General features: G+C 41.7%; 1 long non-coding RNA gene across 1 annotated transcript; it reads left to right on the top strand.

Moving 5' to 3' along the window:
- Positions 1-17,115: 17,115 nt before the first annotated feature.
- On the top strand, positions 17,116-54,601 carry LOC122212271. Its single transcript, XR_006199079.1, has 4 exons — positions 17,116-17,339; positions 52,698-52,908; positions 53,065-53,133; positions 54,297-54,601. It is a non-coding gene; the product is annotated as an uncharacterized LOC122212271 (long non-coding RNA).
- The last annotated feature ends 17,488 nt before the right edge of the window (positions 54,602-72,089 follow it).

Raw genomic sequence — 72,089 nt, 5'->3', positions numbered from 1 at the left:
ATCCCCTCCATGTGTGTATCCTGTCCTGGATACACACAGTTTCATATCCTCATAGTATAAGGTACTGAGACAGGTAGACTTCTAAAATGGCCCTAACATCCCCCTTCGCTGGTCCACCTGCCCTACACAATTTCTCCTTCCCTGAGTATAGCAGGGACCTGTGATTATGATAGGATAGTCCCTTCCTTGATGGGGTAATGTTATATGACAAAGATAATGGGATAGTCAGTTTCATGCTCACCTTACTGAAAAAGTTGATTTTTGATAAAGTTTCACATGAGGACAAAATAGGCTTGTTAGACCATTCTGAATTGAATGAAGCCTCCCAGTCACAGACTGGGCTAGAAAACCACAGGCAATGACATTTTCACAATGGAGAGGAGCAGAAAAGACACATTCTCTGCACACACCAGATCCCAGAATATCAAGGGGCTTAACTGAGCATCCTCATAACTTCTCTCACACTCACCAATCAGATCGCTCTCTCATCCCACTTTCCTGGTAACCGGGGGGAGGGGCGGGGAGGAGCAAGAGGCAGAAAAATAGCTCTAAGGGAGTTACCTCCATATGGTATAATGAAGGCAGAGGAAAACAAGTCTTCCCTCACCAGATAACTAGGGATATATGTAGTCAATCTCTTTCTGTTACATTATCTTGAACCTAAAATGGCTTAAACACCCCGCTTCCCCATGAATTGAAAGAATGATGTGGGAATACATAAAGAACTGTCAATTCAATAATAAGAAGGCCAACAACCTGATTTAAAAAGAAACGAGAGATTTGGACAGATACTTCACCAAAGAAGACGTATAGCCAATAAGCTACTAAAATATGCTCACACCATTAGACATGAGAAATAATTTTCTTAGGACTAACTAAGGAAATGAAAAATTGACACAATATCAATACATGCCCAGTAGAATAACCAAAATTAAAAAGTCTGATAATATGAAGTGTTGACAAAGATGTGGAGCGAGTAGAACTCCCATATATTACTGGTGGGAATGCAACACGGCACAGCCACTTGGCAAAAAAAAAAAAAAAAAAATTGGCAGTGTCTTAGAAATTTAAACCTATATTTACCTTACAGTGCAACAATTCCATTTCTAAATACTTACCTGAAAGGAATGAAAATATGTCCTGGGAAAAGAGTTGTATGTGAATGTTTATGGCACTTTCTTCATAACATCCAAAGGTTGAAAATAATCCAAATGATTATCAACTGGTGAATGTGTAAACAAATTGTGGTATATCCATCAAATGCAATACTATTCAGCAATAAGAAGGAACAAACTACAAATACAAGTAACAATATGTTTGAATCTCAAAATTATTATAGTAAGTGAAAGAAGCCATTATAAAATATCATATTTTATTCACGTATGGGAAATTCTCAAGTAAAGAAAGCCTATGGTTCTAGGAAGCAGGTCAGAATTAGCTGAAAACCAGAGGTAGGGAGGAGGGTCTCACTGAAAGGTAGAACGAGGGAACATCTGGGATGATGGAAATACTCTATATCTTGATTTGGATGGCTGTTTTGTGAAACCACACAAGACTGACATTTAAAATGGATTTTATTTTACATAAGGGTTGAAATTTCAGTCCTAAGATTATTCCATCTCCTAGGATCCCGGAGAGTGAAAATCAGGGCTAGTGCACATGGTTATAGAAGTTATACGATGGCTCCTGTACAGCTGAATGCTGAATGCCCTCTTGAGAACCCCCGTAACTCCAGCTATACACTAGCTTGTGTTGTTTCCCTTCCCTTGTTTCACCCAAACAAGGGCAGAGACCATCCCGAACATGAATTGGTAATTAAATTGCCTTCTAAAGTTTTAGTTAGGAAATCTTACCCACAGAAGTATAAGCACCCTCAACTAAGTACAAGTCTTTGCCACATTTAGTAGAATGGAGACTGAATAGATACCAATACATGTAGTGGACACATTGAGTTTGTTTGCTTAGGACCTTGTTGTTTCGACACTATGCTTCCTCCATGCTATAATTATCCAGTGGACTCAATACAAATTACATGGGGCTGATATTGCCTCTCCCCTACCCCAGGTCCCAAGGCTGGGCTCATAACTCAGATTCAGGAAGAATATTTCATCCCCCTAGCTACAGTATTTGAATGCGTGGAAGGTCATGTGACCCAAACAGGACATCAGGAGATACATTCCTCGGGATTGTAAAGTAAAGAGACCATGTAAAACTAAAGCTCTTAGTAGCTTTCTTTGTACTTCATAGAAAGAGCCTGCCTGGGAATGTAGCCAGAAGCTAATTGCAAAACTGCGAGATGAAAACAAACAGAGCCCTGACAATACATTCTGGGCATTTGAATCCCGCCACGCATGGACTTTTCAGGTACGAGAGCCAACAAATGTCTCTTATGTTTAAGCTGGTCTGAGTTGAGTTTCTGTCACATGCAACCAAAAGACTGCCAACTACTACAAAATGTAGAATATTGCAGACTTTATACGGTAGAACAGAAACTAAAATGTAGAAAAATTCACTCAAAAATATAGGCAGTTGATATATTGAATATTGAATTGGAGTCAAGACCCTCACCCTAAGTCTAAAATTAACACTGACTGCCTTTGTAACATGAAATCAATATCCCAGACTTTCTAGGACTGGTTTTCTCAGATCCAAAATGAGAGCACTGAACTGATCCCGGTTGAACTCTCAATGCTGCAGGGACTTCATGACTGGCAGAATCAGAGCCCTGAAACTGTTGATGCAAACAACTCTCCTCCAAGACTTTCCAGGACTGTGTATGTTATCAACTACTGATAAGCATAGAGACCTTATTTTATAACTGTCCAGAGAAGGTCTGGGTCTGGGTAGGATGAGAAAGTCGCCATAACAGTAACACTGAGACTTGTCTGTGGGAGTTCACAGCATGTATGGGAGCCCTCTTCAGGGGACTTTAGGAAATAACTGAGGTATATTCGATCAGCAACAGAAAGTGAAGATATCTGTAGCCAACAGACCAGTGGTGGCTCAAGCTTTGGCTATAGGGTCATTAAAAATAACTAAAATACGATACTTAACTCTGTTCATAAAAAATGAGAATTAAAATAATGTTGAATCATATTTTTAACATATTAATTACTGAATTTAAAAATTATTCCAGGGACACCTCAGTCGGTTAAGTGCTGACTTCGGCTCAGGTCACGATCTCACAGTTGGTGAGCTGGAGCTCCCCATCGGGCTCTCTCTCTGTTATGAGCAAGGAGCCCGTGTCAGATCTTTCCCCCTCTCTCTCTGCCCCTCCCCTGACTTGCACTGTCTCTTTCTCTGTTTCAAAAATAATATAAACATTTAAAAAATAATTAAAAAAAGAAACACAAAAATCATTCTAAACCTCAGTGGCTTAAAATTACAACCACTTATTACCTCTGATGATAGTATGGGTCGACTGGACTCGGTAGGGTGGTTCATCTGGAGGTCTGACTAGGCAGGAACAATCAAGAAGGCTGATTGAAGTGGCTGGTTCTGACTGCCTGGTAGCTCATCTGGAGCTATTGGCCAGACTCGGTTCTCCTCCATAGGGCTTGATCCTTTTTGTCAGGGTTCCACACGAGTGAGTATTTCAAGCTTGAAGAAGCGAAAGCTGCAGATCTCTTAAGATCAGCTTCAGAAAGTGCACAGTATTGCTTCCACAGCATTCTAGTGGCCAAAACAATTGGGGCCCAAACCTCAAAGGGGGGAATATAGAGAGATTCTACCTCTTGATGGTGGAGATGGCAGAAATTTTGTAGCCATCTTTATGTATGTATGTATGTATGTATGTATGTATTTTATTTGTTTTGAGAGAGAGAGAGAGACAGTGCGTGAGAAAGGGTGCTTGAGCAGGGGAGAGGGCAGAAGGAGAGAGAGAGTCCCAAGCAGGCTCCACACTCAGCACAGAGCCCAACACAGGGCTGCACCCCACAAACCTGGGATCATGACCTGAGCTGAAATCAAGAATCAGATGCTCAACCTACTGAGCCACCCAGGCACCTGCAGCCATCTTTAGCCCACCACAACTTGTATAGAAAAAAATTGGAGGTATCTATAAGAATATAAACGTACATGTACTTTGACTCAGCAATTTATTCATTGTAGTATTTTTTGTCCGCTAAATGACCATCAATAAAGGGTTCATTAAACAAATTATGGTACATCCATATAATGCAGTGACACGCGTCTGTTAAAAACTGAGATATGCTTTATAATATTATGTGAAAATATATCTAAGATAAATTACATGTAAAATATGAATATTATTTTGTGAAATATGAAAATATTTCTAAACACAATGATAAACAACAAAAAGCATATTGTGAATTTCATTAAGATTTCTGGGATCAAAAGGGTCAAAGAATTCAAAAGAATAGATCCAGTCTATAATCTCTTACCTGCAATCCTTGAGGCCAGGTGGTTTTAGAATTCAAAATATTTTCAATTTTAAAAATGCATTATTGACCTTATACCCCTTGTATAGCCTGAAGCAGCACCCCTTTAATCACATACATTGATATTTTGGTGGTAAAATATTCGAAGATGCGTGTCAAGTAAGATAACATAAGACCATACGTGGGGATTTTTCAGAAAGGCAGGGAAGGAATTATAGGCTTGCTAACACACACACACACAGTAACACACCTTTGCCTACATAATATACACATAAATGTAAATATGTTTATCTAATTGTTGGCTTGAATATGGAAAAAATATCTTTTGAAGGACACACAAGAAAAATGGTAACACTGATTGCTTCCTGAGAGGCAACTATGTGATCAGTGGACAGGTGTAGCAAGGTAAATCCCCTTTCATAACTTCCAAATTTTATACCATCAGATTGTCTTCTTGTTGAAAAAACAATTGAATAAAATTACATTTTTCCAAGTCCAAACACTATGACACAGCAAATTCCACTTCTCGGTGTCTACTCCCAGAGAAATATAAATCTAGATATATAAGGAGATACATATAAAGGTGTTAGCACAGCACTGTTGTAACATGGAACATGTTAAGTATGGAACGTGGAAATAATCTAAGTATTTATCTAGTGGCATGGTGAATAAATCATAGTATCGCTATATTATGGAATACTATGCAAAACTTTAAACCTTAAGACTTCTATATAGTGACACGGAAAGCTTTCCAGGAGACATTGTTAAACATTAAAAATTTAACGCTCATAAAAAGAACTATGAATTCAGTATAAAAACATTATTAAATATATATATAATACACACACCTATATAGATGTTCTAAGAGGAGCATAGAAAAGGATCTGGGGGCCAAGGGGGAGTCAGTGTGATGCTTTCATACAATGAAAATTATTTATTACTTGTAAAATTATATATTACTCAAATGAAATAATATTAAAGGTAAATGTCTACTTTTGTCTCAAGTTGGTAGACTAGACTCTTTTTTTTTTAAGTTTATTTATTTACCTTGAGAGAGAGAGGGGTCGGGAGGGGTAGAGTGAGGGGAGGGAGAAAGAATCCTAATCAGGCTCTGCACTGTCAGTGTAGAGCCCCATGTGAGGCTCAAACTCACGAATAAACTCATGAACTGTGAGATCATAACCTGAGCTGAAATCAAGGTCTGACTGAGCCACCCAGGTGCCCCTAAGATACTTTCAAAGAGTGGCTCTATGTGTGCCTTCGCGGGGTCACTTTTGTCTTCTAACAGACTTCATCCCACTTGATTGAAACAGAAGATAGGGACAAGAACAGCTAAAGCAAACGGAGGTTATAAGAAGAATGTAGTTATGAGTAACAGGAAGGAAGATTAGAAGAGACAACTAAATAAAAACAAAATAACACCATTACTTCCACTACCAAGATGCCAGGTAATTTGCTAAAATGTGCCATTAAAATAATAATTTTACAGAATGAAGTGCATGTTATTCAAATCAGTGAAGCATGGGCTTGTTAGCTGTCCTTCAACACATTCTTGAAAAGAAATAATAAAAGCCCATTTTCAAATAAGAATGAGATTAGTAATGTGCTATAAACTTTCATATAGAATCCTTCTTGAGTTGAAACAGGTGTGGAAAAAAATGTACCTTATTCTATATTTACTGGAACAGTAGAGTGAAGGTTTCCTTTCATCCTTAATTCATTTGAAGACAGGTCTTGACCTTCCCTGTGAGGTACACAAATTCTGCACAGCATGGTAGACGAGACAGATATTTAAAGAAACACAGGAAGCAAATGTCTAGGAATACAGCTGACTACTAATTTGGACTTGAGGGAGGCATGCAAGGGTGATTAAAAATTACCACTAATGGGGCGGCTGGATGGCTCAGTTGGTTAAGCATCCAACTTCTGAGTTTGGCTCAGGTCATGATCTCACAGTTGGTGAGTTTGAGTCCCAAGTCGGGCTCTGCACTGACAGTGTGGAGCCTGCTTAGATGCTCTCTCTCTCCCTCTCTCTCTCTCTGCACCCCCCACTCGATCTCAAAAATAAATAAGTAAACTTAAAAAAAATTACTGCTAATAATATTTTAACATCTAATACTTTGAGTCCTTACCAATGCCAGGCACTGTGCTTTAAGCTTTACATACATTTGCACTTTAATTTTTTCAGCATGATGTAGATATTGTTATCCGGGTTTTGCAGTAAGGGCTCTGATAGTTAAAAGACTTAAGTAATTCCTTCATGGTCCTGCAGCCAATCCAGTGAGCCCTGGATTCCAGCCCACATGTTTCTAACTTCCATGCCCTTACTTTTTTTTTCTTAATTTTTTTAATGTCTATTTATTTATTTAGTGGGGGGAGGCAGAGAGGGAGGGAAAGAGAGGATCCCAAGCAGGACCCACGCTGTCGCCAAAGAGCCCGACGTGGGGCTTGAACCCACAAACCGAAACCAAGAATGGGATGTTTAACCGAATGAGCCATCCAGGTGTCCCTGCCCTTACTTTTTTTAGGAGCCATTCAACATCACTGGTCTCAGCCAGTGGTTTTTGATGGATTGTTAGGCTTGCACTACGTGAGTTGGGGCTAGGCATAAGAAAAGGTAGCATGAAAACCAACTGGTGGTTTAACTTGGCTGGAACTCAGGGATTATGAAGGAAAGTGTCAGGACATGAGGCTAGACACATAGTCAGAGGATGAACCATAAGTGGTTCTATGCCAGTAAACGGATTTGCATTTTACCAGACACACCATAGAAGGCTATGGAAATGTGAGGACCGGTCAGGATCACAACTCTTACACAGAATGCAAGGTATTCCAGAAGTAATCTGAAGTAAAGAGATTAGTTAGGAAGTAGGAAGATGTTTAAAGAATCCAAACAAGACCTAAAAGTGGCTTGAATCAGTAAGAGTGGAGAGAGGGTCAATGTGAGAACACTTTAGTCTCTCGAAATCATTAGTTGCCAACCTTACCAACCTTCTGAGAGAAAAGCAGTAGAACCACTAACTAAACTCACTAACTCACCACTGACCACTAACTAAAACTCACGTATCGGGCTCCAAATGTACTAAGCTATTAACATTCACATTCCAACACTGTGGCTACAGCCATATGTTGCTATTTCCTACCTGATTTTAATTCTTGGGCCGTTGACTCTGGTCCCTGAGCAACTCTTTTATTAACATTGGGCTGAGAGAATGTTGATTTGAATTGTTAGGATTTCATAGCTCAAAAGATTGAAAGATAGAGTGCAGAGTTAACGAATTTGTCAGTGGCTTACAAAATGGAATGTACGGTCATTGCTAAATATCAGCTAGTTTGCTAATATGCAGGGTCTATTGTGTTCCATGTTTCTCAGTGTCCCAGGGTAAAATCCCCAACAGGTCTTGAAGTGGGAAAAAGATAAAACCCAAGCCAGTTAATTTTGCTGCTTGATTGCAGCCATAGTAAAAGGGTTGGTACACAGGAAGATTGAAAATATTAGTTAGAGTGAGACTTGGGATTATTTGTTTTATCCAATTATCCAAACACCATGGAAAATCAAGAACCAGTCACACTGTCAAGAACACTCGTGTGAGAAGAACACATCGCATGTAAATGAGTGCTGTAGTGGATTACTTTGGGCTTCTTTCTCAAGCTTAAGGGTGTTGATATTTTAAATGTGCCAATTTTTTTAAAGTATCATAGCTACTACTTGTCACTATTCAGGCAAATATGTAGGAACTCAAAGAAATTTTAAATGCAAGGACAATTCTTTTCCCTAAGGAAAACTATTGGTTATAAATCGTTTTGTTATCAGAGAAAAGAATTTAAATATTTTCTTTCTTTTTTTTTAATATGAAATTTATTGTCAAATTGGTTGCCATACAACACCCAGTGCTCATCCCAAAGGGTGCCCTCCTCAATACCCATCACCCACCCTCCCCTCCCTCCCACCCCCCATCAACCCTCAGTTTGTTCTCAGTTTTTAAGAGTCTCTTATGCTTTGGCTCCCTCCCTCTCTAACCTCTTTTTTTTTTCTTCCCCTCCCCCATGGACTTCTGTTAAGTTTCTCAGGATCCACATAAGAGTGAAAACATGTGGCATTTGTCTTTCTCTGTATGACTTATTTCGTGGATTCAAGCCCCACCTTGGGCTCTGTGCTGACAGCTCAGAGCCTGGAGCCTGCTTCAGATTCTGTGTCTCCCTCTCTCTCTCTGCCCCTCCCCTGCTCATGCTCTGTCTCTATCTCTCAAAAATAAATAAACATTAAGAATTTGTTTAATATTTTCAAAATGTTGAATCCTAATAACAATCAATACTAACCTAAAAGACTTGCTTTAAGTCCTCCTGTCACAGAAGGGGCAGGGTGTGTAAGGAGTAACCATGTAGACTGAGAGTTGAGGCACCGGCTTCCTCCTCTGCACCTACTGCCATGTTGGTATATCACCCTATAGCCCAGGGCTTCCTCATCCCCAGGTATCAACTGGGGGTACAAATGTTAAAAAGAGCGGGGTCCATGCCAACCACCTGGTGAAAAATGAGGATTTCAGTGAATCGACTGTTTTTGGTTTTTTGAGACCATAGCAACAAAGAAAGCTATTTGATTGAGTTTTTCCACTAAATTAAGGGACTTTGAGTTTTGCTGAAGTGATGGATTTGGGCAGCACTTTGGTTCTCTTTTCTTAGACTGACCCCACATCTAGTCAAGCCCACACCCTTAATGATTTTATCCTCCAAACATTCCTCATAACTGCCTTCTCCTTTCAACAGCCACACCAATTCCCTGGCTTGAGGACATGGCACAGCATCTTTCTACAAGTGTTGCAGTACCTGCTTAATTGACCTCCCTGCTTCCATGCTTGCCTTGCTTAGATCTCTTCTCTTATTGTAGCTGGGGTCATTTTTCTACACTCAATCTGACCTGTCTGTGGCTCCCTATTTCCATTGGGATAAAGTCCACATTCCCTAGCCCAACCTGCAAGAATTTTCCTGAAATGCTCTCCTCTGTCTTCAATTTTTGTTCCTCCTCCTACTACCTGCCTTGTGTTTCATGCCCCGGTAACACCAAACCTCTTGCAGTTCCTTGTATATCCCAGGCTATTTCATCCAAGACTTTCTTCTGCATGGGACATCGTTACCACCTGTCTTTTTTTTTTAGTTCACTTATTTATTTTGAGAAAGAGAGAGAAAGAACACAAGCAGGGGAGGCACAGAAAGAGAGAGAGAGAGAGAGAGAGAGAGAGAGAGAATCCCAAGCAGGCTGTGCACTGCCAGTGCAGAGCCTGATGTGGAGCTTGAGGCAGGGCTTGAATTCACAAATCGTGAGATCATGACCTGAGCAGAAATCAAGAGTTGGACACTTAACCAACTGAGCCACCCAGACACCCCTCATTCCCACCTGTCTTTACCCAGGTCACACTTTTAATTACTTAAGGATTCACTGGCCATCATCTCTGCCTGGAATCCTTCCTTAAACATTTATTTGATTTCAGCCTTCACCTTATTTCAAAGCCCTCTGTGCATGTCACTACCCATGAGCTTATTTCTATACTAACATGGCATTCTCTCACAAAGCTACAAGTTCTTTAATAGCATGGACTAGATTATTATCATCTGTGTCTCCAAAACTCAGGACAATGGATGGTTGAAGGTTACATTCAGTAATGCTCTTTGCTCTGATTCTCCTTCACTCTTCTGTCCTCATTGTTTTACTTCTTCTTTAGAAATTTAAAGCTGGACTTAGAAAGCATTTTTTCCTATTCTTTTCCCTCCCACCCCATTTACAGAAAGGAAAACTGAGATCAGAGTTATGTACCCAACTTCATACAACCAAATAGTGGCAGAATCAGAAATACAGCCCAGCTCTCCAGAGAACAAGAGCTACACTAAGTGAAATAAAAGTTATGGTAAAGTTCTTGGCAGAATGCCTAGCACATAGTAGGCACTTCATAAATGATGGTCCATTTCTCTTCTTGGTCTAGTTGTCGTTCCACGATACTCCACTGCCTTTCTCTTCGAGAAACTCTTCCCATTGCTTTTTTTTTTTTTTTTTTTTTTACTCCCCCATCTCTTGGGTAGATACAGCTACAGAGATTGTAGCTCTGAAAGTACTCGAGAGGAACAGTATTTTATAAATCTAACATTGCCAACTGCTGAAGGTATGCCATTAAAAATGGTAACTCGCCAGGACCAGAAACACCCCAATGAGAGTGCAGAATTTTCCTGTTACATTTAATTAAAAGATCATTTTTATGACAACATCGTATTAGGGGTGATAAAAGGATCGTAAATTGCTTCATGAGGTCACCAAGAAAGTTCCAATGCCCCATTAGTTTTCATTGTCCAGTCACCAGATATCAACACTCACTTTTATCACAAAGTACATAAAACATACGACCTTTCTGGTTGCAGTACACAAACGTTCCCCAAAATCATATTGAGCTTCTTTCACATCCTAAACTTATTACTGCCAAGGGCACATGCAAAACGTGACTAATATTTTACATGCAGTAAAATGATGAAGTCCTGGAAAATTACGGATGTATGTGATTTGATCTATGAAACTTCACATATCCTTCTGTAAATATCACAACTCCAACCTCCTAATTTTGCTTTTAGAACTACAACCTTGGGGCACCTGGGTGGCTCAGTAGGTTAAGTGTCCAACTTTGGCTCAGGTCATGATCTTGCACTCCGTGAGTTCGAGCCCCATGCCGGGCTCTGTGCTGACAGCTCAGAGCCTGGAGTCTGTTTCAGATTCTGTGTCTCCCTCTGTCTCTGCCCCTCCCCCGTTCATGCTCTGTCTCTCTCTGTCTCAAAAATAAATAAACGTTAGAAAGTAAAATAAAAAAAAAAGAACTACAACCTAAAACACGCAGTGGAAAACCGCATGTAAACAACACTGAGAAATAGGAATGATAACTACATAACCTAAGCATGTGAATTTGTTATTTAGAATGGAAAGCATTTTAATCTCATTATTTTATTTTATTTTTGTTATTTACGGAAATACAGATGCTATTCTGCAAAGATGTATTTTATCACAGTCCCTAATAAACGGTTTTATAACAGTATCAAAGGCTAAACTTAACCATGATTTGGTGAAGAACCCATTCATTTCCACAGAAGGGACTGAATCTTCTGTGTCTTTGTATCTTTGGTTTGGACATGCCTGCTTAATATTCAAAAAACCACAGTGTGAAGGAATTTCCAGAAGTCAGGATCTCCAGAGTGGCTTTACAAAGGACTAATTTCTAAAGCCTTTATAAAATGATTTTATTAAGACCTTCACTGAAAACCTTGATTTCTTTCTTTCTTTCTTTCTTTCTTTCTTTCTTTCTTTCTTTCTTTTTATCACCTGGTTTGCTCCTCTTTCCAAAGGAAGTGACCAGCCAAAACTGTCTGTATGCAACAAAAAGATAAAAATTTCAATTAGGCTCAGTGCTGTCATAAGCAGACCACATGAGAAAGCTTGAGATAATCCACATTACATATTGATGTCTATCAGCACAGAGACCACAGCCGTGTTTCATTCCAGGCCCCTTTTGTAGGTTTGGCAGCCACTGCACCCAATAAAGGCCTAATCATATTAATTTATGCCCCTATCAATTATACATTCAGATTCCCCAGATAGCTTGTCAGTTTTTATTCACTATTTTCCGAAAAACGCGCCTATCACAGTTACTGTGCAAATAGTCGGACTGTCAGAAAGAGAGATTTAAAGAATATTACTTAAAAGAGGTGGGCTTCCTTAATTTATAAATGTTGTATTATATGTCATACATGTGCTAGTTTTAAAATCAGGTGCATTGTGGAGACGGATGTCACATGAAGGACTTTCAGGAAAGCAGGGGATACCTTCTCAATCACTTCGTCTTGTGTTAGTGGTTCTTTACACAGAATAATCTTTGGCCTATCTCTGTAACACATCTCGGGTATCTTTATTTGTGATGATCACTTATTTTTGTCCCGCGAACAATAATGATCAATTACATAAGACTTTAAAAGGCACAATCCCCACATTCTGTTTCGAAGGTCTTATGAAGGTGGTTCTCAGAGTGTCCTGTGGCTGGGCAGGTACAGGGTGCCTCAGCAGGGTAGGAGACTCACTCTCTAAGTCAAGGGATGAGATAGTATCAGGATCTCAGGAACCGGGAACATGGGGCGGTGAGACATTTCTGCATTATAGAGCAATTCGAGTCATAAAATTCTGGGAGTCGGTCAGTGAGTTAACCAGAGCAGAGGGTGGGGACGCAAAGCAAGTCTAGCCTGGTGGTTGTATGTTTGTCCTTTTCTTGTCTCCATTCCCCAAATCAGCTAGCTGCCCTCTCACTCCGTGCTCATAGGTTTTGTTAGCTGACCACTAGCTCTTGATGACATAATTCTGAGTTGGCTCAAAGCTGAGCCTTTCCAAGAAGAGGTGCAAAAAAAGATCTCTAGGAGGGTGCCTTGAGTAGTTGCCTAACCACTATACAGCAGAATAGGGAGGCTGGATTTGTTTAGAACATGTTGGGCAGGGGAAAGTCCTTCATTCATTGAACAAAAACACAGATGTCCATAAAAAACTTGAAGGCTGATTCATGGAGCTTAGATTCTACCAGGAGAGTGGTAAACCAACAAAGATATATTGCAAATTATGTTAAGGGCTATGAAGACAGATGTGAGATGGTACAAGAAAGCCAAACAAGGGGCGTCATTTTGATGGGACAATCCAAGAAGGCTTCCCTGAGGAAGTGACGTTGAAGCTGAGAGTTGAGTAGGAGTCGGCAAAAGGAAGAAGAGCAATGTGAAAAGACATATTATCTCCACTTCCCTCCTAACTCTGCAGAAATGACAATAAGAAATTGAAAAGGATACACTACTTTTGTATATAGTACAGAAACCACAGCAGATATATTAACAAGATATTGGAAGTTGGAGAGTCGAGTCTTACTTCGGGTTCTTCCTGAAAACAGAGGTGAGAAAGGCCTTATTTGAGACGTGAACCAAGACAGCAAAAATGAGGGGGTGGGGAATGTGAGATGGGAAAGGGGCGGTCCTGAACTGGTTACCTCTGTGCACAACTGGGTCTCAGGTTCTTTGGGAGCTTTCTGAGGAACCATGTAGAACTGGCTCAGAGCAGGTGAGAGCCTTTATTCGTGACTCTCTCCCCCAACCCTCAAGGGCTGCTTCCGGGACTATTAAAACTTTCCCCCTTCCGGGCTGTTTCCAGGCAGGGGGTTCAGGCAGTCCCTGGGCAGCAAAGCCCAGAGAGACTGAGGCCATGCTTCATGTGGGATACAGACTCTCCATCACTGCCCTGAAGTCAGCTGGACTGAGGGTTTGTGCCTCACAGTGACCCACAAGTGTCTGCTAAAGGCAGAGAGCAAACAGAGGAAGCTGGACTCTGCCTGCCTTCCAGAAATAGGTATTTTTGAGACCGAAGCTCTCATCACAAATCTCACAACCCATGAAATCGGGGGTGTGAGGTCGTGTTGACAATAGGGAATTGCTTGAATGTCTGTGGAAGAGGTGCCTGAGACCCCTCTACCCCCTTCGCCAGCCCCAGTGTCAGAACAACTCCTCCTCCCCCTGCCTGAAGAGTGGAGCTCTTTCCTAGGGACCCCAGGGGGTCAACACTACAAACAACCATAGTAGTTATAATTGTTCCCTTGTTCCCACTCCCTGGTTATCTTTTCCTCTTTCTTTCTTTCTTTCTTTCTTTCTTTCTTTCTTTCTTTCTTTCTTTCTTTCTTAGTTCTCTGAGTAGCTTTAGTCTTTGTCTCTACTTCTTTCCCGGTTTCTTATTTTGTTTATGCGGTTCTGTTATTTTTTTTAATCGTAGAGATTTTATTTTACGATTTACGTACTGCAAATCACTATAAACTAACAGCTGTCCGTGATGAAGCTGGTTGGATAAAATATAAGCCAAATACATCAAAATTGTATATGGACAGAATAATGGATAGGTGAAATACATTAAAATTTTAAATCAAAACTGTCTCAAAACACTTTTAACCTTAAGTCTTGATGATTTATAGAGGCTCCATCACAGGGCCTCCCCTGTGGCCCCCAGGCGCCCGCAGCACAGGCGAGGTAGCACAGCACACAATTCTCTGGTTTTCTGTAAGGATCCTCCTCTACATACGGTGAATCTCAAATGAACACTTGTGTGTGTGCGTCACCAGGAGCTACTGAGAATCATACGAATGTTTCCTAATTGCCACTCATCCCAGGAGAAGGAAAGTCTGCCTACTTGCTCTTCAGCCAGACATCTACTTCCGTTGCTTTCCTTGTGATAGATAACCCTCAGAGGATGCCGCATCGAGCTTCTTCCCACCCTCCTCCATCCTTCCCACCCCACTTTGGCTCCAAGCCTGAAGGTGCTGTGGATTACTTCCACAAACATATCATTGGATAGAGCTCGTCATATGGCCCACTGAGGTACAAGGGAAGCTGGGAAATGAAGGCTTCCTGTTCCCAGAAGGAAAACAAAAATAGCAAGTAAACATATTGCCTGTCTCTATGCAGTGACTCTGTTCGATGGCCAGTTTCAGAATTCCAGAATCCCTGGGATATTGTTCTCCTGCCACTTCACCCCAAGCCCATATGATCTGCACTCCTCTCTATTTGCGCACTGACTTCTGGGGGCCAGATTTAAGTCATCCAGTGCAGTGCCTGGGATGTCCTCTGCCTACTGCCAAGAGAATGGATGTCCCCTGCAGTATATGAGAGGATGTTGGTGAATGCTGGCGTGGAATTAGAGGAATTGTTTCATTTAAGAAAAGTGAATGGCACAGGAGCAGACAGATGAATCTAATGTAAGGAGGCATCACTGTGAATATCTCCTGGAAAGTACAGCCACTAGAACCGGTGGATCCAGAAAAGATGAATTGCACGAGGAGAAAGAAAATGGACGAAAGCAGAAAGGAAATGTCCTAGTTGGCTTGGGCCGCTATAACGAATACCGTAGACTGGATACTTAACAGATATTTCTTTCTAACACTCCTAGAGGCTGGAGTTCAAGATCAAGATGTTAGCAAGGTTGGGTTCTGGTGGGAGCCCACTTCCTGGATTGCAGGTGGCTGCCTTTTCACTGTGTCCTCACATGGCTGTGGGGGGAAGCTCTGTGTCTCTTCCTTTTCTTAAAAAGACACTAATCCCTTCACGGGGCCTGCACCCTCGTGACTTCATATACATCTAATTACTTTCCAAACTTCCCACCTCCTAATATTACATTGAACGTTAGGCCTTCCGCCTACAAACTTTGGGCTACAGGTGAAGGTGGGGTTGGGAACACAAACTTTAAGTCCATAACAGGGAGTTAGTTGAGAAATAAAATTTATTGATGAGTGGCTTTTGGCAAACATGTCATAGGGTGCCTGGGTGGCTCAGTCAGTTGAGCATCAGACTCTTGGTTTTGGCTCAGGTCGTGATCTCTTGGTTTGTAGGCTGGAGCGCCCCATCGGGCTCTGAGCTGGCAGTGCAGAGCCTGCTTGAGATACTTTCTGTCCCTCTCTCTCTGCCCCACCCCTGCTCATACTCTCTCTCTCTCTCTCAAAATAAATAAATAAATTTTTTAAAAAATTATTTAAAAACAACATGTCAGAAAGTGCAGAAAGTAAGCATTAGGACCTTCCTATTTATGACAGGATATTTGATTACTTGTTATTAATCAGAACAGAGAAGTTCAGGATGAGCAGCTGGCAGGATAGTAACCCATGGATCTGGGTACCATTTGTTATATCTTACACACACCACTGAGAAAGAAATCCTTTAAAAAGAAATTTGACATCATAAATTCCTTTAAAAGATAGTAAAGTTTACCTGAGTGTCTAAAAGACAAACTTGTCTCCTATTTTTTAAAGAGTTTTCTATTGTTTTATCAACTTAAGTTATGCAGATTTCACATAAAACTTGGCTCAACTGGGGTCTTTGTATTGTAGGCAGCTCTCAATTTTCCATGATGGGATAACACTCTTCACTTGGCATTTGAGAATTTTATTTAACAGTTGTTGTTAAAATATCCACTCTATGCAAGATACATTTATTGGAGTGAACAAAATAAAGTCCCTGTTCTCATGGAGCTGACACTCTTTTTCACAAAGATATGTGCAGGACAAGTAAATGAACTAGAAAAAGATCAGATGGTCATAAGTGATGTGAAGAGAATTCAACCAGAGAGTAAAATAAGTGGTCAGGAAGTGGGAGAAAGTCTGTCTCAGAGGAGCACATTTAAGCTGAAGAGTCCACCATGCCAACATCAGGGGGAAGAAAATTCTAGACAGTGGGAGCAACAGATTCTCTGAACCAAGAACAAGCTTGTTCAATTGAATTACAGAAGACCATTATGGCTCAAGAGTTGAGGCAAGAAAAGAGAGCAGATGGCAGGGGATGTTGATAATGGGGGAGCCTACGCATACTTGGGGACAGAGGTCAGAGGAAATCTGTACCTTCTGCTCAATTATGCTCTGAACCTAAAACTACTCTACAAAATGTCTATTAAGAAGAGAGAGAAAGAGTAGATGTGTTGAAGAGGTAGATGGAGGTCAGATCACACAGTACTTCAAAAGCCATAGTAAGGATTCAGAATTATCATCTATGTGTTATTGTAATTTTTCTCGTCTCCTGTTTTGCACATCCCTCTTTGCAATGCACCTTTGCATTGGTCTCATAAATGCAGACCTCTTTATGATCTCATAAAGAGGTGGAAGCTATTTCTCTGCCTCTAGAATCATGGTTTGCTTTGGCCAATGGGACATAAGGAAACATGACATAAACATAGGCTAGAAAAATGCTGGTACATTGGGGCTTGCTCCCTCCTGCTACTCTTTGGAACTTGGAGTCCACCATGGGAAGAAGTCTGGGCTAGCCTGCTGGAGTGGTAGAGACCACATCTGAGAAGAAAGGAGCCACCCCAGTTATATCCTCTACTCCTTGACCAGCTAGGTAACAACAAAATCTGTGAGGAAGGCCTCTCCCTAAAGCATTCAGCCTCAGCTGAACACTTTATTTTTTTCAGCTGAACACTTTAGACCATTCAGTCAACAGAAACACACAAGGAAGAACTAAAATGAGTTTGTGTGGCTTTAAATCACTAAATTTTGGGGTGATCTGAAATACAATAGAAACTAATTTTGTGTGAGAGGAGTCCTCTGGAGGGTAATAACAAAGTGGCCTACACGGATTTGCATGTATGTTTTTCGAAATCACTCCAGCAACAGTATGGAGGGTGGGTACAGGGAGACCAGTTAGAAAATTAACAAAGAAGTCCAAGTGAGAGATGAAGGGGGCTTGGCCAAGTCTGAAAATGTTAGTAATAACAATTTCTGTGATTTTGTCCACTTTTATGGTTTTAAATGTCATTTACTTACTGATGACTTCAAATGTACACGTGCAGCTTGGACCTCGTCCATGATTCCTGACTCGTATATCAAGTGTGCCTGCTGGATACGTGCATTTTGATGTCTACTTGGCATTCCGGTTGAACAAAATCCATGATTCTACTGATCCCACCTGCCAAGAAGACATCAAGCCTGCTCCTCTGATAGTCTACTATTCTCAGTCATTGACCATCCCACACTTCTAATTGCCAAACACCTTATAGTCATCCTTGACGCCTTTCTCTTGCATTCTGCGACCACTCCATCAGCAAGTGCTGTTGGCTTGACCATCACAGAATGGATCATCGATCCAATATGTACCCTGATCCAAGCCATCATCCTCTCCCACATGGACCATTGCTATTTCCAGAGAGTCTGTCTGCTCTCTGCCACCGTCGTCAGCTGGATTTGTTCTCTAGTGCTGCATAACAAGTTACTACCCATGTAGTAGCTTCAAACAACACCGATGTATTATTTATGGTATTTGTCTATTACTTATTATGAAAACAACAACTTGTTTTCTCAGTCTGTGCATCCGCGGTCCAGGTCCAGGTTAATTGGGTCTTCTCGGGGTCTCCTCAGGCTGAAATCAAGTTGTCAGCAATCTCTTCTGAGGCTCTTTCAAGCTCACAGGTTGTTGGCATCATTTCATTCCTTGTGATTGTACGACTGAGGTCCTTGCTTCTCATCAGCAGTTGACCAGGGACTCACGCTCAGCTCCTAGATGCTGCTGGTAACGCCTCACCCTGGGGCCCACATAGACACTTCACAACGTGGTTCTTTGTTTCCTTCCATGCTGGCAGGTTCCGACCTGCTGCTGCTGCTTTCCTTTTTAAGGGCCTACCTCAGGCTGGAGCGGCATAATTTCCCTTGTGATCAGCCCAGTCGATTGATTAGTAGCAAAATCACAGAAGTGATACTCTATCGTATTCACAGATTCCACCCACACTCGAGCAGTGAGAATGGTGCGGCGTGTGTCCAAAGTGGGGAGTGTCCTCGTGGCCCATCTCGAATCCTATCTACCACACCAACTTTAACTCTGGTCTCTGAGGAGCAGATAGAGTAATCCTGCTTTAAAAAAAAAAGTCAGATCATGTCAGTCTTCTCCTGACAACACTCTAATGGCATCCCATCTCAGTGAAAGGAAAAATCCAATCTTTTTCTGGGTCTGCAAGTGCTCTGGTTCTCCCCCAGTTACCTGACCTTATCTCCTCTCACTCACCCCCTTGCTCAAGTCATTCCGGATGTCTTGGCTCCTTGCTGGTCCTTAAACATACTGAGCACGCTGTCATCTCAGAGTCTCTCCACTTGCTATTGCCTCTACCGCAATATACACTCTTCAGATATTTGCACACCTCGTTTACTCATGAGTTAACAGATTCTACCCATCTGATTAAAAAGGCATTCAATAATTCTATGTATTCTGTGATAATTCTATGTGTCTCTGAGTCACTTTCTGTCTCCCTGATCCCATTTAATTTTTATTTCTCCTGCTGACTCAGTCTGCATCCTCCAAGAAGCAGATGCTAAGGTGGATTTAGATGTGCAAGAGCTTTACTGGGGGAAATGCCTTAGAAGGATAAAGCGAGAGGGAGGAGGAGAAGATGGGCAGAGCCTTCGGACTTGAGTGCAGGTCCGATACCAGTGAAGGAACAGAGGAAAGGGGGGAGGGTTGGTTAGAAGAGCAGGTAGGGAGGGCTTCAGATTGCAGTGTGGCCCTGAGAAGGTCTTGGCCAGCCTGATGGGGAACCCTCATGTGAAGACAGCCTGTTAGTGGAGTCTCTTGTGAGGAGAAATGACCTAGCTCTGGCACCCCTGATCAGTCAGTTTAGAATCAGCCTGGGGGAAGAGGTGGGGGCAGAGAGGGGGGTACACAGTAGGTGGTCCGGAGGAATGACAATTAGAGATCAGCAGCCACCTCTGTTCCTCATAGCTGGTTCTCTTAAAGGAATATCAGTGACTCACTTCCGTAGTAACTGTAGCGGTCACGTATATTTATTCATTTCTACCACCACCTCCCAGCTCCCATTAGAAAGTGGGTTTCTTAAGGCCAGAATCTCTGCTCTCTTCACTGTTAAATCCTCAGAAACTACAATAATGCCTATCCCATAATAGCCATTCTACAGTATTTGTGAACAAGGGACTGGGTAACTAGTATTTTTTTGAGTGTTTACTGTGTACCAGGGATTGTTAAAAGTGCTCATACTTTGGGGCACCTGGCTGGCTCCGTTGGGAGAGCATGTGACTCTTGACCTCAGCATCATGAGTTTAAGCCCCACATCAGGTGTAGAGATAACTTAAATGAAAAAAAAAATTTAAAGTGCTCATACTTTAAATTGATTAATTTCACAACAACTTCACAAGGTATGTGCCATTTTGCCTCTCTGTCACAAGTGACAGAATGGAGGTATAGAGACCCTAAACAACTGAACTAAGGTCTCACTTCTAAGCAAGGAGCAGAAGCAGGATTTGGACCCAGTGTACAAGCTCCTAACCTCTGCTCCATACTTACTCCCAGAGAGAATGCATGCATTGAAACTCAGGGTACAGTTGTAGTTGAAATCAACTGAGATACAAATGAATTTAATGCAAAAAATAAATAGAGAAATCAGAGAGCTCTTCAGTATTTGTCTTGGGCAATTTGGCAAATAGTGGGTTTTGAAATGAAAAAGTTTAAAGTGTTCTAATCTTCTGTAGGTTTGAGGGGGATTTTTTAAGCAGGTTAGTTTTGAAAAATATATTAACGGGTCATGAAATCATAAAGTAAATGTCTGAATACCTAAGACTGGATTTCTAGGGACCCAGAAATATAGATTTGAAAATCATCATCATAGAGTTGGTATTTAAAGCTATGAGACCAGATGAAGTTACTTGGAGAAGCTATGGAGATAAAAACGGGAAGGAGACTCAGGGAAGAGCCCTAGATAGATCTTAAGAGAATTATTATTGAGTGAAAACAAAAAGCCAATCATGACACATATTGTATAATCCCATTTAGGTAATGCACTCCAAGGAACAAAATTATAGAGAACAGATCAAAGTTGCCCAGAGGTTAGTCTTATGTGAGGTGGGTGGTGTGGGGGTGGTGAGGTGTGACTATAAAGTAATAGCATGAGAGAGTTTTTTTGTGGTGATGGAATATTTCTGTATTCTTTTTTTTTTTAACGTTTATTTATATTTGAGACAGAGAGATAGAGAGAATGGGGGAGGGGAAGAGAGAGATGGAGACAAAATCTGAAGCAGTTCCAGGCTCTGAGCTGTCAGCACAGAGCCCGACGTGGGGCTTAAACTCATGAGCTATGAGATCATGACCTGAGTCGAAGTTGGACACTTAACCGACTGAGCCACCCAGGTGCCCAAACATTTCTGTATTTTGATTGCAACGATGGCTGCATGAAATTATACGTGGGATAAGCCTTCTGACAACCATCAACAAACATGCAAAAAAGTGCTTGTAAAAACTGGTGAATTCCAAATAAGAATAGCTGTGTGGTTATATGTATTATAGCAAAGTCAGTTTCCAATTTTGAACAAACGCATTCTATTATGTGAGATGTTATCAGTGGGGGGATCTTGGATGAAGGCCAAACAGGGACCCCATGTACCATTTTAGAACTTCTTGTGAGTTTTAAACTCTTTCAAATTAAGAGTATTAAACAGTATGAAGAGATTCTCTCTGGAAAAGTGATATTTGTACATCTATTTAGATTTCCTAAAATGCTTTTCCATATAATTCTATAATTTTTTATGGCCCCTCCCCAAAAGAAATAGATTCTAACTAACTTCCTTTTGCTCCTGGACAGAAATATTTAATGAAAGAAATAGGATGCAGTGAAGAATAATTTATGCAGAAGGCCATTTCATTCACTCAGTTAAGCTGGAGAACCCATGATATGCTGGGCAATAAGCTAGACAGAGAAAGAAGCACGTGTCAGTAAATGGTGCACAGTCCTGGCCTCGGGGACATCTCATCCTAGCGTGGGACAGGCAAGTAAACTAATAGCTACAATGCAATATTTTACAGGTGATTCAAAGTTCTCATTGTGATTATCTTATTGTGGTACATATGGAAAGGAAAGCAAGTATCCGTTTAAAACGCTAAAAATACTTTTTTTTTAAAAAGGCAGAGACATTAACCTTGTATTAGTCTTCAAGGTCTAAGGACAAGATTATTTTGGCTTCTAATTTTACCAGACTTCAGCTCCTAATACTATTAAATCATTTCCTAAGCAAGAAAAATGACTTGGGTCAATAATAATTAGGCTATGCTTCTACTGCTCAAACCTTAGAAGTAAATAAGCCATTGGAAAGCCTGCCCAGTTTTGATGTGCACTTAGTTAAGCTGCAATTGGCAGGAAGGGATCCCTGGTACAGATGGTAGGAGGGGACACAAGAGTAATAAAAGGACTGAGTCCGGATTCCAAGGAGCTGCTGCTGGAGTTGGTTTGTTCTTTTTGTTAAGATGCAGATCAACCTCTTCAGTTTTCTCCTAATAGAAGCCTTAGCAGGGATCCAGCAGAGACAAGCTGTGATTCAAAGAGGAGAAACCTAGGGGTGCCTGCAAGGCTCAGTGGATTGAGCATCCCACTCTTGATTTTGGCTCAGGTCATAATCTCACGGTCATGAGCTCAAGCCCCACATCAGGCTCTATGCTGGGCATGGAACCTGCTTAAGATTCTCTCCCTCTCCCCTGCTTGCTTGCTCGCGTGCTCTCTCTCTCAAAAAGAAATTAATTAATTAACTAAATTCAAAAGGGAGAACCCTAAACCATGAGAATGACCTGCCTTGTCACCAGGGGCAGGAGATTAGGAGTGACTGAAGGTTAGTGTCACTTCTTTTTTGCCCACTATACTCAGTGAATTATCCCCTTTTCCTTAAAAAAAAAATGGTTGTAATTTGATAAGGAACAAGCTGTTTACATAGTCCCAAGTAATTTTCCCAAATTATTTATAAATCTAAAATACTATCTTTTAGGGGCGCCTGGGTGGCTCAGTTGGTTAAGCATCTGACTTCGTCTCAGGTCATGATCTCAGGATCATGAGTTCAAGCCCCACGTTGGGCTCTGTGCTGACAGCTCAGAGCCTGGAGCCTGCTTCCGATTCTGTGTCTCCCTCTGTTCCTCCCCCACTCATGCTCTGTCTCTCTCAAAACAAAACAAAACACATTAAAATACTATCTTTTAATAATAGAGCCACCTAGCCGACATACCTTAGTGAATCATTAGAATTAACATCAGCAGCATCGGGACAGACTGACATCACTCAATGAGGCATTGAGAAGGACACAGCATCACTTCTGTGGTGCTCCTGCCAAAAATGATGAGGCTAAATCTAATCATACAGAAACATCAGATAGAGCCATACTTCAGGACATTCTACAAAATTAGTATCCCGTACTTTTCAAAAATGTCAAGGTGAAGAAACGGAAAGGCAAAAGAAATGTTCAGATTAAAGTAGACTCAAGATGTATGACAACTAATTGCAATGCATGATTCACTATTGGACTCTGTACTGGGGGTGGGGGGACAGGAGAAGGGGTAAAAATAAGACATTATTGGCACAACTGATAAAATCTGAAAATGGACTATAGACTAGGTAATAGTATTATGTCAGTGTTAAATTTCGTGATTTTGATTTTCGTATTTTAATTCCGTAAGAGGATGTCCTTGTTTTTAGGAAATACACAGTGAAGAATTTAGAGGCAAAAGAATGCAATCATTCCAAATTTCAAATAATAAAAATTCACGTGTGTGTGTGTGTGCAAAGAGAGAATAATAGTGCAAATGGAGCAAAAGGGTAATCGGTGAATCTGGGAAAAAGGGGAACATGGAAGTTCCTTTCACTATTCTGGCAACGTTTCCCTAAGTTTAAGATCAAATCAAAAAGTACGATTTGAGGAATATGTCTTTGTCATTGAGTGCTCACTTTGGGTAGCTCCTTTTTGTGCATTTAGTTGCATCAAGGTAGCAATTTTCCTGAGCTCCTAATGGGTTCTTGGAGTCCATTCAACAACACAAAGAGACAATGATAAAAGTTTGCACAGAGACTGTCAAAGCCCAGAAGAGAGGCTCCCAGCTCAGGCTGTGTGTGGGTAATAAATTGCTTCCCAGCACTGGTGATCCTTGAACTAAGTCTTAGAGTATGAAGAATTGTTAGCCAGTCAATGGAAGTTTTCTTGGTGGCAGCAATGTTCAAAAAAAAGATTTTGTATCTTTTCTTGCCCCTAAAATAATACTCTCTGTCCTCCCTTCTCCGTGCCTGGGAGGTTGATGTCTATGGACTGCATCACCTGGACTCCCTTGCTCTGTCTCCCAGAGGTTTGCTCACTGGAAGACACTAGCAGGAGATGCAGGGGCAAGCACAGAGGGGAGTTGGGATATTATTCCCACTGTGGTTTCAGCAATGCCTATGGAGAGCTACTGCTCCTGTGACTTGACCCCTTTCCTAGCTCTGGCATTCTCCAGGCTTCAGTGTCTCCACATATCCCTCTTGCCTCTTCAGTCACGGAGTAGTAATGGCTTCCTGTTATTGCTAGTTTCTTGGTGCACCACTAACTTCATTAGTTCCCTTAATTTCCCAATTTCCTCAAAATAATTCCTCATCAAATAATTTTTTTAGTTAAATTCTTTTAACCGAGCCGTGTGTTTCCTGGTAGGATCCTTCCTAAACCACAAAGCGTAGCTGAAGCAGAAAGCATATGGGGGAATGGTGGGTGAGGAGACTCACATGAGGCAGGGGCCAGACCAGGAAAAGGCCAGATTTGGCTTTTATCCTGTTACTGCAACATTCCAGACATTACAGAAAACAGACATGACAGGGCTGTGTGGAGGAGAGACTTCTGCAGCTAGACCTCAGTTGTGTGACCTTGGTAAGTGACTTAATCTGCCCAAGTGTTTCCTCATTTATGAAGAGATTAACCTCACAGGGTCCATGTGAGGAATAGATGGGGGAATAGAACAAGTGTATCTTAAAGTCCAATCCCAGGATCATCTCCTTCAAGAGTCTTCTCTGACTGGATCACTCCCTAGTGACCTCTTCCTTCTCTGAATGTCTGTTGTGCAAAGAGTCACAATCCATAGTTTACATCTCAGTGTTTGTAATGATTTCATGGATGTATATGTCTATTCGGCTGCTGTGATTCTCCAACTAGATTTTACCATGTTTCAAGTAAAGGGCCATATTTTACACATCTTTGACTTACCCCATGTTGGGCGTATGAAAGCCTTAATACACCACTTGGTCTACAAGTGGACAGAAATGATTTTGAGTGTCATGGTATTTAAGGGCACATTCCTAATTCTCTCCCATTATTTCTGACTTCTCTACTTCTGCTATAATATTGTAAAAGTAAAACAAGTGAAAATTCTTTCCTTTCTTCCTTTTAGCATACTTTTTAGCATCCTCTATATGTACATAGCTACAGACATTTTAGGTCTGTTTCATTAACTCTAATCATTTAGGAAAGGGGAAATTGGAATGGATATACATTTCTTTTTTTTAATATGAAATTTATTGTCAAATTGGTTTCCATACAACACCCAGTGCTTATCCCAAAAGGTGCCCTCCTCAATACGCATCACCCACCCCCCTCTCCCTCCCATCCCCCATCAACCCTCAGTTTGTTCTCAGTTTTTAGGAGTCTCTCATGGTTTGGTTCCCTCCTTCTCTAACCTCTTTTTTTTTTCCTTCCCCTCCCCCTTGGTCTTCTGTTAAGTTTCTCAGGATCCACAAAAGAGTGAAAACATATGGTATCTGTCTTTCTCTGTATGACTTATTTCACTTAGCATAACAGTCTCCAGTTCCATCCATGTTGCTACAAAAGGCCATATTTCATTCTTTCTCATTGCCACATAGTATTCCATTGTGTATATAAACCACAATTTCTTTATCCATTCATCAGTTAATGGACATTTAGGCTTTTTCCATAATTTGGCCATTGTTGAAAGTGCTGCTATAAATATTGGGGTACAAGTGCCCCTATTCATCAGCACTCTTGTATCCCTTGGGTAAATTCCTACCAAACTCCACACCCGAAAAACAAATAATCCAGTGAAGAAATGGGCAGAAAACATGAATAGACACTTCTCTAAAGAAGACATCCAGATGGCCAACAGGCACATGAAAAGATGCTCAACGTCGCTCCTCATCAGGGAAATACAAATCAAAACCACCCTCAGATATCACCTCATGCCAGTCAGAGTGGCCAAAATGAACAAATCAGGAGACTATAGATGCTGGAGAGGATGTGGAGAAACGGGAACACTCTTGCACCGTTGGTGGGAATGCAAACTGGTGCAGCCACTCTGGAAAACAGTGTGGAGGTTCCTCAAAAAAATTAAAAATGGATATACATTTCAAAAGTTAAGCTATATTCATGTTCTCCAAATCGCACTGGCTGAAATGATAGATGGTACTTCAGAAGTGGACAAACAGGGTCCTCGCTATAGCTGTGTCAATTTGCTATTTCCTTTGCTAAAGTTGTTTTGATAATTGGTTTTTTTCCCCCTCTATCATCTGTAGTCCTAGGTCTTTCCATTTAACAAATTTTTCCTTAAAGATAAATGAGAAGCATAAAATAAGCAGAACGAGGACTAACATTACCATAGCACTTACTTGATAATTTTCTCACATTGTCTCATTAATGCTCAGGGCATCCACAAGGTCACTAAATATGATTATTATCACTTTTGGCCAAATTAAAATACCAAGGAACAGAGAGGCTAACAGAGTTCACCACTCCCTACACACACTGTGTAAATGTAACTCACTCTAAGATTCAGCCTGATATTCATGGTTACTTCTCTATGCCCCTCTAAATGCCTTCTCCAGCAAAGAAAAAAAAAAATCAGACGAGATCCTAAACCAGAGAAACTAGAGTTGTTGTTTTCTTAGGTCTGGAGGATGTCTCCTTCTTTGTTATGCTCAGGAAACAACTAAAGGCAGCCCTAGCCTGGACGCGGTCAGCAATGAAACTGGTCCATCACATGGACACCTGGGTGGCTCAGTTGGTTGAGCCTCAGGCTCTTGATTTCGGCTCAGGTCCTGGGATTGAGCCCCACATCAGGCTCTGCGCTGAGTGTAGAACCTGCTTGGGATTCTCTCTCTCTCTCTCTCTCATTCTCTCTGCCCCTCTCTCCCATTTATATCAGGCCAGTGTAATTCCCTCAGGACTTTTGCCTGTGCTCCTTTCCAGACCAGACACCCTCAAAAAGTAGGGTTTTCCACTAGTCATGCAGTCCTGGCTCCGGGATTGAGGTAGGAAAGTAGCTTCTGAGCTTTCCTGACTTCTGTGCTGAGAACAGGGCAACTATTCACCAGAACCACAACGCCAAGAAAGGAATGTCTCCTAACTTGCCACAGTGTATTTATTCCCCCGTATTCATCAGTGACAAAGTGATTAGCACAATACCAGTTATTGACCCTACCTACAGGAGGCTGGTGGGTTGTGTACCTGAAGACAAGGAGCAGAGTGGATATACATGGACATCTGCATTCCTGGGGTGAGTGGTCAGCCTGGGCAAGATGCCCAGCACAGGACCAGTCTGAAGAGACAGCAGGCTGCTTTGGGCCCAGTGGGAATAAATACAACGGTGTTTGAAAAGAAGCAAGAAATCTAGATTTATGTGGTAGGATGATTTATAAAAATATGTAAGTTTTGTTTAAAATGTTGTACAAGGCTAACATTCCATTGGTAACCACGTTATGGCCCCTTTGATAAGGAGAGATGCTATTTGACTGACTAGCATGGTACTTGTCTTACTTTGGGGGCACCCAAAGTGGACCCTGAGACAAGGTCTTAGGTGCAGGCAGTTTATTGGGAAGGTGATCCTGGGTAATACACGTGGATAAGAGGAAGGAGAAATGTTCATGGAGTGTGCATTAAAGGACAAGTTACCTCCATGGACAACTGGGGTTCAAACTTAGTGGGACCCACTGAGAAGCCCTGAGGAACACACTTGAGCATCAGGAAAATGGGCCGGTTGGGGCATGTACATGGACTCAGATCCCTCATTGGCTGAGTTGCAACAATTCTCAGGAGCAACTTCCAGATTGCCCATGCTTACAAGGTAGCAAGTTCCATGGGACCAGAGAAAGTCTCAGGCAGGGACCAGAGAAAGTCTCGGGCAGGGACCAGAGATGTAGGTCAGGTGGGAAACTGCTGCATGCTGGGAACTGTCTTATGCCTGCAGGTAAAGTCAGGTGGGCCAAGGCCACGTGGAGCCAGGCATTGGCAGCATGTGCTGCACCTTTCTTGTCCAAAAGATACAGGCATGAAAGGTAAACATCCAAGTGGAAAATGTCAGGAGCTGAGGATAACAGGATGCTGTTAGGACCGCTCCTTTTCTATGTGTGGGTCTAGCTAGGAGATAGACAATAGATAGAAACAAATATTCTGGTGCAGGTTAGAACTGAGAAGAAGAATGTGGCAGGGGAGGCCTGGGTGGCTCGGTAGGTTAAGCGTCTGTCTCTTGATTTCAGCTCAGGTCATGGTCCCAGGATTGTGAGATTGAGCCCTGCCTCAGGCTCTACACTGAGTGTGGAGTCTGCCTAGGAATCTCTCTCTCTCCCTCTCTCTCTCTCTCTCTCTTTCTCCCGTTAAAGAAGAAATCATACACAATCCTGGTATGGGTGGGTTAGATGACACCTTGAGAAACTGAGAAACTCACACCACAGCCTCCTACTGCATTCACCTCTGGTCCTCGGCGGGGCTCACTTGTCTTACATAGTTTTTCTATCACTGAATTTTCAACGCTTTGTTCATTTATTTTTGAGAGAGAGAGAGTGTGTGTGTGCGCGTGAGTAAGGAAGGGGCAGAGAGGGAAACAGAGGTCCCAAGCAGGCTCCTGCTGTCAACACAGAGCCCGATGCAGGGCTCAATCCCAGTACCTCAAGATCATGACCTGAGTGGAAATCAAGAGTGTGGAGCTCAACGCAGTGAGCCTCCCAGGTACCCCTTGCCATCGCTGAATTTTTACTTCCTTTGAGTCAAGAGAGTATTTGAGTATTGGTTATAGTTGTGGAGAAATTTGCACAGGTTTACTATTGAAGTTTCCGAGATAAGGATAGCTGTTTACATGTCCTGAACTTTGAGAGGCAAACTGTAGGAGTATACGTGTGTGTGTTCATGGGCATGAATGAATGATGCTCGGGTAGGTGGGGGACCAGTGATATTAGAAGCTATTTTCATAGGGAACCAGCATCAAATAAAATCAAGTATTTACTTTTTGCAAACGCTGACATAATGGTGTCTGGGATTTTTTTTTAAAGGAGTTTCTTGTTTGCTTGTTTGTTTGTTTTTGTTTGTTTGTTTGTTTATGCCATTAGTATAAGGTCAGGTTCTGTTGGACTTTCCAAGGATGGTAATTTTTGTCTTTGTCCAGTAGTTCACACTCAATATTTACAGTGTTTGTAGCTGATTATTTCCACCCCCACCCCCATGCTTACCTATACTCTAAAAGTCTGCCCAGTGCATTTAAGGGCATTACGTTTTGCGATGATCCCATTCTACAAATAGGTTGCTAGAGTTGATTCTGTCCTCTGGATGTCCTTCAAGACATGCTATTGAAACGACTGAAGGCTGCAACAAAAATCTTTAATGCCAAGAGAGGCTTGATTGTATTCAGTAATGTGGGGCCTGGGTAGTTTCACTTCACATGATAGGCCCGTGGGTGACATGTGACCAGAGCCTTCCCTGTCCTCATTAGCCAGCCATGCCTCTGTCGAGAAAAGGAACAGTGTTAGTCATGGACTGGAACAGGTCTGTTGGTTTTCGCTTCCACCTTGCATTTTGGAAGCAAATATATATTGAGGACGTCTATAGAATCTCCCCAAATGGGTCCTGTTTCCTTCCAAGAAATGTACGTGAAGGATATTGAGAGACCATATTATAATTTCTGTATGTACCTTCAGAAAAGTTCCATCTAGCCTGGAGTCTGCTTTAGCTGCGTGCTCCTGTTTAATAACTTTGTTTCAAGTGTTCCAAAAAGATATGTTCTCCTTGACTTCTGAGGATGTTAAACGTTCTTATCGTTCAGATGGCTCCTCAGCTTTTACAGAGGCATCACTAATACTAACATGCTGTCTCTTAAGTGGAAAGTGTTAATGAAACTCTTCTACCCTTAGTGGAGACTTCAGTTACAGTCTTTCTTCTTCCTGTAGTAACAATTCATATGAGTAACAATTAAATATCATATGAGATAAAAGTAGGAATGATGTAGAGAGGGGAAGAAAAAAAATAATGTACTAATGGTTGTTGTGTATGTCTGCTCAAGTGCCGTAGAAAAATATCACGAACTGGGTGGCTTCACAGCAATACATTTTCTTCCAGTTCTGGAGGCTGGGGGTTCAAGATTAAGGTACTTTTAGTGTTAGTTTCTGGTAAGACCTCCCTTCTGGCTTGAAGATGGCCACCTTCTCACCACTGTATCCTTACATGGCCTCCTCTCTTTGTGCACATGGAGGGAGAGAGAGACACAGAGACACAGAGACAGAGACAGAGAGACAGAAAGACAGAGATCTGATGTGTCTTCCTCTTTTTTCAAGGATACTAATCCTATAGAATTAGGCCCCACCCTTATGACTTCATTTAGCCCTGATTACCTCTACAAATATGTATATGCAATAAATCTTAACACATCTATATACAATGTGTATATCTACCTATAAATTCAGCTACATAGTATATACTTATAAACTGAAACCTCGAGTTACTTCTCCCATAATCCACCAAATGAAATACAAAAGTATAAATACATATTTTAAGGCTTCTCGTCTTTGAATTACCAAACTATAGTCATTCTCAGGACTTAAGCTGGACAAACTTCTGGTTTGTTATTCACATTCATTTTTCACGTGGCAAGCTTTCTCCTTTTGCAAATGACTAAAACATGCCTCTCCCATCTTTCCATTAATACTTGTCTTCATTTTTCTCTCAAAGTTTAATTAAAAGGTAGTTTTGGGGGCATCTGGGCAGCTGAGTCAGTTAAGCTCTTGGTTTTGGCTCATGCCAAGATCTCACAGTTGATGGGTTCAAACCCCGCATTGGGTTCTGTGCTGAAAGTATGGAGCTGGCTTAGGATTCTCTCTCTCCCTCTCTCTCTGCCCCTCCCTGGCTTGCTCTCTCTCTCTCTCAAAAAATAAATAAACATAAAAAAATAAAAAAATAAAAAAGGTACTTTTTGTGAGGGGAAGGGGGAGAGGGAGATAAGACAGGAGGTGGTGACCTCCCTACCATGCCCCCTTCTCCCAGACATGTCTCCCTTCAATTCAGCATCCTGTGAGCACTATTAGGTAGCATTAGTCAGATTTGTCCTTTTTGGGTGTTCTTAAATATTTGTTTGTACTTCCTCGAAGCACAGAGATTAAGACTGAAGCTAGAAGATGCCAAGCAGCTCATCAACTGAGTAAGAACGAAATTAGCCAAGCTCTTTACTTAACTGCATCTACTGTCTGCTGACACAATGAACTCACTTGGGCTACATGGCTTTTGATCCTCCGACAACACAGAACATCACCACAGTCTATATTCATTAGTTACTCTCAAAGAATGTCGACAGAGGCTATACTGTGCCATAGAAAACTAACTGGTTGACAAGTAAAATCTTAGATCTGTAAAATTATCTACTGAATGCCAAACAACTGAATTCACTAAAAACAACAACAACAAAAAAAAGGAAACAAGTCACATTTTGATCTGAATTTGCAGGCATGGCCGAATTTCTGACATGAAATGACCTTCTTAACTTTTTTGTGGGGAGGAAGTACAGAAATTTGTTTTTAATCTCAGAACACTTGCTATATATATATATATATATATATATATATATATATATATATATATATATTTCTATATGAGGAAATATAGATATTCAGTAATCACATTCATTCTCTACATAATGAGATTTTTTATTGGTCTAGTGACATAAAAGAATTTCTTCAGTACAGAAGATCTTCTATAATCAGTATATCTCAGATATAGAAGATCAGATATCTTCTATATCAGTATATCAGTATATCTCAGATAAAATTATGATCAAGAGTTTACACATACTGATATACACATACAGAGTAAAACCTCTTATATGAACCCACTCACAGTAAGCAAAGCAAAGAATAGTATAGTATAGTACAAATTTTCAGGACTTTCTTACACCAAATCTTTATATTAGGACCAACCACCCTTGCAATTTCTTTTTTTGCAATCAACCAAGGAATAGCTGACTGCTTGTTTTGAATCCCCCAAATTATGTGCCCTGATGGGTATGTACTATTATTGGTCAGGTTGATTCACCACCCTCTGTAAAATCAAACCAAACAGAGCAACTGATCTACAAGCTCCACTCACTGTGTAGGAAACAAAAGAAACAAGGTTACACTCACTGTGGTCCCTTCCACCAGTTGCCTGGGGCCAGCTAGCAAGAAGCAGCAACAAGGTCTCCTGGCTTTAATGATGCTTCTGTTGAAACCATTTGAAACAGTGTTTTCTTCAAGTGTGCTCTGGGAAATACTTGTCAAGTGAGATGCTCCACAAGAGGAAGATTCTATGGTCAAGCAAGTTGGGGGAATACTGACCACTTGTCTCCCTCCAGGACATTCTTCATGTATGCTAGCTTATTACAGGCATTGCAGAGCCCCAGAGTAAAGCAACCTATTGAACTTTATTTAAAACAATACTTTCTAAACATAGATAAGTATTAAATTTTTTTCTCATAACATTCCTTTGGGAAATGCTGGTTTACAGAATTTTAGTCTGGTCTTGAACTAAGCAAATTGATCTAACTGTTCAATGATAGAAAAACATCCAGGGAATTTTCCTTTTCGTGGTTAATTAATATAATGGAAACCACAAAGCTACTCAGAAATTCCAAGAGAAAGCAATTATGACAAGGAGCTCATACCATTCCTCAAAAGAATAAAGGCAATAAATGACACAATACCAGATATCTAGTACTGCTTTATTTCTTTTCACTGCTATCAAGCCTGTTTTTCAGCTGATTCAAACCCTGTGCTGCACCAGCTGACCCAGTGGGATCACCACAGGCTATTTCACATGAATTTACTAGAGTAAAGTGGTGGAGAGTCTCCACTGTATATATTTACACACCAAGATTCTACACTGAAGAGAAATGTATGCTGTAGTATATCTGAGTAATGACCCTTTGGACACTCTTATTCTGTGTCTTTTGGGTTGTGCTTACTGCCAATACATCTTAGAGATGATATTTTCCTGTGAAGGTGTGTGTGTGTGTGCGCGCGCACCATCTTTGATAGTAATGCCATTTGAGGAATATAAGAAAAGCTAATACATCACGCCAGTGGTTTTTTCCAAACCTGTATTTTATCAGTGCTTTGTTGTACCAAGAAATGATGGCATGAGTAAGTATTTGTCCTGTCCTTTGCTTTCTTCCAAGTAGTATGTTTTCTTGGCTTTACTGTCATCTTGAGCCTTATTTTGGAGGGCAGAAGAATGCTTAGGTCATGTTTAGTTTTTATAGCCTCATTTAGTGGAAATGGATCCTTTGGGCCCAGTCTATGCCCATTGCCTAAATTTAAAGTTCCTTTTCTTGCAGGTGGCTTAATTTATATTTGTTGATGGCACAATGAATGCAAATAACCACACAGGTGACCTTTAGGAGGCTGTGAGATCCAAACCGGTTATGTGAGTGAACTTAAATTCAGAAAGGGGTTGTGATACATTTTTAGCGTTTCTATAAATACTCTTTTCTTGAGGAAGGAACATGTTTCATCGCCCAGGAGGTATTTTGGAAAGATATAGAGAGTTAATCCGTGGCAAACGATCAGGTATTTCAATACCACACTGCTAAATGAGTGATATGGTAAAGGGAAACATGAGCTGAATTATGGAACCAGTAGAATGGATTATCTGTTCAGCCCATTTCATCACATTCCTTTACATCCTGGCAGGACTACACCTTTACCTAAAATGAGAGCCTAATTAAGACCGAGTCATGACCTAATATGATGTGATATTTGAGAGAAACAAACAGTTTTTTTTATGATCTGACAGCTCTTCTGTCCAAGAATCTGTCCAAAATGATGCTTTGGCTGCAGCTAATAATGGAATCTGGTAAATGAAATACCTGATTAACCAAACCATTGATTAACATTTTATAGGTTGCCAAAATACCTACTGGGTGGTTAAATAGTTTTTTTCTCAGGAAACAAAAAAAGGTGTTTATAGAAATGCTAACAATGAAAGAAACCCCAGGGCACCTGGGTGGCTCAGGCCCTTGAGCATCCAACTTGTGCTCAGGTCATGATCTCATGGTTTGTGAGTTTGAGCCCTGCATTGACTTGCTGCTATCTGTGCAGAGCCCGCTTTGGATCCTCTGTCCCCCTCTCTCTGCCCCTGCCCCATTCATGCTCTCTCTCTCTCTCTCTCTCTCTCTCTCTCTCACACACACACACACACACAAATAAGCAAACAAAAAGGAAGAAACCCCTGTCTGGAAGCAACAATACAGAAGTTACTTGATCCTAAATGTTCTGCTCTATTTGATTAGAGCTAATCACATAAATCTACACATTGGAAACTAATAAAGCTTAATTCAAATAGAAACATCTCTGATCTAAAAACTGATTTTGGGGGTGCCTGTGTGTCTTGATGGACAACTCTTGGTTTCGGCTCAGGTCGTGATCTCACAGTTTGTGAATTTGAGCCCTGTGGCAGACTGTGCCCTAATTAGCACAGAGCCTTCTTGGGATTCTCTCTCTCCCTTTCTCTCTGCCCATACCCCGCTCTCTATATTTCTCTTTAAATAAATAAACATTCGTCCAACACCTTGGAATCTAGTATTGTGACTGGGGTCACCCTGACCCCTGGAACTCCAGTCGTGAAGACTGATGTTCCAACTTACCCCACTGTATCCAGTCGTCCATCCCAGTAACCCACCTATACGTCAGTCTTATGGAATGAGTGCTTTCGACTTGTTGACAGTTTGGAAGCTAGAATCTGATCTCTGAAGTTCGTCCTAGTTGCCTAACTTTTGGACTGGCAAATCAACTGTCTCTGTATTCCCCACCACCAGCCTCCCAGGGGCTCTCATCATATCCTGCTGGTGGTCTACCCACACTCTGCTTTGTTTGCAAGATGACTCAACTGATTTAACCTCTCCAGCTGTGTTCTATGACATAGCAGGTGTCTCATCTGTAATGAAATTGAAAAAATAAATCTATAAAATCCTAGTCTTCTTAGAAAGTAAAGTCTTCATTAGAAAATTGCCCGATAGGAATTTTAGAATCTTTGTTGACTTGCTAGGATCATTTATGTGTTTTTTTTTGAAAGGATTTTAGCATGGTTTCAGTATTTATGTTAAGTAGGAGTATGTAAATTGTTTAAAGTTAATAAAGAATGAACACAGTTTTACCTGGTAACTCACTGGTTGGAAACCAAAAAACAAAACTATTATTGAAAGAGAATAGGTAAAATCTCTTATGATGAAATCAGTAAGAAACAACTTTGAAATATATGCAATCAGAAAGCATATAATATATTGGGCCAAAAAAACCCCAAAAAACAAACGAACATGAAACTTGATTGGGTTACTTGTCCTTACCTGTGCAATAAAGTAAGAAAAAGAAAAGACATACAAATTGCAAAGGAGGAAATACAATCATTTGCAAACAACATGGTTGTCTATGCACAAAATGCCAAATAATCTATAAACAATCTAGAACCAGTAAGTGAGTCCAGCAAAGTTGCAGGACACAAAATCAATGTGCAAAATTAATCATATTTCTATATAGAAAAAAATAGACAATTGGAAACTAAAATTGAAATCAATAACATTTAAAATAACTTCAAAAAGGGGCATCTGGGTGTCTCAGTTGAGCACCTGACTTCAGCTCAGGTCATGACCTCACAGTTTGTAGGTTTGAGCCCCACATCAGGCTCAGTGCTGACAGCTCAGAGCTTGGACCCTGCTTTAGATTCTGTGTCTCCCTCTCTCTCTGCCCTTCTGTGTGTGTCTCTCTCTCAAAAATAAATAAACATTAAAATTTTTTTTTTAAATAATAAAATAGCTTCAAAAAGAAAAGAAATGCTCAGGTATAAATCTAGTAAAACATACAGAAGCTTGCTAAGGTAAAAACTACAAAAAACTGATAAAAGAAATAAAAGAAAACCTAAATAAATGGAAAGACATATTTAGTTTATGGGTTTAAGACTCTACATAAGAATGAAATTAATTCCTCCCCAAATGATCTGTGAGTTTCATGTAATTTCCATTAAAATACTGGTAGTGTTTTTTGTAAATAGAGATGAGTTTCTAAAATTATATGGAAAGAAAGGATTATAAAGAGAGAATGCAGACTAGCAAAAAGAATTCTAAAAAATAAGAATAAAGTTGGAAGATTCACCCTTTCTGATTATTAGAATTACCATATAGCTACAGAAATCAAGATGGTAAGGGTATTGACAGAGTGATAGACACAGAGATTAATGGAAAACATCAAGAATCCAGAGACATACCGACACAAATAGGGCTAGTTGATTTTGATAAAAATGCAAAACCAATGCAGTGGAGAAAACACATGCCTTTCAGTAAATGGCATTAGAAAAATTGGGGATGTATAGATGAAAAAAAAAAAGAGCTACAATTGAATTCTCATACCTTGTACAGATTTTAACCCAAAATACATCACAAGTCTAACAGTAAAATTATAAAATATTTAGGAGAAAATCTTGGTGCCCTAGGATTAGGCAAAATTTCTTATTCATGATACCAAAAATGCACACACACACACACACACACACACACACACACGCACACACGATAAACTGGGTTTCATAAAAGTAAAAAACTTATTCCACTAAAGACACAATTAAGAGAATTAAAAGACAAGCTACAGATTAGGAGGAAATAGTTGATTTCTAAATTAAACTAAAGTAAAGGTCTGTGACAGACCCCAGAGAGCTTTATACATAGAAAGAAAGTCACAGAATGATAGATAAAGGAAAAATGTTCATTAGGTAACATTCACAGCATGTAATTTTTCAGGATATTATTGCTATTTAAAGTAATTTTTTTTTCCCAAAGTAAACAACTTCTGTGGTTCTTGCTCCATAACTAGACTAAAATCTAAAGTCTAAACTGGTTATTCTAATAACATATATAGTGAAATGGGACGAGTGTCTAATTAGGAATTGGAAAATATGGATTCAAGTCTTAGTTTCTCCTAAGAAAGTATACCGATCTTCTCTGATCTGCAATCGTATTTAAATGGGAATAACATTTAAATGTTATTTGCCCTCTTTGCCTGTGTCACAGAATTTTTATGAAGACCACAGAGGTAAAAATGTGAATTTTGAAAAGTGTAAATCACTATATACATAAGGTATTATTATCATATTTAACGGATGCAAATGAAGAGCTCCAAAGGAGTATTAATTCTACTTGAATTCATTTCATTGTGGAAAGACAAGACTTTATTTTATCTGAACATTCGAGGCATTTGTGCTTTTGATGATTTCCTTCCAGTCCAGCTCAAAGGTGACTGTTTTCTTATTCTTTTGCTTAAAGTCCATTTCACCTCCTCTTCCCTCATGCTCTCCCACCCTGTCCCCAAAAATCTCCTCTCTGAAAATAATTAAAAGTCTAAAATAGGAAATAACCCCTTTAATAAAAAAGATAATCTCTCTTCTCCACACCCCTCCGCATCAAAAAAGTAATTGTGAATTATAGGATTGTGCCCAGAGAGTGCAGAAATATTTGTATTAACATGTAAATATGAGCTGTAGGTGAGATTGGCTTTTTGCATGTGTAGATCTGATTTACTTTTTAAAATCTTTTTTAGTTAGAAATAAATACAGGCTCCAAAGAAGTTGCAAAACAGGAAAGAGAGGTCCCACATATCAATCGCTTTGCTTCCTCGGAAGGGTCACATCTTAAATAACCAGAGGTTAACAAAACTAAGAAATATACATTGGCACAATTAACCAGACTGCAGATGGACAGCTAAAGATACAAGTTTGCAGATGGCAGGGAATTAAAGGGAATTTTAGAAACCAGAAGACAGAACCAAGATCAAGCAGAAGGAATTGGAATGTGGTTGGAAGACAGAAGACGGAGCTCATAGGCCAAACGTGAAGGAGAAGGGGTGGTGTTTGAGGTGGTGTCCAGAGAAGTAGATCTCCTTCAGTTTCTCAGCGATTTAAGATGATATAAGAATCATTGTTAAGTTTACACTAGAGGTTTCAATGAAGGGTGAGGAAGAAAGAAGAACAATTCAAATATATCCTGTACCTGAGAGTATCTCAAATTGAACTGATCATGTTGAGATTTTCTACCCATAGCTTGTCTAAATTTTCATTCCCCCAGTGTCTGGACAACCCACACCAGGAGCAAACACCGTAGATGGGAAGGATGTATTGCAGAACGAGGAGGTTTACGGGGTAGAGGGAGGGGAAGACTCACAATATGAGGAGCCCAGCCTCGGAAGGAGAAAATCCGAATCCTTTTGGCAAGTGGTGAAGTAAACATTTTCGGCTTGCCGGGGGCTTTATTTCCTTTCGGCTTCAATGAGAATTCTTAAAGCAGCCCAGATCCAATTCTGCTGCACCAATCGGTCTCAGCCAAAATGTGTGAAGGGAAGAGCAAAAACACTTCCGGTATTCCAGGATGACAGAATAATTTGAGTTTCACTTTTATTTATACTATTCGCTTTAGTCTAGACAGAATCATTTGTTCAACTGGTAAATGATTTCAAGATCCCTCTGCTCTCCTCAGAATCGTTCTACACAAGAGTCACACAAAGAGTTCGAGAAAAGTCTAATTTTTATGTCTTTGAAGCACTTCACCTGATCTTTACATTTCGACCTTGTTGATATTTTCAGAAGCCATGTGTGGAATTGTGGACTTGGTCAATAATATAATCCAATCATCGATAAGATACAAACTTCTTGTTTATTAATACATGATTAAAAATGTATATGTTAAAAGATATTGACTGTAGCCAAGTGTGTGGATGACAAGAACAATTATGGTTCAGACTCCTAATCACTGTGTGAGCCGCCGACCCAGGCAAAAGTCAATAGTCTGTTTTAAAGTCACAACACATCCTTTCTTCTTCTTCTTCTTCTTCTCCTTTTTTTTTTTTTTTTTTAATTTAAAGTCCAGCGGTGATGCTCTTATCTCTTCTATCTGCATTTACTTGTATAACTTTAATTCACTGAGGAAACACTTCTGGCACCACCATCCTGGCTGTGGCCCAACACTAGGCTCTGGTGTGACAGAAAAACTCCTTGCCCACAGGGGCCATGCTCCCTGCGTGCTATCTATATCTCCGAACTGAAACAAAGCGTAGGGAAACCAGGAGTATCCATGTTTTACCATCCTTATTCGAAGATCAGTCATCAGTGCGCATGAGCTCTGAGCAGAGACACTTTGGGCTCCACTTGCTTTTTCCTCAGATAAACACATCTTCCAGAGGCCATGCAGATTGGGGGGCTCTCTGTGTGACCAGGAAACCGAATGAGGAGGACTGACCATACCAGCCCCCCGGGTGCTTCTTTTGCTGAATTAACCCACTAAGCAGCCCAGACACCTAAAGTTTTGTAGGGACTACAATTATGTTTCTATAAATACAGATAGATACATACACGTGTGTGTGATTTATATTCCAGTACATCTGAAATAGTTGAGCGGAGGGCTTCCAGGGGGTTGTAGCCAAGCTGGATGATTACTGTTTATATCAGATATAAGGAAGAATCTGTATTTCTTCAAGATGAAAGAAGAGGAGAAAGTCTTTTTTTTTTTAATCCTAATCCGGGAGCCATTCTTCCCAGCAGATTAGAAACTACGAATCACCAATGTCCAGCCTCTGCCCCCAATGTCCACAGGTAGGAGAGATGGTGAAATTACAATGCTTCACAGACCAAAATCACTTGTGAGTATTAGTGCTGGTGGCATCACTTTGCAGGGCTCGCTTGAAGGAAAGCAATCCTCTTAAATGCGGACTTGGAACAGATCTGGAAAGCAGCTATAGTTTAGCAACATAGGTGATACAGGCCTTGCATGAAGTGTGAACTTCGAAGAGCTAACGCTAAAATTTAAGAGCCTGGGCATTCTTTGCAATTATTATTAGAAGCCCTCGTACACGGAAATAACTTCAATTTATCCTCACATGACAATTGCACCCATAGGAAAAGAAGGACGAAGGAAAAATAATATACAGTAAAACCTTGGTTTGTGAGCATAATTTGTTGCAGAAACATGCTTGTCATCCAAAGCACTTGTGTATCGAAGCGAATTTCCCCGTAAGAAATAATGGAAACTCAGCTGATTCATTCCACAAACAAAAAATATTCATCTAAAAATGATTATAATATGGTAATATAATACAAAACAATAAAGAAACTATAAAATATAAAGAAAAATAAACAAATTAACCTGCACTTGCCTTTGAAAACCTTTGTGGCTGGTGTGAGGGAGACAAGAGAGAGGAGGGTTATTGTGTAGGACAAATTTCACTATCACTAACAGATGTTGACTACAGCACAGTATTAATAAACTCTTCTCATAGACTGTATTGAATGTAACTGGCAATAAGACAGCAGAGGAAAGGGTCTGCAGGCAGCCTGACCTAGAATGAAGCAAAGCATTCCCAGGCTCACTCTTGAATGGAAAAGCAAAAGACTGTCCATAGGTGCTTTGAAGGGACAAAATACACTAGTGAAGCTTGTGGGCACTTTCCAACGTTTTGAAAAATCACTGATTTCTTCCAAACACCGCAGCCTGAGACTGAGCATCTGAGCATGGGACACTATCACCCACAATCTCACAGCGAGAGAGAGAGAGAGAGAGAGAGAGACAGAGAGAGAGAGAGAGAGACGAACCATTGACTCAATTGTGCTCATGTGACATTTGGCCCCACGTACTACTCATGCTGCAAGTCCTTGCTCATTTATCAAGTTACAATGTATTAGAAATGTTTGCTCATCTTGTGGAACGCTCACAGAACAAGTTACTCGCAACCCAAGGTTTCACTGTAAAGGCGTTTCCTAAAACCAACCATGGATAAGAGTTTCAGTTTGTTTAACAATTAGAAAACCCGTAAGGAAGCCGATATCCTCACTTTATGCCATTTGTAATTGCCTACAGTATCTTTTTGCTGATACTAAATCACACCCATCCATAGTATAACTTTAGGCATTATCAAATAATCCTTTTGTAGCCATTATAAAGTTCCTGCTTCAGTTTGAATGAAAGCACACTGAAAGATGAAGGTATCATTGGAAAAGGTCAACCAGCTGCCTGCCAAGAGACTTCCTGAGATAGTGTGTATAGCTCATTGAGAACTAGCCGGGTCCAGAATATCATTCTTAATATCAGAAACTCGAATTTGATGCTATGTCAAAAGCATCTTCTTCCAAGGGTTAGATTCCTATCACTACAAGTAATGAATGCCTGATGTATAAAACCAGACAATGCTTTGAAATGTGGGTTTAGAATGAACCAGACTGGTGTTTGAATCCTGGCTCTGCCATTTACTTAGCTGTCTGACTTACACAAGCCTTTTTTTTTTTTTTTTAACCACCCAAGTGGAGATTAAAACTTGTTTTAAAGACTTTTTAAAAAAGATTATTTGTAAAATGTATGTAAACTGCCTGACACACAATAAGCACTTAATAAATGGTGGGTATAGAACATGAATTTACAAGGAATAATGATATACCTGTTCTAGCATACAGGTCTTGGGTATAGCTGTACAATCTCTGGACCATTAGCCCTCTCTTACCTGATCGCACCCATTTTGTTCAGAAAATATATCCTCAGAAAAGATGCTTCCCAAAACAGGCTTATTCGTACTGAATTAAAAATCACACGCCATTCTTGTCTTTCTGAGGCTAGATTTGTGCCACCTCGTTGGGAGTCTCGAGTGCTCCCTAATTTGCCATGTTTTATAGGCAACTCCTTGGTAGACATTCTCAGTGTTTAATCACATTACCGCATATTAGCCAACCTTATTTGCTTTATTTCTAAATTGTTTAGAAGAATTTCCCTCACACCTTCAAGCCCTGCCCACTTTCTGTAGCTAAATACTCTTGCTTGCAGATAGATATCTGGTCTAGATGGCCCCACCTGACAGTGAAACTTATTTTTATGGCAAATAGAGTGGACAGACCAGATAAATAGCCAGATGACTGCCGTATATAAAGGCTTTCCCTTACCTAGTGTGTTTCAGATACATTTTTAGGAAATAACAGATATGATTTTCCTTTTCATGGGCATACCCAAAAATCTGTTCAAAAAAAAAAAAACGAAACTGAATTGAACCCGTAAATTCCTAATGCAGACTGGCAGGTGTCGGAGAGTAGAGCACCTCTGTATATCTCCGCTTCTCATCAGTGAAACAGGGATAATGGAGCCTACCTCACGAAGTTGCATGAGAGTTAACTGGGAAAGTACATATAGCTATGCCAGCACAGTGTCTGGCACAAAGTGAGTACTCAGTAAATGACAGGGCAGATGGCAGTGATGGGGACTATAATGGTAGAGAAAAATTAATATCATCCTCTTTCCCAACTAAGCTAATTCGTGTTTCCCAGTTGTATAGTATACCGTGTTCCACTTAGTAACAAAATATGTTCGTTGTCTGTCTTGGAAATATTTCTTGGGGGTGAACCCCTTGTACTAATTCATGCTATTTACAAAGCTATCTTAACATTTAGTGTTGCATGCATATTCCTTCGTTATTAGTGGATAGAGATAAAATATTATAGAAAGATTTTGCAAAGCAGCAAGACCTAGGGTCTAAGAGTTAGGATACGCTAGTAACAAGTTATTAACATCATAATTATTGAGATTTTTTTAATTAATAAACTTTATTTTATAGAGCATTTTTAGCTTCACAGCAAAATTGAGTAGGAAGTATAGAGTTACCACACACTCCCTGCCCCCACACATGTGCAGCCTCCCCTATCAAATCCTGCCCCAGCAGGGACATTTGTTATAATTGACACTTTGTCATCACCCGAAGTCCATAGTTTACATTAGGGTTCACTCTTGGTGTTGCACATTCTATGCGTTTTGGCAAATGAATGATGACTTATATCCATGATTGTAATATTATACTTAATTTCCCCGCCTAAAAATCCTCTGCTCTTTATCTATTCATCCCTCCCTCTCCCCTAACTTCTGGAAACCACTGATCCTTTTAGTGTCTCCATGGTTTTACTCTTCCAGAATGTCACATAGTTGGAATTATGCAATACGTAGCATTTTCAGATTGGCTTTTGTGACTTAGTAATATGCATTTAAGGTCCATCCATGCCTTTCCTAACTTGGTAGTTGTTTTCTTAACCTTGAATAATATTCCATTGTCTGAATATACCACAGTTTATTTCTCCATTAACTTACTGAATGACCTGTTGGTTGCTTCCCAATTTTAGGAATTAAGAATAAAGCTGTTATAAACATCCATGTGCAGGTATTTGTATGGATGTAAGTTTTCCATTTATTTGAGTAAACGACAAAGAATGTAATTGCTGGATCATAAGGTAAGAGTATATTTAGTTTTGTAATAAATTTCCACTTCTTCCAAAGTGGCTGTACCATTTTGCATTCCTACCAGCTTTGAATGAGTATTCTTATTGCTCTACATCATTACCAGCATTTGTTGGTGGTGGTATTTTGGATTTTGGTCATTCTAGTAAGTGTGTGGTGTTATCTCATTGTTGTTTGTTTGCCATTCCCCAATGACATATGCTGTTAAACATCTTTTCATGAGCTTACTTGCCATCTGTATATATCTTTTGGTGAAGTGTCTCTTCAGATCTTTCATCCATTTTTTAATTGGATTGTTAGTTTTACTATTATTGAGTTCTCAGTGCTCTTTGTATATTTTGGATAACAGTCCTTTATCAGATGTATGGTTTGCCTTCTCATTCTCTTGATATTGGCTTTCAGGGAGTAGAAGTTTTAAATTTGAATGAGGTCTGACCTTATCAATTATTTCTTTCATAGGTAGTGGCTTGGTGTTGTATGTGAAAAGTCAGCACCATACCAATATCATTTAGGTTGTCTCCTATGTTATCTTATTGGAGTTTTTAGTTTTGTGTTCTGTATTTAGGTCTATGATATGATTTGTGTTACTTTTTGTTAACAGTGTAAGGTCTGTGTTTAGATTCATTTTTGCATGTGAATGTCCACATTGGTTGGACAGTATTTGCCCCATTATTTTGCTTTTATTCTTTTGTGAAAGATCAGTTGACTATTCTTATATGTATCTATTTCTGGGGTCTCTAACCTGTGGTATTGATCTATTTGTCTATTTTGGCACCAATACCACACTGTCTTGAATACCGTAGATTTAGTAAGTCTTGAAGTCAAATAGTGTCAATGTGCCAACATTGTTCTTCTTCAATACCACATTGGCTATTTGGGGCCTTAGAATCAATTTGTTGATATTCACAAAATAACTTACTCAGCTTTTGATTGGAATTGCACTGAATCTATACATCAAGTTGGGAAGAACGGACATCTTCACAATGCTGAGTCCTTCTATCCATGAACATGGAATATCTCTTATTTATTTAATTTTTCTTTGATTTCTATTTATCAGAGTGTTGTAGTTTTCTTCACATCAATGTTGGACATATTTTGTTAGACTTAAACTTAAGTATTTCTTTTTGTTGGCACTAATGTAAATGTAATGAGTTTTTAATTTAAAATTCTTTTTGTTTATTGTTATTATGTAGGAAAACAATTGACTTTTGTATATTAACCTTGTATCTTGCCACCTTGTAGTTGCTTATTAGTTCTAGAAGGCTTTTTTGTTCTTGGTGATTCTTTCAGATTTTCTACAAATAAACAAACATGTCATTTATAAACACACAATTTTTTCTTTCTCGATCAGTATACATTTTATTGCCTTGTGTTCTGTTATTGCATTAGATAGGACTTCCAGTGTGATGTTGAAAAGCAGGTTGAGAAGGGATAGCCTTTCCTTGTTCTTGATCTTAACAGGAAAGCTCTTAGTTTCTCACCACTAAGCATGCTAGTTAGAGGGTTTTTGTAGATATTCGTTATTAGGTTGGGAAGTTCTCTTCTATTCCTGGTATTCTGAGAATTTTTATTATGAATTGGTGTCACATTTTGTCAAATATTTTTTTCTGCATCAATTGATACCTGTGGCTTTCATGTGACTTTCTTCTTTAGCTTGTTAATGTGATGGATTACATTAAATGCTTTTTCAAAAGTTCAGCCAGCTATGTATATCTGGAATAAATCCTCCTTAGTCATGGTGTATAAATCTTTTTATACACTGTTGGATAAGATTTGCTAATATTTTGTGGAGGATTTTTGCATTCATGTTAATGAGAGATTGGGTTATAGTGTTGTTTTCTTGTAATGTCTTTGTTTGATTTTGATATTAGGGTGATTCTGGCCTCATAGAATGAGTTAGGAAGTATTTCCTCTGCTTCTATCTTTTGAAAGAGATTGTAGATAATTGGCATAATTTCTTCCTTAAATGATTAATGGAATTCACTGGGCCTGGTGCTTTGTGTTTTGGAAGGTTACTAATTAGTGATTCAATTGATTTAATAGATATAGGCTCTTCCAAATTGTTTATTTCTTCATATGTGAGTTTTGACAGATAAAGTCTTTAAATTTTTTTTTTCCATTTCATCTAAGTTATCAACTTTGTGGGCATAGAGTTGTTCATAATACTCCTTTATTATCCTTTTAATGTCATTGAGATATGTAGTCATCTTGCTTCTTTAATTTATGATATTAATAATTCATGTTTCCTCTTTTTCCCTCTTTCTTTTTCTCTATTTTTCCCATTAGCTTGGCTAAAGTCTTATCATTTTATTGGTCTTCTCAAAGAACCAGCTTTCAATTTTGTTGATTTTCTCCATTGATCTCCTGTTTTAAATTTCATTTATTCCTGCTCTAATTTTTATTATTTCTTTTCTTTTACTTACTTTGGATTTACTTTGTTCTTTTCTAGTTTCCTAAGGTGTAATCTTAGATTATTGATTTTAGGTCTTTCTTATTTTCTAATATATACATTCAATGCTTTAAAATTCCCTTTAAGTGATGCTCTTGCCAGATCTCATAAATTCTGATAAGCTGTATTTTCATTTTTATTTAGTTCAAAATATCTTTTAATATCTCTTGAGCTTTCTTTTTTGACTCATGAGTTATTGACAAGGGTGTTGTTTAATCTCCAAGTATTTTGGAATTTTCCAGCTATATTTTTGTTATTGATTTCTAGTTTAATCCTATTGTGGTCTGAACAGACATTGTATACTTCCTATTCTTTTAAATTTGTTAAGCTGTATTTTATGGCACAGAATGGGGTCTATTTTGGCGAATGTTTCCTGTGAACTTAAGAAGAATAGATGATCTATTCTTGTTGGATGAAGTAGTCTATTGATGTCAATTATACCCAGTTGCTTGATGGTGCTGTTGTGTTCAACTATATCCTTACTGAGTTGTTGCCAACTGGATCTGCCCATTTCTGATACAGGATTATTAAAATCTCCAACTGCAATAGTGTATTAATTTATTTCTCCTTGCAGTTCTATCAGTTTTTGTCTCACATAATTTGATGATGTGTTGTTAAATGCATAGACATTAAGGATTGTTAAATGTTTTTAAAATATTGTGCCCTTTATCATTATGTAATGTCTTTCTTTATCCCTGACCCAACTTTCATTGTTCTCCTTTGCCTGAAATTAATATAGCCACTCCCATTTTCTTTTAGTGTTTGCATGGTATATTTTCCTCCATCCCTTTACTTTTAATTTCTGTGTGACTTTATATTCAAAGTGGGTTACTTGTAGGTAACATATAGTTGAATCTTATTTTTTTGATTCACTCTGACAATCTTTGTCTTTGTATTGGTATATTTAAAGCTTGGGTGTTTAAAGTGATTATTGATATAGTTAAATTAGTATCTACCCTATATGTTACTGTTTTCTATTTGTTGCCCATATTCTTTGTCCCCATTTTTGTCTTCCATGATTTTGTCTGCTTCTGTGATTTTAGTTTTTATTTAAAAATATTTTCTTAGTGTTTATTTATTTTTGAGAGAGACAGAGAGACAGAGCACGACCAGGGGAGGGGTAGAGAGAGAGAGAGAGACACAGAATCTGAAGTAGGTTCCAGGCTCTGAGCTGTCCACACACAGCCCAACGCAGAGCTGGAACTCATGAACCTTGAGATCATGACCTTAGCCAAAGTCAAATACTCAATTGACTGAGCCATCCAGGTGCCCCTACTTTTGTGATTTAAATGAACATTTTATATTATTCCATTTCCTCTCATTTCATTGCATATCAATAATAAGTATAGCTTTATTTTTTAAGTGGTTGCCTTAGAGTTTGCCATGTATATTTACAACTAATTCAAGTCCACTTTCAAATAACAGTATACCATGGTTTGTACAAGTACATTATAATAACAAAATAATTCTATTTCCTCCCTCTTGTCCCTTGTAACATTGCTGTCATTTATTTTCATTTATACATAAGCTATAATCATCAAATATATTACAACTTTTATTATTTTTAATAAATTATTATCTCTTATTTCAGTTAAGAGCAAGACAAAAATGTTTTTATTTTATATTCACTATTCCTTCTCTAAAGCTCTTCCTTTCTTTATGTAGATCCAAGTTTCTGACGTATATCGTTTTTCTTTAATCTGAAGAACTTCTTTTAACAGTTCTTATAACCAAGTGTACTGGAAACAAACTCCTTCAACTTATGTTTGTCTGAGAAAGTCTTTATTTCTCCTTCATTTTAGAAGGATAATTTCAAAGGGTAAAGAATTCTAGATTGGTAGTTTTTTCTCTCAATGCATTAACTGTTTCACTCCACTCTTTTTTTGCTTGCATAGTTTGTGGAAGAATAAGATGTAATTCTTGTTTGTTCCTCTTTAGGTAAGATTTCTTCCTCTGGCTTCATTCAAGATTTTATCTTTGATTTTCTAAAGTTTCAGTATAACATACTGAGGTATAGTCTGGTGTGTTTTATTTTTGTTGTTGTTTTGTTTTGTTTTTGTTTGTTTGTTTGTTTGTTTTTTTAACATTTATCCTACTTGGTGTTCTCTGAGCTTCCTGGATCTATGGTTTGGTGTCTGACATCAGTTATGAGAAGTTCTTAGTTATTACTGCTTCAAACATTTTATGTTCCTCTTTCTTTCCTCTTATGGTATTCCCATTGTGTGTATTACAATTTTTGTAGTTGTCCCACAGTCCTTGGATATTTTATTCGTTTTTTTCTTTTTTCTCTTGGCTTTTAGTTTTCAAAGTTTCTTTGGTCACATTCTCAACCTCAGAGATTTTTTTCCCTCAGCTGTGATAGGCTATTAATGAGACCATCAAAAATGTTCTTCAATCAAAAATGTTTTTGATTTAGAGAATTTTTGATTCTTTCTTAGAATTTCCATATCTCTGCTTACATTATCCCTCTGGTCTAGCATGTTGTGTACTTTTCCATTAAAGCCCTTGTCATATTAATCATTTTTTTTTTATTCCTTGTTTGATAATTCCAAAATTCCGGCCATATCTGTCTGATTCTAATGCTTTAAACTGTGTTTATTGCTTTTTAGTATGCCTTATAATTTTTGTTGAAAGGTGGACATGATATACTGGGCAAAAGAAACTGCAGACCATAGGTCTTTGGTAATGCGATGGTAAGGTGTCGGGGTGGTGGCCATGTTGTGTAGTCCTATCATTAGGTCTCAGTGTTTGGATGAGCTTGTGCCCCTGGACTGTGAATTTCACCAGTGTACCTCAGTTTCACCCCATTAGGTGGGACATGATGGCTAGAGGGGGCTGGAGTTTTGTATTTCCCTTCTCTCGGGTAGGTTAGGCTCTGATGAGCCCCAATAGGTTAGACTATGGCAAAATAGTTTCTCCTGAAGGCAGGCTTTGTGAAAACAAAACAAAACAAAACAAAACAAAACAAAACAAAACAAAAACCGACATATTAAAAAGTGATTCCTTTTCCCTTCCTCCTTCCAGAAGTACGAGGCAATTTTATCTGATATTCACAGTGAGTACCCAGTAGAGCTCCTGGGAATAAAAGTCATAAATTTGTGGGATCTTATCTGTGATTAGCTTCTCCTGGAGTTTTAAACTCTCAGATTTGTCCACACTGAACTCCCAGCAACTTGTCAATTGCAGTTCCTATTTTCCTACCCCCGTACTGATTCCCAAGGAGGTTTTCACACTTGGAATTTTACTACCATAAGTTGTGATTGGTTGTTTTCATCTGTCTTTCCAATTTGGGGGATGGATTTTTTCCCTGTGACCTCACTTCTCTGATGGGTCTAAGATTTGTTAATTTTTCCGTTTGTTCAATTTTTTCTTGTTAGAATGGAGTAGCAACTTCTGAACTCCTTATATGTCAGACTACAATTATTGACTTTTGAATGTCCTTATTACCTAGTTCATAGTTCTTGGGGGTATGAATACATGGCCATAGAATTAAGTACTGACTTAACAAAACTTCTGTCCAGTTTTGGTTTAGATTTGCTGAATCAATGGTGACCCATTGTAATGGCCTATGGTTTATCTTTGTTAACCATCATATTTCAAAGAACCTATGATGTTGTGTCCTGTGACAAGGAAAGCCTTAGAGGAAGAAAGAGAATTATTTTGGAAACAACCAAGATATGAATAGATAAGCAAATAAATAATTCTCCCAGATCCCCCATATCCCAACATCTATTGACACGATTAATACATCTAGAAATGTTTAATAGCAAAACACAATCTGAAAGCAAACAAATAAATTCTTTCTTTATCTTAGAGAGAATACACACTGAGGCAGTAGCATCTGATTTGTAAATGTGTTAAATGACACAACACCAGGCAGGTGTAGTAGTGTTCATCATACCTAAGCTCTCCTGGTAGCCTTAATTAGGTCTTTTGTTCCCTGTCCCTATTCTCTAACAAATCTTGCCAGAGATATTTCATTTGGGTTGTAGACATATATATATCATCTCTTCTGTACTACTGCAAAAGATGTGTAGTTTGAAATTTTTCAATGTTTATTTATTTATTTTTTGAAAGGGAGAGACAGGCACAAGTGGGGGAAGGGCAGAGAGAGAGGGAGACACAGAATCTGAAGCAGGCTCCAGGCTTGGAGCTGTCAGCACAGAGTGGAGTACAGACCTCCAACTCACGAGCTGTGAGATCATGACCCGAGCTGATGTCAGACGCTTAACCAACTGAGCCCCCAGGTGCTCCGGTGAGATGTGTACTTTAAAAAATAAATAGTTTTCTTTGGTTTGTGTAAATTCATCTGCCTTCTCATCTGTTTGTTTTGTTACCTCTGGCACATAATTGTTCATGGTGGTTCTGAGTTGGGGGACGTAATAATATGCAGCTGTTGAAAAGAGTTAGCCACAGGATCAATTCTGGCCCATGTTCTAAACTAAACAACTAAGCTAACTAGCCCTAATAATTGGCTGTTCGTTCTAGGTATCACTGAAATAATTGAATAAAATAATTTAGCTCATTAATTTTCCATTATGCAATATCAAGCAACCATTTGACCCACATTATACTGGATTACTGTTTTAAAGCTGAAAAGTTAAAAAAAAAAGCCAGCGACTTTTGTGCAACGGAGGGCAGGGGAAATTTGTTCTGATACTTAAAATATCTAGTATTCAATTGAATGGCAGAGATCTTAGCTACCTTTTGGTTAGGTCAAACCAATCTAGTGCTATTTGCAAGCATCTGGAAACAAGACATAAAAACAATTATTTAGGTTCATGCATATTTATTTGTTATCATGCACGCCCACTTATACAGTAGTGCATATTAGTTCCAAGCGTTGTAGAAAAAAGAAAGAGATGACATTATTTTACTAATTATTGTCATTTCTTTTTTTTCCTTTAAATATCTTCTCTGATGACCAAAAAAGCTACCAAAAATGGAGAAAAACCCACAATATCTCTAGTAGGATATCTTCATGATTCCTAAGGATTATTATCTTTTAGTTACTTACTTGTGTGTGTGTGTGTGGAAGATTTATGTCTTACTTTGTAATACACCTGTAATGCACTAGTACTTCAAAAATTTGAGCATGGTTATTCTCAAACAATCCCAAAGAACACCGAATGTGAGCAGATACGAGGTGATTTTTAAAAATTTGCTTATGTTAGTCTCTTGGTTTGAGTCCGTATGCTTCCTAGTCACCCTGACTTGATGACTACACTTTAAATGTACAGTTTTCTTTTTTTAAAAAAATGGCCTATGTGTTGGGGTCCCTGGGTGGCTCAGTTGGTTAAGCATCTGACTCCAGCTCAGGTCATGATCTCAGGGTTTGTGAGTTTGAGCCCCGTGTCAGGCTCTGTGCCAACAGCTCAGAGCCTGGAGCCTGCTTCTGATTCTGTGACTCCTTCGCTCTCTGCCCCTCCCCCACTTGTGCTCTGTCTCTCTCGGTCTATCAAAAATAAATAAATGTAAAAAAAATTTTTAAAAATATTTAAAAAATATAGCCTAGGGGCGCCTGGGTGGCTCAGTTAAGCGGCCGACTTCGGCTCAGGTCATGATCTCGCGGTCCGTGAGTTCGAGCCCCACGTCGGGCTCTGTGCTGACAGCTCAGAGCCTGGAGCCTGCTTCTGATTCTGTGTCCCCCTCTCTCTGACCCTCCCCCGTTCATGCTCTGTCTCTGTCTCAAAAGTAAATAAACGTTAAAAAAAAATTTTTTTTAAATAAATAAATAATAAAAAATAGCCTATGTGACTGAACAGAATCAGACCAAATAAGAACTCAGTTTCTTTCTGATTTCAATTTGACATTGTGGTTCCTGCTGTTTACAGATCACTGGAATTCAGAGAGAGTCAGACATATGAAACAAAGTTCAGGCAGGATTAGATGCAGACCATTGCTGTGGATATGAGACGATGACCTTTGCATGACTCATACAATCTCTGAAGAGGCACACATCTTCTAGAACTGCTCTTGCGGTTTCTGATGCCACCACTACATGCCAGCATGGAAAGGTCTTAGCTACCCTGAATCAAAAATATTACCTCTATCAAGTATCAAGAAATGAAAACGAAAGCCATAAAGGAGAGTTTAATGAAGTTTCTCTGTTAAGTCACAAAGCAAATTAGCAGGAGAATGTTGATGACGACATAGATATGGAATAGAACCGCCACGACCCCTTTCTTTGGGTAATTCTATACACAGTTAATCTATCCTTATAGGTTAAAAAATGTAACCAGAAAGGCTAGTTACTTCACATATTCTAAAATCCTCAAAAGATACAGGTTGTTATAGGCCAATTAGATGCTGAGGGCCTGAAGGACACAGGAGGATTCATGTGTCTTTAAAGTCTATATGGTTCTCCTATAAGCCACTTACCAGCTTCCTTTGAGAAAGACAGAAGGGGGGAAAAAGATAAATGCTCACAGGAACTGATGATATAACACCGTGCAGCTGCTAATGCATATGGATGTGTCATGCAAATGTCCCCAGCAGAAACACATTCTTTAGTTTCAACCTGCAACCATATTCAGCAATAAAAGAGTTTCCAAATCAAACTGCTGACTCCCTTTTTTTCCTCTCTTATCAAAACACCCCAGCATACATCTTACCAGGCAGAGTAAATCAAAAGAGCCAGCTGGAGTTACCAACTCCTGTTTGTCCCTGGATATCAGGTGTGTGCTGCAATTTTGCAGATCAATTTGCGAGCTGAAATAAGTGGTCCACTAAAACTCAAAACAAAGCCATTTGGGTAATGCTCCTGCTAACTTTCCAAAGGCCTTATCTTTGCAAAGGGACACTGTAATTTACTAACTTGATTGTTTTTTTTTTTTTTTTTCGACACATCTGAAGATGTGTGTTGATTATACCTTTCTCTGAACATAAAAAGATCTGGAGGAACTCAGAGGAATTATTGATAACAGATCTTCGCTTTCTTGTCTATATCTTTTCTGTTCTTTCAGTTTTAAATTTTTGCAGATTCTCCGATACATTGATTGGAAAAGCAGCTTCCAGGGAAGGACAAAAAAAGGAGAATAAGAAGAAAAAAAGAAGAGAGGTGGAAGGAATTTGGGGAGCAATCTTGTCACATTAAATTTTGCAAAGCATCGACATAGTGAGAGCATACAGCCATGAATTTATTGCGACATATACTTCTCCTCGTGCTGGTGCTGGGTATTTATTGAAAAGTTCTGTATTGGGGAATGAAAAATGTCAAACAAGAAACTTCAACTGTTACCTGGAGGGGACGTTAAACGGTAACTTGGGAGTGATTCACTCCAACTTTTTTATGGCTAAGAGAAGGAATACCACTTTGACATTTTTTTATAGGGAGGTATGCTGCAGCTGAGCATTTAGAAGAGCGAGGCCGTTGAGATTAGATGCGGAAAGAGAACATGAGTACGTATCTGGGGATTAACCCGCATTTGTGCTCTACAGGGAAGCAGGCTAGGCACTCACTTTGAAGGCACCACTCCAGTGAAACGCCATCAATTCTGAATGAAATTACTTAGGGTGAATTGCCTATCTGCGGGTGGCTCCGGCCGTGCCGCGCTCCGGGTTTCCTCCGCCCTCCAGCCGGGATCTGACTGGCCTGCCTGGAAGATCACCCCCGAATAGTGGAGCCTTGGTGACCGGGCCTAGAGTGCTAAAAATAGCCGCTTAGTTCCTTTGCCGTCGCTGAAAGCGGTGCGCTCCAAGGAGGAGGGGGGACACCCATTCCTTGTTCTCAGACGCGGGCCCCGGAGGGTGGTTTAACCTCGGGGAGCCCGGGGCGAAGGGGAGGAGGCTGGGAGTAGGAAGGCCAGGACCACAAAAGGCAGCCGCTGTCTGGTTCTCTTCTTCCACCAGGCTTCCGGGCCATCAATTCTCCTCATTAACAGGAGAACTCTGCATTTAAAGAGCTCAGGCCCTCGACCTCAGCTCAGGCCCAAGTCAGACCGGTTGGAAATGGTTCAGGGCGAGTCTCCTTTCTTCCTCCTAAGTTCCCCGCCCAGGGTCAAATCACATTAAGGGCTGTAAGAAGCCCGCTTCTGGAGCCGGTCGATTACTCTTTTTTCTTTGTTTTCCTAGAGGTAAGGCGAGAAAAACGTTCGCAGGAAGAGCGCGAGCGGTTGCAATTTGCACCCCCTCCCGCCCCTCGACGCAGGCAATTCCTCGCACGCACCTGGCGGCGCGGGCCGCGCGGCCTCCGCGCGGCTAATATACATATTTCGAGGGGGAGGCTGGGCGTCTGCTTCTTCGCCGGGTCAATGTGTTAATTAAAAGTTGGTCCGAGTTGGTCAGCACGCAATCCCAGATGTGCTTAACAGCATGCAATTAACACATAAGGCAAATCTTTTTGAAGATACCAGAATTGAAAACCCCCCAAAGAAACCCCGCCCGCCCCCGCCCTTAACGCGAAATAGCAACGGCAAGTAAGGGAAAAGTCATTAAAAGACGTAATTAAATGTGGGCCGCCGTTCTTGGAGGGGGTCGGGCTGGAGAAAAAATTCTCTAAATCTGTATTTTTCAAAAATAAATAGCAAATTGATTTTTTTTTTTTTTTTTTTTTTTTTGTGCAGGACGTGCAGGCCCAAGATCCGTTTCCCTCCGTTCCCACCCCATGTATATTAAACAGCCGGCGAGCGGCGGCCGCGCGGCGCGGTGACCTAGCGAGCGCCCGGAGTCCCCGGCCTCCACGCGGGTCCGCGCACGGCCGCCGCCGCTGCCGCCGCCGGCGATTGCAGAGGGGCGTCTCGCAGCCAGATTGGTTTCTACATCCAGGGATAATTACCGCACTCTCACTTGCCTAGCGCCCTTAATATTTTCAAAAAGTGCAGGGGGAAGAGCGAGAGTGAGTGTGAGTGTGAGTGAGTGTGAGTGTGTGTGTGTGTGTGTGTGTGTGTGTGTGTGTGTGTGTTGTGACAGAGTCATTCTTGATAAAATTTATTAAAAGTTAAAAGTATTGGTCGAGACACTTAATATCATCATCGCCCCCAGCGGAGAAGCTGGTCCGGGTTCCGCTCGCCCAAGGCTGCCTCTGCCAGTTCACGCCTGCCGGTAGTTTTCTACCGTATTTAGCCCCCTGCCCTGACTTCGCAGGCCTCCGCAAGCCAGTTTGTTTCTACCTGTCTTTTAATTCGGGTTTACTCATGTATTCCCCCCCCCCCCCCCCACCTCTCATAGCAAACAAAGACCCCGATCTGTTTTACCCCTCCCATTCTTCTGCTACACACATTCACGCGGGCACGCGCTACGCGCGCACATACACACACACACACACACACACACACACACACACACACACACACCACTTTGCAACTTCCTCGCTTCCCGGGTCTTTCGCAAGCCAGATGAGGACTTGGTGCCCAATTGGGCACATGGACACCACACCGAGCCTTCAGCCAACTTCTTGGTTATCATCCTAGACTTGTGAATTAGGATGGTTTGGTTTGGGGATGATATGGGATTCCAACACCAACACCACCCATAAAGGTACCAGGGGTAGCCGTTCTAACCAAATAATTGTACGTGTCGCATCTGAAGGGCGTGCCTTATTGATGACACCTAATGAAGCAAATAATGGATTTGCAGTATCTTAGCTATTCATCTGGTCGTTCTAGAAACCTGGGTGTTAAGGACAGATGGATAGTGATGGATGGAGAGAAGGAGCGAAAGAGGGCAGGGTACGGGGGGGGGGGGGGGGGGAGAAGGGGTCGGCTGCAGATCCTTGGAAACGGATCAGATTTGTTGAATGTCAGCTTGAAGAAGGCAGTCTGAACCATGATTTAAACACGGGCAGTATCATTGTTAACTAGTGTCCAACGACTACCCCCCCACCCCCACTCTGCCTTCCTGCCTCTCCCTTCTTTTCTCCCTTTTGTAGGATACAGAAGGTGAATAATGAAACCATTTTGCTAATAGTTTATGAGCCATGAGATTGGAAATGTATATGGATAGACCGGAGCACCAGACTAAAATCATTTGAAAGAAGCGTGAGGCTTGGCAGGGAAAGAAACCCGCGGTGTCCTCTCTCCCCAGCCCGGAGCGGAATGGGACGGATGAGGTGGCCTGGTGCCTCTCCGCTCCATCCGAGGGCAGCGGCTTGGCCCATCCTCCCGCCAGCCCCTTACTCTCCTCCTCTCCCCGAGGGGCTGGAGAGAGAGGGAGATGAATTGGGGCGATGGCGAGATAGCGCGAGCAGGAGATAATCGTTATCACCAGGATTTTTCTTCCAGTGATGGGCTCTAAAAAGATCTATCACACTGGGCAGCTTTCCCCGAGGCAGAAAACAATAGACGTGAACTTCGCGCTGAACACAGCCAAGGGAACGCTGCCTTGTGCGTCGTTTTTGTCTCCATAGGGCCTGTTCCTTTAGTACGATTACCCAGAACCTTAGAGAAAAGCCGCAAGCACCCACCTGACCTCCACACTCCACCAGCAAGGTTTCCATCCGCTTTCCTTGCGGAGTTAACCCAAGGGAATAGGGGGAGGTGTGGGTGGGGTGAAAGGTAAGGCGCTGGCCTGGACCCTCTCTTCCCAGCCCACCAAGGGGATCCCCAAACCTGGGGAAATGCTCTAAATCAGCTCGAAACAGTGACCCAAGCCAATGGCCCGCGAGAGACCGCCCCATATCTGGCCCAGCGTCCGGGAGGGCGAGGGCGCGCCGGGAGAGGGCGGGGGCGGGTTCCGCTAGACGCGGCGGGCTCCAGGCCGGGCTTCCCAGCTGGGGTGTCAATCGGCGCAGGGAGGCTGGGACAGGTACGTAGCAAGGGAAGCGCCAGCCCGGCTGGTGTGCCTCGGGCCGCCCGGGCTCCGTCCACCTCCGTCTGGGAGCACCCTTAAGTGCGCTTCAGTCCGGGCCCTTGGGAAGCTAGGGGAGCGCAGCCTTCAGACCCCGCGCTCGCGGCGCGGTCTTGTGCGTGCGTGCGTGCGTGTGTGTGTGGAGGGAGGGGAGGAGGGGCTGGAAATGACCCGCGGGCCTGCAAGAGTAGAGTCAGGGGCGGTGGGCGCACCCTTCAGGGTGAGTGGCCACTGTAACCCCTTAGCGCCTCTGCTTTTTTCCCCTCTCCTTACAAACTCGGCTGGTTTCTGGGAAAAACAAAATAACTTTTCCGTTTCTGGGGAGGGAACAGGTAGAAAGCGGTGTTGGAAGAAGCGTGAATGGGGCAGCAACGCAACCACAGCAAGTGCGTTAGGAGCCCTCTCTAATCTTCTCCGGGGGATGAGGGGTAGAGGTTAGGCATTTGACATTTCCGTTAATAGGGGGCGGGATGGTGGTGTCGGGCTGGGGTAGGCAATGGAAAGAAAAAGCAGCACCGTTCGCTGGCTCCCTCTTCCCTCCTCCCAGCTAGAGGCCGCCTTTAGGCCCATTAGGCGGGCTTGGCCCCCGCTCCGCAGGCCTTGCGTGGAGGACGGAGCCTCCAAAGGGAGCAGAGCAACCTCTTTCAGCTGCGGGTTTTCACCTGCTGCGCCCTCAATTTCTCCAACCCCCACTCCCGCCCCTATTGATACACTGCTGACTGTGGTTCCTGTGAAACATCCAGGATAAATTTAGTGAAGCAATCTCCTGAACTAGGGAGTTTGGAGAGTGAGTGTACGCCGTCCTCGGGGGCTTTAGTTTTGAAGAAGCACCTAGAAAGAAAATGAAAATCGAACCAACCCAATCGCCATTGGCAATCCGGCCTTGGCGCAAGGAAAGGGGGCGGGCGGACGGCTAGCGGTGTTCAGTACTCCTGGTCAAATAGATCTCTTCCGGTCGGCAGGTGTGAGCGGGCTCGGCGAAAAGGTGTCCGGCTTCGGGAAGCCAGCGAGCCAGACCTTGGGGCACCAGCCGGCAGGACGCGCTTCTTCGAGAGCTTGCGGCCCCCAAGGCAAGCAAGGACTCAACCCCGGCGTGCGCCTTCGGTCTCCCGGCCCCGCCAGGGCCGAGGGTTCAAGTAAAGTTGCCGAGAGGGGGTTTGCTAGCACCGGAGGGTTACTGTTGCCCTGGGAAAGGAAACCTGTACTCTAGGAACTCCTTTGTGCCCTCTCTACTCACCCTTTCGCACTTCCCTCCCAAACTCGAGATTACCTAAATTCCCTTCCTGGCATCTGAGGAAACCCCCAAACGCTGGCAGTTTTCAGCTTTCCTTCTGTCGCTCCAAGTAATCCCCAGGGAAGCCCGGCTCCGTGTTCCCCTCCCCCACCCTGCACTACACTCAACCCCTAGGATCGCTGCTCTCCAGGACCTTTGCCCTTCATGGCAGGTACCTGCGCGCCTAGCAGCGTGTGGGGGTGGGGGTGGAGGGGCTGCAGCCAAGGTAGGCGGAAAGGGAGGGTCAAAGAGGCGGAGTGCCCCCCTTGCAAAAATACCAAAACTACCGTAAATTCCACAAAAATTAAACTCCACCTCGCTTTCCGAATCTGTCGCCTCCCAAATCCTGTCTGGAGAGGGGCGGGAGGGGTGGTCGGGTCGTCCCCGGAAAGGGGGATTGTGCGCAAATGTACGCCCGCTCCTCTCATTTGTTAGCTGATTCCGTCTAAAAGTTCGCTATTTATAGGCTACTTGCGGCAGCCCGAATCCCCGTGCCCGCTCTCCTGCGCGAAGTGCGCGAGGTCCCCGCGGCGCCGAGCGGCCCGTCTCGATTGTGTCCCGTGATTTGTTTTGTTTTTGTTTCTGCCCTCGCACCGCAGGCAGCCGGGGAGAAGATCTCGGGGAGTCCCGAAACCACCCACCCGCAGTAGTTGAGAGCGGCTCTGCAGTCCGACCATGTGAGTCCGCGCTTGACCCCGCTGGGCGCTCGCGGGTGGCAGACGCGGGGGAGGCGCTGCGGCTCAGCCGCCGCGCCCGCGCCCCTAGGGCTTTCCTCCGCCTGTGCCCCGGCCCCTGCGACCTCCAGCTCCGCTCAGCGCTCTCACCCCCTCTGATTTTTCTCTTCTGTTTCTCTCTTTCCTTGCATCTCTGACTCTGCCCTGCTCTCAACTTCCAGCTGAGTTTGCATCTGGGCACAAAAAGAGACAGCACTGGCCTTTACGCGGGAGGCGGGGTGGGCTGGGCGTGTGTGTTTCATCAACAGGGAAATTGTGTGGGGCTGAGGGCGGGGGAGGGGCGTGATGGAGCGGGTCTGGAGCGCGGCCCCGCGCGCTGGGGGAGGGGACTAGGAGCGTTTGGATCCAGACCTTTCCTTTTGCCGTGGCACGGATCGCGGGATGAGAGTCAAGTGCTCGGGAAGCCTCGCCATTTAGGACCCTCCCTCTGCGATGCTGGGACAGATGTCTTAATCAAAATCTCGGAACCACCCCAGTAGAAAGGAGGGAAGGACGTGGGTACAGGATAAGGCTAGCTGGGGAATAGGGTCAGCGTCAGTTCCCTAAATTCCACGTAGCACTGGGCGTTGCGATGCCCCCTTTTCCCCAGCGGCTGCGGACAGGACTCGCTTGCGCAGACCGCAAAGGCGCAGGCGGATCTCGGCGGTCCGTGGGCCTTGCCCTTGTCCTGTTTTTTTATAAATGCCAGAACCTTGGAGGATGCCTATGTGTTTTAGAAGTGAGACGTCAAGAGGGCGGGGAGCCGCGCGGGCAGGAGCGTTTCCCGAGTCCCCGGCACGAGAGGCGCGAGAAGCGCTCGGCGCGCGTTTATGGCGCGGGGAACGGCTGTGCGCGCGGAGCCGCCGCCAGGCCGGCTTTCTCGCAGGCGCGCGGCCTCAGGCGTGAGACTCGCGCCCCACAGGTCCAACCGCCCTCCTCTCCCCCGGCCCCGGAACCGTGGCACGACGTGCGGGGGCGGGGGCGGAGGCGGTTGTGACTGAAAATTACCCCGGGGCTCAGATCCGTTTGGCCGAAGGACAGAGCCCCAGAACGGAGGTGGGGAGGAGTTAGGAGCCAGTGAGGGGAGAATTGCGGCCTCCCCTCTCTCGCGCGCGCGCAGGGCCCCGCGCCCTCGCCGGCTTAACTTCTTACCCGCCTCCAATTTCTGCTCTCACAGTGGATGTCACACTTGCAATCCCCTGTGGCCACATCTCCAAAGCGTTCAGTCGGCCGCGTGGCTAGACTGGTGGGCAGCGAAGAGCCAAGACGGGTCTATGGCAGTGCCCGGGAGAGGGGACCTCACTGTCCAGCGTGCGTGCACCCAGAGTTCCCTGGCACAGAGGTGGGGGAGGGGTCTGATCCCAGCCCACGTCCCTGCTTCTCTCCAGACCTGGCCCTGCAGGGACATTCTGGTTCTGACAGGACGGGGGCCGCCCACACCCGGCCCAGAGCTGTCCCGATTCTCACCCCTGCCCGCCCAAGACAGCTTTCAGGAACTCAACTGCCAAGTTAAAAGCAGAATAAAGTTTCTGCTACTCTCCCTGGGCCACATGAGGGGTTATGGGTAGATGTCAAACTTAATGCAACTGTGCACCAGAAACTAGCGGTAGGGACCGGTAAATGTCCGCATTCGGGGCCTGGGGGAGCGACGTCTTAGTATCTCCCCCTCCCCACCCCACTCCCGACCGTAAATGCCACTCTGCTGTCCCGTGGCGCGTTTTCTGAGCCTCTCCTCTTTACGCAAGTCTTAAGAGGAATACAGGGAAGGAAGGGGAGAATGACGTCAAAGAAAGGTGGAAAGGGGCAATGAGAGAAAAAAACGCGCAGTAAAGGGACCGGTATGGTCAAAAAGAATGACCTCTAGCTAGCTGTTTTTTCTCCTAGTCCCCCTTGAAAAGAACACACACCGCGGCGTTTGGCGTTTGGAGGCCGGTGGAGTTGCCCAAGACAAGAACCCCCAGCCCAAGTTCTCTGGCCTCGGCTGGCCAGAGTGGGTGGATCAGCTCACACAGTGACTCACTTGAACTCAGCCTCCTCCACTCCCGACCCTCAGCCACGTTCAAATACTCTGTCCCCAGTGTTCTAGGACACGCGCCACTCAGAAGCAGGTCAAAGATGGAAAAGGCCTAGCTTGTCTTTCCCAACCCTGGCGGTTCTACTTTGGCATGGAATCTGGGGCCTGAAGGTGGGCAAGGCCCCCCAGGCTTTCAGACTGGACTGTGCTGGGAAAAGGGGGCTCACCCAGCAGATTGTGCTGTTAGGAATTCTGGGAGCCGGTAGGGCTTTTTTCTGGTCTCTAATGGGCTCTTAGAACTTGGCAGCTTCCTTGGCTTAACGAAGTAAGATGAACTTGCCTTAAGCTCTGGTTTAGCTCTCTCCTCTGCTGCTGTGCTGCGGGATCCTTCTTGTTCTGTCTCTAGGCTTCAAGTTATTTTTTGTCCCAGTCCTTCTGTGCTCTGCCTCTGCTGAGCGGCCTGCAGCACCCCCCTGGGGCTTTACCTACAGGGGCTCTGGATAGGAAGAACCCCGAGTTTTCCACCTGAGTGTGAGTGAAGATGACTTTCCACCCTCCAGACAGAACTAGAGAGTTCTGGGCCCAAACTTTGTGTATGGAAGGAGGTGAAGGCAGAGAAAGAGGAGGCCTTTTTGTTTCCAAATGTACTAGTGAACAGAAGAGATACCCTTTTCTCCAAAATAGCTCATGTTTTCAAGGAACTGTGAAAGTGGCAGGATAAGGGACTGTCCTCTTCAAATTCTTTGGGTCTGTGACCTAGAAGCCTTGAGAAGAGGCCACAAGCAGGGAAACAATGCAGAGGCAGGGTTTGGCAGAGGTGGCCCACTTGGGAGCAAGGCCTTGCCTTTCATAGATGGCCTTAGATCACGGTTATAAATGGTGTCACCGTTTTATGAATAATCAGTTGACAGTCCCTAAATCATGTTTTCATGGTGCCATGAGCTGCTCTGTCGCAAGGGTGAGATCACCCTGAATGCTCCCAGAGGAAGAGAGTGTTATGAGCCCTAAAACTTTCAGCTGCACTCTGCCAGCCCCTGTCTTCTTAAGCCCCACCTTTAGTCTCTTGTCTGCCCTCCTGTTCTCTCTACAGCAAAGCTGGGTCATCTGGGGACTACGGTGGTATTAGAACCCATACCAGTTCCCCCTCTCCCTGTCCCCAGACAGAGCTTTGACTGGAAAAAAAAAAAAAAAAAACAACAAAAAGCAGAACAAGAAAACTGTTTGCTGTGTGTGGATGGATGAAGGCAGTAGCCACTTTTCTCAAAAGCTGGAGCAGCTCCGTTCTCTGTCACCCCGAACAATCTTTCTTGGGTCAGAAGCCCCAGGACTCCAGCTGTGGGGTAATTCCTAACCTGTTCTCCCTCATAGAGACTCCTTTTACTAAGAAGTGAGGGTTTAGAGGATTGGAGTACAGTCTCCATCAGGATTCCATTTGATCATTAAATTTACACAGATCTGGGAATGGACCCCAGGCCTGAAAGGGAAATGGAGAAGGGGAATTCGCGAGAACCAAAGGAAGAACCGAGTGATTCTGTTTGACAAGGAATTTCCATGACCTCAGTGCTTTCCTCCAGATGTCTCATCCTTTAACTTCATTTCCCCTCTTATGTGAAGAAACAGAACTCTCAGTTCAGGTGACTGTTTTGGCCAAATGTTCAGATACATATTCTGGCTGAGTGTTGTTAAAAATCTGACCACTGAATACATAATGCGCTCCTCTGCCTCACCTAATTTTGACATAAAATATAAGCATTTATTTCCATCAAATTCTTGTTCACCTTCAACAGGTTGCTTTTAGTTTCTGTATTTCTCAAATTTCCTTACAATAACAGTACATGAACCAGATATGTTCAGCTTCTATGAGACAGGATTATTCCCACTACAACTCTCCAGGTACTTCTGGTTAAAACTGCCTTTGCTTTTCACCTGAATGAGACACATACTTGAGATGGAAGTGAGTTTCTTTGTTTTAAACTTGAATTATTTAAATGCCTGCTCTTTTCCCTCCTCCTGCCTATTTGGAATAAACCTGGTCAGATTAACATTTAAATAGTTCCCTCATAAAAGGTAAATGTGCCTTTTTAATACAGAATTTTTCTTTGAGATTAAAAAAAAATCATGGCGTATGTTAAAAATTATTTAACATAAGTTCAGGAGATTGTATCTGTGAAATTCATTGACAACGAGATTTCTTTTCAGAACTTTGTGTGTGACTTTGTCATGCTGCTTTGTAGTTATATCCTCCCATCTAACTGAATCTGCCATCAACTGCTTATTAACAAGTATATATTCAAATTAGATTTTTTCCCAGCTTAAAGTTATTTTTCAACATTTTCCATTGTATAACCTAGTTGACAGGAAGGTTTGAAGGACAGAAAAATTAAGTTTTTAAGCATATGGTATATTCTTCTGACCCATTCATATAATCTATTTTATGGTTAACATTTAAGTAGTAAAAAAAGACATTTCTTCTTGGGAGAAAATATAGGTCTTCTTTTTGGGGGAGACTTACTAATTAGTTTTTTCTTAATGTTCTTTATTTTTTCTATTAGATATATCAATGTTCTCTTTTCATTTGTCTCATGTTGATTAATGATACAAATTACTGATTTATCGGGGCAACTGGGTGGCTCAGTTGGGTGAGCTTCTGACTCTTGATTTCAGCTAAGGTCATGATCTCATAGTTTGTGAGATCAGGCCTTACATCAGGCTTTGTGCTGACAGTGTGGAGCCTGCTTGGGATTCTCTCTCTCCCTCTCTCTCTGCCCCTCCCTGTTTGGGTTCTCTCTCTCTCTCTCTCTCAAAATAAACATTAAAAAATACTGATTTTTGATAAATCATAAACCTCCCTTTACCAGAGTCATCAATATTCTCTTATTTCAAATTAAACATTTTAATGTAATTTAGAAGGGAGAAGGTTCCCACATATATTCGTTAACCAGTGATAGCCAAATTCGCTAAAGTTTTGATAAGAAATGCAGCATCAGAAAAGAAGCTTCTACTGACAAACCGACAAACCAAAAATGTTGTTCAAGGGCAAAGGGCTAATGATAAATGGCACCATGAAATGAAGGGAATAAGGACACGTTGTCAGGCACTGACCTACATGCAGTCTTTTGCTCCTTAATATCATTTGGGTGATACATTGTGCGCAGTTGCTTTGTATGGGAAGACAGTTCTTGCTTTTCCTGTTGAGGGTTCAAGCCAGTATTTTTTTTTTAATGAGATAAAATTCCAGATATCATAAAATATTTAAACCATTTGCAAACATATAACGTAACTCATTAGATTCACAATGATGTGCAGCCAACACCACTGTTTAAGTCCAGAGCATCGTCATCACCTGTACCCATTCAGCGGTCTGCCCATTCCTCCTCTCCTCACAACCACTCACCTGCAGCCTATATGTATGGATTTGCTTGTTCTGGACATTTTATAATTGAGATCGTTTAGCATTGGGCCTTTGGTTTCTCGCTTCGTTACTTAGCACAGTGCCGTCGAGGTTCGCCCATGTTATAGATGTTTCAGTGCTTCACTTCTCCTTCTGGCTGAATGATCCTGGATTTCATGGATATACTGCATTTTGTTTATACGGTCCTCTGTTGACAGACATTCGTGTTGTTTGCATTTTTTGGGTGTTATGAATAATGCTGCTGTGGACATAACGTTTACAAGGTTTTGCTCGGATGTACGTTTTCAGACCTGTTGGGGATAGTCAAATTCCTGGGTCGCATCATAATTCTGTGTTTCGCTTTTTGAGGAATCCCCACACTGCTTTCCAGTGTCTGCACAATTGTAGAGTCCTACCATAAATGTCTGAGGGTTCTAGTTTCTCTACATCTTCACCAACATTTATTCATTTTTTTATTCAAAAAACAGTCATAGCCACCCTCGCGGGTGTAAGTGGTATCTCACTGTGGTTTTAATTTGCATATTTGCCATGACTGATGATGCCAAGCATCTTTTCATGTGCCTGTTGTCCATTTGAGTGTTTTCTTCGGAGAAAGGTCTATTCACTGCCTTTGCTCATTTTTTTAATTGGGTTGTTTGTTTGTTGTTGAATTGTAAGAGTTTGTTAAAATTTTATTTTTTTTTTTTTAACGTTTATTTTTGGGACAGAGAGAGACAGAGCATGAATGGGGGAGGGGCAGAGAGAGAGGGAGACACAGAATCAGAAGCAGGCTCCAGGCTCTGAGCCATCAGCCCAGAGCCCGACGCGGGGCTCCAACTCACGGGCCGTGAGATCGTGACCTGAGCTGAAGTCGGACACTCAATCGACTGAGCCACCCAGGCGCCCCATGTAAGAGTTTGTTATATACTCTGAATATTAGATACTTATCAGGTATATGACTTGCATACATTTATATTTTCTCCCATTCTGTGAGTTGTTCACCTTGATAATGCCCCACAATTCATAAAAGTTTTGAATTTTGATAAAGTCCAATTTGGTAGTAGTTGTTTTTAACAACAGGTGCATTTCTCCTCCGTGAGGAGACTCAGTCTTAAACACAACACAAAACAAATATTCAAAACTCCATACCCTAAAAAAAGAGAAGACTCTTCTGTAATGCCCAGAGAGCAGCTTTGTGAAATGCAGGTTATCAGGCAGTAACATAAAGTTACTGCTGTTCAAGGGAAGGAAACAGCTACAGCTACACTGACCTTTTTCTTTGAAGAAGTCCTGAGTTATTCAGATAAGATGTCTACCCTGCTGAATGAGATCTTTGATCTCAAGAAGACAGTAGGTGTTTTTTAAAAAAATATCATTATCGAATCCATCTTCCAAGAAATTTTAAATAGTCTCCTCTGTTTAAATAACATTAAACATCTGCCTTAAACCAACAACAACCAGGAAAATGAAAGAAAAGGTTGACAGGGTGTTCCTAACTTAGCAGTTTTTACACACAGCCACACACGGGCCTGTGGTCAGGTGATGTATCTGTAAAGCCCCTGGGAGAAAGGTCTTAGAGTCAGAGGAAAGAGAAACTAAATTATTGCAATGGAATTTAAAAGCAAAAATTAATAAAAGAGGAGGAATATAAAGGGACATTATTGAATGTAAAGGTTTTGATTATTCTCTCAAATTGGTTGGTTTTGGGTAATTAACATTTGGGTTAAAAAAAACCACACAGGGGGTTGAATCAGATCTTCATTTTATTTCAGTATTTAGTTATTGAGTAAGAGGGTTTATGATGAACACTGATTGAGACATCTCTGGTTCTGTCCATCAGAAGTATTGGACCAGATTTGTACATCTGCCATTTTAAGGGACACACTGTTGGGTAAATCACTGCACACTAAGCGTGCATGCCCAGGGTTCCTGAGTGAGTCACGTGCATGGCTGTCATCCTGAACAGTCCTGAGGGTTCTGAGGGAGACTGTTTCCTTGTCTACAGAGTCACATGTTTATCCACCAGTTATGGTGGGGAAAGATGGGATAACATGAAAATTATAAGGCATTTTGAAGTTTAAGTGTGAGCTTCCTTTTTTATGTGGCACTTGCAATGTTCCAGATATTATCCTAAGATTTAATGCATATTAAAAAAAAAGTTCTCAAATAACCCTGTGAGGTCGATACTTTCCCCCTGTTACAGATGAGAAAACCAAGCCCAGAGGTTTTGTATAACTTGCCCAAGGTCATGGAGCTGATAGGTGGCGGAGTTAAGTTTTGAATGAAGGCAGTCGGACTTGAGAGTCTGTATTCTTACTACTATATTATGCTGCTTACATCTAAAATCTAGAGATTTCTGATGAAAATTGGAGTCTGATTAATGGATTCAGCAAATGTTTATTGGGTACCTATTACAGGCCCGACTTTTCTGGAAACATTGGAAGGTCTAGGAATGCCAGGGCGGCATTCCTGCGTTCTCCCACAGCAATAATCTGCTGGAGTCCAGATGTCACTGCCATCTTTTGATGGGGTCACCAAACTTGGCTTGATTCATTTACTTGGTTACCTGCGTAAGCCCTGTAATCAATCACATTTTTTCCTGCTAACATAAGACTGCTAATAGGCACGGGAAGTAGATGGCAACCAGAACATTAAGCACAAAGGCAATAATAAACAATAGAAAATAAACATTATGGCATGAATTCAGTTCTCCAAATTCACTTGCTGCTCTCGTCAACCACAGGTCGATGAGCCAACGAAGTTTGTTGGGTATCCACTGAGTGCTTGAGCTATGGGAAAAACATTTAAAAATTTAAAGTTTAGTATCAGAAGGGCAAGAAAAGCCAACACACACACACATACACACACACACACACACACACACACACACACATGACAACAAATTAATATATAGGATATAGAGTAATACACTAATTAGAAATTATTAATAGTCTTTGAAGCAGAGATCTTTCAGTGATCATTTTTTTCTTTCTTATTTTATATATGCAAGATGGATAATAAGCAATATCAGATCTATTCCAAAGGACAGGCTTCAGAGTATACTGCAAAGTTGGGAAACAATCAACCCTATTTCTAGTGTTTTCAAAGGATTCTTTGTAGGGCGATTGAGCAGTTTTCATAGCAATTATCCTGAGTGCTACAGGCTCCAGAGAGTATTCAGAATGGAAAGAGAATTAAATGCACTGAGGACTGTATTGTTGTTACATGTAGTCCATTGCATTCTACTCTTTGAACAATGATTAATTATTATCAATGAAGATACTTGATAAATGGGAAATCTTTCCTTCTGTAAATATATAGATGCCAAAGAATTTAGCCGTTAGCTGACATAAGAATGAATTGTCCACTTTTTAAAATTTAAATTTAAATTTTATTTGAGAGAGAGAGTAAGGGAGAGGGGCAAAGGGGCAGAGGGAGAGAGGGAATCTTAAGCAGGTTCCACACTCAGCATAGAGCCTGAAAAAAGACTCGAACCCACAACCCTGGGATCATGACCTGAGCCGAAATCAAGAGTTGGACGCTCAACCTACTGAGCCATCCAGGCGCCCCAAGAGTCCACTTTTTGAAGGTCTGGTACAAGCAGAGGAAATATTGTAACATTCTGGGTGTTGTGGCCAATGTTGCACAGTTTGGCTCTCACCATGATTTGGGTAATTACTGTGTCCATAAGCATGAGCCAAATGTTCTGAGGAACAGTTTGCCAGGCTGACTGATATGGATGCATACACTATTGGTCCAGCTCTGTTTTGTCTGTCTCTAAATAATCAGCAGAAAATCTTTCTGTGTTGAATGCTTGCTGTGATAGAGTTTGGTTAATTCCCCACAACGTTAAAATAACTGTGAACTTATTGATTTGTTGAACAGTGTGTGTGAACACCTGCTAGGTTTCAGGGCATGGTTTCATAAATGCTTTTCCCCTTATTTAATGCTAGGAGGTAGGTCTGTTGGAGCTAGGTATGTAGATTAGGGAATGTATTATGAGTCCCAAGAGAGGGAAGGAAAGCTGAGAGATTACTGCTATGGCCACATGAGTAGTGAGGACACAGATCTGAGTCTCAAACCAGGCTCTGGTACCAAGTCAGGGGCTCCTTTTCCACAATGTCTCTTGTTCAGCATTTCTGAGAGCATGTTCTACCTGAACAGCCATGTCAGGATGACGGTAGGATATTTGCGTAAAATGCAGAGTGCTGGGCCTGCTCTAGAAATACTGAGTCTCCAGGACTTGGCATCTTGAACAGTCCCCTCAATAGATGTTTATACACAGTAAATTTTAAGCATTGCTGGTCTAGATACTAAAAATTTTGAAATATACGATCAAGTTAATTTGACACTGACAAAAGATAGTTTGAGAGGAAAGGAGAAATTTTCTGACCACGAACAGTAAGTGCCAGTGCACTATTCAGTTACCTCACCGACTGGGATTTGAATATGAGATTTAAAGTGATCTTCCTATTTGGGGAGGTTGTCTTTATGTGAAGTATTCCATAGAGATGTGAAGAGTCATACATTTAGCATGTTCTGTGGGACCTTCTTTCCACAAGATATTCATTAATTCATCAAATATTTATCAAAGTATCAAAGTAGTGTGTTAAGCACTTGAGGAACAGCAGTGGAGAAAAGAGCACGGACCCTGACCTCATGGGACCCACAGTCTATTGAGGAGAGACGTTAATAAGCATTTTGCTTCAGAAGCTTTCGTGTAGACAAATATATTGTGGGTTCAACAGGTTTCTTCACGGCAGGACATGTCAGAGCCCTCGGTGTACTAATAGGCGCTATGCTTACCTGAAAGAAGGCTATTGTTGGTGATGTTTTCCAGACTGATCACAGGATCCTGCATATACAGAATAACTCCTAGGTCTAGTGTTCTAGAGAATGCTTTTTTGGATCTCACTCTCCTTACACACTTCGGTGAGATCCCTCCCCACCGGAAGGCCCAAATGGGTGGCACTGGTAGAGATATGGAGTGTATCTTAGGCAATGGAATCTCACTGCCCCTTCACCCTCCAGGGTAGCTTTGTTCTGAGATCCTGATGAACACTGGAATAAGCAACGGGCAGACTTTAGTCTGAGAACTTGTGTCCAGGAATCTAGATCGTCTCTGAACTGTCTTTGAAAGTTGGACTGGGCGATGAATTTGAACACGGAGTGGATCCCTGAATATGTCTCTGATTTCTCCAGCTGGAGAGGAAAGGCAGACCGATTCTTTCAGGTTCATTCAGGAATTCAGAGGCCATCTGGGAGCATCTGGTGTGGGAAGAGTAGTGTTAGTGGGTTCACGTGCCAATCTCCCTACATGGAAAACTGCATATTGTTTGAGGAGCACCCAGCCTTTGGTTGGGTGCATGTAATCAGATTGTGTGCTGAGAAATACCTCCTGCCTACGCATGGTCTACTTTTACCAGGATAGTTGTTGGGAAAAAGAAAATAATAGGTATTTTCAGCGGACCGCCTGAAGTCCAATTACTTCCATTTTTTTTTTCCTTTTTCTTCTTTTGCTAAGGCAGTGGCTGGCTATATCTGAACAGAACAAAGTGACTTGGCAAATGCTCAGATAACTCAGAGAGGTGTGTTCACCTGATGGAGGGATTTCAATAGTTTTGTTGTTGACATTTATCAAATTACCCCGAGAACTGCCACATCACCACCTTGATTCCTGCCTGTGGAGAGTTCTTAAAGAAGCCTCTTCAGAATTGTTTGTTTTTCTTGGTTATGATAATATTTAAAGATATGTTGCTTTATTGTTCGTTAAGTACGTGCTTTATTCATAAACAGGTTTTACCACACATGCTTCCTCATGGGTACACAAAGTTAAAGAAAGAAATGAAGCAGATATCCCAGTAACTCAGAGAGCCCTCACCTGAGTATATAAATACTTGAAGCAAAGTGCGGTTTTCCCCCCTTTCCAGAGTTGCCTGAATGACTATTCAGCTTTTCACTCTTTGAGGAGACCCCAGATCTCTAATTGTTGGTCTCTTAAGTTCAAAGTCTAAGTTCAGTTTACTTTTTTAATCACTGTGAACAATAGGAGTTAGATGCAGTTGTTGTCTTCAAGGAGCTTTACATCTTCTTAGGCTTGGAGGTTGTCAGGAAGGGTAAGTACATATGTTTTGGCGTTATTTTTTTAAACTTTTTAAATGTTTATTCATTTCTTGAGAGACAGAGAGAGAGAGAGAGTGTGGGGGAGGGACAGAGAGAGAAGGAGACACAGAATCTGAAGCAGGCTCCAGGCTCTGAGCTGTCAGCACAGAGCTCGATGCAGGGTTCGAACCCATGAACCGTGAGATCATGACCTGAGCTGAAGTCAGATACTTCACTGACTGAGCCACCCAGGTGCCCCACATACATATATTAATACCAAACAAATATCTGATAAATGCTAAATTTGGAAGTATGTAAAAAGTTTGTAAGTATGGTGACAGTGGTTGAAAGGAGCTTAATCTGGCCATGAAGAATTACAAAAAGCAGACTTCTGGAGATTTCTTTGAGATTGGTCTTTGAGTGGGGCGCCTGGGTGGCTCAGTCGGTTAAGCATCCAACTCTTGGTTTTAGCTTAGGTCATGATCTCACGGTTCTTAGGTTTGAGCCCCATGTTGGACTCTTGTGCTCACGGCGCAGAGTCTGCTTGGGATTCTCTCTCCCTCTCTCTCTGCTTCTCCCCTTCTCATGCTGTCTGTCTATCTGTCTGTCTGTCTCTCAAAATAAATAAATAAATTTCAAAAAAAAAGTGGGTAGAATTGGAATTGTTGTAGCAGAAAAGAAAAAAAATATCCTTAGGGTTTTGTGTATAAAGATAAGAATGTGAATAAAGGCATGAACATGGGAGAATATAAGGCCTATTTGGAACACAGAGGTGTATTTGGGATGGAGGAAGAGGGGGAAGTAACAGGGAAGAAGGTCCCTTAGACATGATACACTGTTAAGTGTATTATCCATTCCTTTTTGCTTTTCATCTTCAAGACAAGCAGGGGGATTACTTTTGAGGCCATTGCTCACCACTCTTTGTGTGCCATTATTGTACAGGGCCTCTACCGGCAAGTGACTTCCAAGGGGGGGCTTCATTTCCCAGGCCCCTTTGCCTCTAGGTGGTTTTCAACAATGAGGTGTGGAGTAACTTTCAGGCCGAAGTGGTTCAGAAGCATATGTGCCCGTTCTACCATGGGCTGTGGAAGGGAAAAGCCTGGAAACAAAAGACTTCAAGATCTTAGGGGAGAAAGAGCTGCTGGATGGAGGAGCCTGGGTCCTGCTTAATATGCAGTTGGGGTTCACATAAGTGAGAAATAAACTTCTTGGTGTTGAGCTACTGGGATGTGGAGATTTAACTTTATAGCACTTAGTTACCTTAATACAGATATTATTACAGGTTGATATAATATAGGCTCATAGATATAACTTACTCAAAATCACATTAATAATAAAAAGTGGGGCCAGGATACAAATCCAGGTTCTTTTTTAAATTTTATTCCCATGGATTTTATTACTTTCTAGATGCTAAGAGGTGTCGGTTCTCCACTGTTGGTTCAAACTTCTTTTTGGAGGTCCAGACTGGTGTAAACAGTTGTCTACTGGATTTCTCTACTTGAAAGTGTGTATTAGGGCATATTATATATTATATATCCCCCCAGAATAAGTGTTTTTAATGGAATGCTTGGTCTGGCCTGTCTGCTTCACTGACCATTGGTTCTTTCCATAATGTTTTTCTGCTAACCCACCTCCTGGTTATCTGAGAAGAAATCCAGGGCAAGCAGTTTCCTTTTAAGCAAATGACACACAGGTTGAGTACTTTGGCTCCTATTCCATTGTCAAGAACTCAGTCATGTGCACATAGGGAGGCTAGATAGTGCGGTCCCTGCGAGGTGGTTATGTGCTCAGCTGAAACTGCATTAGACTGAAGAGGAGAAGGACGTTGGGGGACACCATCGTTCTGGCATGAAGGCCCTCAGATATTAAGTTTCATTGGGTTTAGAAACACACTCACCTATCTATCCAAACTGAGTTCACGTCCTGTACTCCCTAACTGGGTTAATGGCCACACCACCCTCCCACATGCCCAGAGACCACGGTAGTATACTTAGACTTTTTCTTTTACCTTACTCTCCATTATCAGTCACTTTCGTCTCTTAAATATCTTTCGAAGCCGCCTGCTCTGCTTAATCCCCG

Source organism: Panthera leo, chromosome F3 (assembly GCF_018350215.1).
Source record: "Panthera leo isolate Ple1 chromosome F3, P.leo_Ple1_pat1.1, whole genome shotgun sequence".
Lineage (NCBI taxonomy): Eukaryota > Metazoa > Chordata > Mammalia > Carnivora > Felidae > Panthera > Panthera leo.
This window is presented reverse-complemented; position numbering and strand designations above follow the sequence as displayed.